Source organism: Saccostrea cucullata, unplaced genomic scaffold, assembly GCF_032062105.1.
Source record: "Saccostrea cucullata isolate Sc308-1 unplaced genomic scaffold, CSIRO_AGI_Scuc_v1 ctg2463, whole genome shotgun sequence".
Lineage (NCBI taxonomy): Eukaryota > Metazoa > Mollusca > Bivalvia > Ostreida > Ostreidae > Saccostrea > Saccostrea cuccullata.
The window spans coordinates 20,724-92,812 of NW_026922601.1; the positions used below are offsets into that span (position 1 = coordinate 20,724).

The following is a 72,089-nucleotide window of genomic DNA, read 5'->3' on the forward strand; positions in this document are numbered from 1 at the left end:
TTAGAAAATGCATATTTTTGCCGTTCTTGATATGTTTTTGGGTAACATATGTCACTGGAAGCATAAAACTTGATTATCCCTCCGTCGACGTCACTTCCGGTCAAACCGGAAGTTGCCAAAAATAGCTTATTTTGAAGGTTTTGATACAAAATTCAAATTCTAAAGTCACTGGAGACGACGTAGCTCATTGCTTTCTTTTGTTGACGTCTCTTCCGGCACTTCCGGTCAAAACCGGACGGAAGACCTACTCGTTGCTTTGCAACGAGCTTTGCTCTAGTTATTATTATTATTGTTTTTTTTCTTACCGATTTTGTGCACGCGAGTTCTCGAAAACGGCTCGCTCGATTTTCATGAAACTTTCAGGACTGATAGAACATGGAAAAAACTAGATATATATTTTTTTTGTTTTGATGACGTCACTTCCGGTTTTGAGATTTCCGCGTTTTAGTGATTTTCAGAGGGTCACTTTGTCCGGCAGTTTTCTGAAAAACCACTCAACACAGAAGCATGAAATTTTCAGTGATGTTAGAGGAAGCTTTGGAGAAGTGAATTTCGTATATCACAACCACCGGAAGTACGAAGTGCCGACGCTCGCTATGGCCCGAAAATAGTCCTACAAAGAATTTCAAAATTTTTAACACCTTTTCTACGATAACTTTTTACCTAGAAACATTTTGTTAAAACATGTAGAACAAAAAAAGTATAGAATTCCAAGATCTTTCAAATGATACCTCGAAAAAAGGGCTGGCCCCTTAAATCAAGGGCCAAGAGGGGCCAAATGTTTTTCTTTTATATCTCAAAAAGTATTTGGAATTTGTAATACGTCAAAGAAGCAAAGTTGTTCAAAATATCAAGCTTAATCTATTGGAGTCGTCAAAATACGTCCGGGGTCGTCACTCCCGGTCAAACCGGAAGTAGTCCGAAAACGCGGTTTTTTGCCGTTCTTGACTAGTTCTTGGGTTACCTATGTCTCTAGGAGCAAAAAAAGTAACTTTTCCGTCCGTCGTCGTCACTTCCGGTCAAACCGGAAGTAGCAAAAAATGGCTTATTTTGAAGGTTTTGATGCAATATTGAAATTATAAAGTCACTGGAGACTACTTAGCTCATTACTCTCTTTTGTTCCGTCACTTCCAGGACTTCCGGTCAAAACCGGACGGAAGACCTACTCGTTGCTTTGCAACGAGCTTTGCTCTAGTTATTATTAAGGTCTTCCGTCTCCAACGGAAGACCTTCTTGTTATTCTTCGGTTTCTTTTTCCCTATTATTATTATTATTCTTCCAACCGATTTTGTGCAAGCGATTTCTCAGAGATGGCCAGTCCGATTTCTACCAAACTTTCAGATCTGAAAGATATTCAATTGATCTTGATAGGTTTTTTTCCTTTTTGATTATCTCACTTCCGGTCGTGAGATATGGACGATTTTCTGATTTTCAGAGGGTCGGCTTGTCCGGGAAACTCCTCCGAAACGACTTAAGATATGGACTTGAGATTTTCAGGGAAAATAGAAGAAGGTTTGGTGAGTTGTAATTGGGTCTCCAAATCTTTCTAGCGCAAAAGGCACCGGAGTTCGGTAGGGCCGAAAAAATGTCTCAGAAATATCTCACAAAATTTGACGCATTTTGTCTCATATCTTCACACCTGTTCATAATTTGTTAAAACATATTGAAGACAAAATGTGCAACATCGCAAGACCTTTCATTTGATGTCAAAAAAATAGGGCTGACCCTTCAAATTAGGGGCTAAGAGGGGCCAAAATTCTTTTATCTATAACTCTCTAATGATCAATATTTTGTTATACATTACTGAGCAAAAGTATTCATCTTAACAATTTGATGCTTACTATATAAGTTGTTTGAAAATTGGCTTATCTGAATTCTAGATATTAATATTTGAAAATCTGAAGCGGGCCCCAGATGGCGGCTGTCTTTGTCAATTCCGCCATTTCGCAATTGGGGTTTATGGAGGCAGCTGAGCGTTTGATTAAACCATTCTGACATACGAATGCATGAAATGTAAAAAAAAAACTACTTGGACTTTCACGTAGTAGTTCGTTGCAATTCAGTGTCAATCTTAACACTTAATTTCCGTTTCACTACTTTAGTGTAACTGGGCTAATTACGATATATGTAATGTGTACAAAGACTTTTTAAACGTCGAAATAAAATAAAGGCGATAAGAACGTTTTATTTATTTTATTTCATTGAAGCTATCACACCTATTTAATAGATAAGTTCAAAGAAAATGCGCGAATATTTACTCGTGGCGTTTGGCGCAAATTATTAATAGTGACCCGCCTTTTATGATTCTTAGACAGGTGTACTGTTGCAAAAGTATACACACAAGTATATTTAGAGCAGTACTCCCAAAAGCTTAATGGTTTGCGCGTTGGGGATAAAACAGAAAAAGGCAACATGGGTTCAATCCTCTTTGCGACCAAAATTTTGAATCACTTTTCAGCTCAATTTTACGAGATTTTTTTCCTGAATCGGACGGAAGACCTCTCGTTGCTCGCAACGAGATCGTTTCTAGTATTCTTACTATTTTCGTATTGACCAACTTCTGGAAATGACCTTTGTCCGGTCCATTTCTCCCGAACAGCTTAAGATATGAAAGTTTACTGTGTCGGATATCATAGATCATGACTTGAAGATGTGTCGAACAACATTTTGTCCGTCGTCAATTCTTCCGGTCGTCGCGAAAAAGGGGATTAAAAGTCGATTTTTTAAATTTCTTTGTCTTTCTTTCTATCTTTTTCTGTGATATTCATGGCATAAGTAAAGGCCCCTATTTGCTGATTTAACGTATAACCAGTTTCCTGATTTGATAAAGAAGAAATTAAATATCTTTGAATGTCTTAGAACTTTCGCAAGCGTAGATTCAACGTTTTCTTAAACACTAAAAAATATTCATTTCATTTTCTCATAAATAGGCTGCGCGGTTAACATACGTGGTGCCATTGTGCAGATAAGGTCTTCCCCGTGATGGGGAATGGACCTGTTGAAAACCTTCTCTGGTTCCGCAGAGTCGAGTTTTTAGCAAATAAAATGTATGAAACATATGTCATGTGTTTGCATCTTATACCCCGCCCCCATTTTTTTTTTAAACTGTAAGAAACCTAGCCCCCACCTTTCTCATTCATTGAAATGGATGCTCATTCCGCTTTAATGTTTTACATTCTACATAAAATGACCATGACATTTATATAACAAGGCACTCTTCTTAAAGTTAAGAAAATGATCAGGCTTAATTCTATCTACAAAATAATTGTAATTTACAAGTCTGAATTCAAGACAGCCCCCCCCCCCCTCGGAAGCGCGCAGCCAGGTAAAATTTAAAATTCGCAGATATAACATATACAACTTACAAGTAACGTTTTAAAAGTTTCATTCATAAAAAAAATTAGTTCCCCTTATGTCATCTGATAATTTGCAATCATTCATTCTTCCTATGTTTTGTCTGTAGAATTTATAATTATTTCATTAAAAAAAAATTATCTTGAGAAAATAAAGATTGTCAGCTGCATTTATTAGCATCTCGCATTTTCTTGTATATCTTTCACTTGCATATGAATAATGTCATTAAATAAAATAAAAGAAATCAAACTCTATTTCCATCTTTTTTAATTCATTCATAAATACTTGGATCCGCTCGCAGCTGCGCGGTGGCCTCATCGCTACTGTAAACAATTCATTCATCACGCCGAAAATGTTCATGATTCCGCTAAACTAAGAAAGTTTACACAGGGTTTATCATCTCATATCAAGCATCAGACCTGTCCAATGCAGGAATGCTCGAGTTAAAGAGAAAATTCAGGAATTATTTTGCGTCCGCCATATTTTGACATGAACCTAGGCGACAATTTGTAATTAAGGTCTTCCGTCTTCACGGAAGACCTTATAGTGATTCTATTGTTTCTTATTATTATTATTATTATTATTCTTATTTTTTTGACTTTCTAATTTTGTGCACGCGATTTCTCGAATACTACTGGATGGAATGACGTGAAATTTCCAGAAATGATGTGTCGTAATATGAATTTAGTATATCCGAGAGAAAATTAGGAATCTCACTTCCGGTGCCAAGTTAGGGACAATTTCCTGAAATAAAAATGACATTTTGTCCGCGATTAAACTCAAAAACGGTAAAAGATATCAACATGAAACTTTCAGGGATTATAGATCGTGATATATACCATCCAGGACGCGACTCTTCGTTCGACGTCGGTACTTCCTGTCGTTAGGAGAAGCGAATTGAAAAAATCGCATTTTCTAACTTTTTTGTTTTTCAATATTTTTTATTAATTTTTGGAATGATAATAGAGACTTTTTGATTGATGCTTACTATGTAAGTTGTTTGGATATTGGTTCGTCTGAACTCTAGATATTAACATTTGAAAATCTGAAGCGGGACCAAGATGGCGGCTCTCTCTGTCAACTCCGCCATTTCGCGAGTAGGGGTTTATGGAGGCAGCTGAGCGTTTGATTAAACGATTCTGACATAAGGATACATGAAATGTAAAAAACTACTTCGACTCTCACGTAGTACTGAAATGGTTGGAGGAGTTACCTCCCGTTACTTGTTTATATTATAATAGATAATCAATGTAAATATTGTAATTAATTGGTCAATTGACAAAAGAATTATACAAGTATTATTGAAAAATGATGTTCTGTTAGAAAATAATAATAGTGTTGCCAAAAGAAAGGCAGTCTGTGGTATTTTATCAATATGATATCTGATAACTTTTGATCATTGATTAAGTTGAGGTACAAGGCGGCAGTACAGCCAATTGGCTTGTGTCTTCTCTTTGGTACAGAAACCAATTAGTGTATCGATCAAATGGAATTGTGCAAAGTTGCCGTAGTCAGTGACTAGTTAAAATATAGCTTTGTGACGTTGGCTATAGGTTTGTCATTAGGACAGAGAAGCTCTTACAAAGTTAAATACTGTGTAAGTATATTGTAGCTACTTGGCTTGAGTTATATAGGCAACTTGGTAAGCAGTAAGACACCAGGCAGGTGTTAAAGGCTAAATCAAGAGGCACCAGGCAGGTGGCTGTTGACTTATATAGTCAGTTGTATGGTGAGGCAATTGTCATATGGCACCAGGCAGGTGCCGGTATTAACTGAAGATATATAACTGTTCAAAGCACTTAGGTCATTTGATTTAAAGACACCAGGCAGGTGTCATATTATTATCTGTAAATATTGCATTCAATCATATCCCCAGTAAAACTCGGTAATCCGAGCACGGACCTACTTACCCGCTCAGGTCCGACACATTACAGTAGTAAGTTGCAATTGAGTGTCAATCTTAAAACTTAATTTCCGTTTCACTGCTTTAGTGTAACTGGGCTAGATACAATATGTAATGTGTATAATGTGTTACATATACTTTCTTAACGTCGAAATAAAATAAAGGCGCTAAGAATGTTTTATTTTTAAAATTTAATTGAAGCTATCATACTTATTTAATTGATCAGTCCAAAGAAAAGGCGCAAATATTTACTCGTGGCGTTTGGCGCGAAATTATGAATGCTTTTTATAATTCTTAGACAGGTGAACTGTTGCAAAAGTATACACAAGTATGTTTAGAGCAGTACTCTCAATAGCTTAATGGTTAGCGCGTTGAGGATAAGAAAGTAAAAAAAAAGCGCATTCACGTTGGCGACATGGGTTCAATCCTCCTTGTGACCAAAATTTTGAATCTCTTTTCAGCTCGATTTTACGTGGGTTTCTTTTCCTAAAACGGACGGAAGACCTCTCGTTGCTCGCAACGAGATCGTATCTAGTTATTTTTCTTCTTCTTCCTAGGTACTTTTTTGTCCGGGAATGATCTCGTAAACTATACATCCGACTAAGGTGAAATGTTTTTAGGGTCAGTAGACATGTTATGTAGATTTGCGGAACGAAGGTCATTTTGCGCGCACGTGCTTGCAAGAGCATGCACGTGCAACATGTGAAATGACCGATTTAATTGATATAGGCGTAACTTTTTAAATTTTTGATGAAATGCTTTGAAACTTATAATATAAGGATATATTAGAAGCATAGACAATATGACATGGTCAAAATAGCAAGATCTCACGCGCATGCACGTGCACTTTGCTCTGATTGGCTGAAACTAAAGTCTCAATATCTTTCTTATTTTTTGACGAAATCCTTTGAAATTTTGAAAATAGCCATGCATTAGGATATCCTACAACAAGATATATAGCAAATATCATGAGAACACGTGCATGCACGTGCGCTGCAATCTGATTGGCTTAAACTTTAAATAGCTATAACTCCCTTGATTTTCAACCAAACAGGATGGGATTTGGAACATAGATAGATATATTGGACTACTACAAGAAAATATGGTCACCATGCACATGCATACACGTGCATGTACGTGCGCTGCAATTTGATTGGCTGAAACTTTAAACAGCTATAACTCCCTTGGATTTCAACCAAACGGGGTCGGATGTAGAACATAGATAGATGTAACGGACATCTACAAGAAGATATGGTCACCATGCTCATGTATGCACGTGCGTGCACGTGAAATGAGCAAAATAAAAAAAAAACACTTGAATGAGCGTATCTTTTTAATACTTTTGGATTAAATGCTTTAATATTTAGTATATAAAAATATATAGATTGTGTAGACAAGATGATATGGTCATTACGCACATGCATACACATGCGCACGCAAAATTTGAATGAACTTGGTACACTTCTGGGTAAACGTTGTTAAAGTCTCAAATGCATAGAGTTTGTCTTATTTAATGAAGCTTACAGGGAATATGGCACCAAAAGGGAGTTGGGGAGCGTTTGGGGAACATCTGTAACGGTCCCCGTTACAATTAGCACTAGTTAAATACGTTTTACAAAATTTAAAACCAACACATTTTCATGTGAAAAAACACATATTTAATCGATATGCAAAGTTTCATTCCATTTCATTAAATGGAGCTCATGTCAGCAAGTATAAAAAGCAACATGTTTTATCGCCACGGAGCACGGTTATTATCATTGTAACGTCAAAAACCACATAGAGAAAGTTTTTCAAACTTACGCTATTTTTATACCATTTATACACGGCTTGAAGCGTCTTCCCCATTAATTAAAACGTATCCATTACACTCGACACCAAATTTGCTGTTAATTATTTGACTACGTTTAGTTAGATTGTCATTGTTTTCACATTCTTTACCCGTGTTACTCTGCTTTTAAAAGTAAGCACATTTATTTTAATGCAATAAGTATTTTGATACCCCGGTTACCCATCAACTGGTTAATTTCTTTCCATAATCCTTTCAAAGCTAGAACACCTTGTCTTATCCTCCTTCAATGAGTAAAAAGTCTGTAAAACAGTTTGTCGTGTGTTGCCACCTTTGTGACGTTTAAAAATTTGTTTGAAATTCTCAAAAGTATTATTAATAATGACATATAATTTTTAGCAGACACAAGATATCAAGATGAGAAATAAAACCAATTTTGTAAAGGGAGATAATCCAAATTTACAGTTATTACCACTTAGATTTAACAGAAAAATCATGAAAATGGGTCTGAAAACGCTAAAACATAAATTTAAACAACAAAGAAATGGCGGAGGCGGGGCGGCAGGAGGTAAATAACAAACTTTGAAACAACGTCCGTCCTCCAAGGATGTAGATGGGAGAAAAAGGCAGAGTAACGCACCGCATGGTCAGAATTTCATTTGTTAGATTTTAACTGGTCAGATTTTGATTGGTCAATCTCTGCCTCTCCTACCACGGTAAGACATGGAACAAAATTAACATTACAAAGCACAGCTATACAGTATTTCAGACTTTCACATTCAAGGAGGACACTTATTGATTACAATAAAAATTTTTAAGTAAACTTAAATTTATTTATTTTAATGCAATAAGTATTTTGATACCCCGGTTACCCATCAACTGGTTAATTTCTTTCCATAATCCTTTCAAAGCTAGAACACCTTGTCTTATCCTCCTTCAATGAGTAAAAAGTCTGTAAAACAGTTTGTCGTGTGTTGCCACCTTTGTGACGTTTAATAATTTGTTTGAAATTCTCAAAAGTATTATTAATAATGACATATATTTTTTAGCAGACACAAGATATCAAGATGAGAAATAAAACCAATTTTGTAAAGGGAGATAATCCAAATTTACAGTAATTACCACTTAGATTTAACAGAAAAATCATGAAAATGGGTCTGAAAACGCCACTGACTTGACCTAATTAGGGAAAGTTCAGACCCATAAAGGAAAAATAAATGGCAACACACCTCAAACATAAATCATACCAAAAGTGAGTAAAATTTACAAACATGGGAATAAACATATGTCCCGTAATGCATTAAAACAACAATTTGAATTCACAATTGTCTTATGAGGGATAGACATATGCCCCCATCACAACCAAATGAGTTTACTCTTCCTAGTGTATTATGTCTGTGGGTCCCAAGTATTAACGAATCACTATGTAGAATGTCTGATAAGGGATAAACATATGCCCTTATAGTCGCAAATCATCATCTTATTCGCTGTTTTTTACTAAGTTCACATATATGTGGTATTCATTTAAGGACTGTCTCGAGCAATGTTTTAGATGAGGGATAGACGTATGCCCCCATATTGGAAAATATTTCACACTGTAACCACCGCACCATTTTAAATGTTTATATGCACGCGATCTTGTCACCTACCAGCCTAAGTATTAACAAATGACTTAGGCACTATTGTTCTGGATAAGGGATAAACATATGCCCCCATACGTTAATACTCTTGAAAATCACTTCAAAGTCGAGATCCTACACAAATAACAAAACAAATCTGCTCCGAGGATCCACTTCCACTCAAGCATATATCAACATGGTGTCACATGTCTTATGTAATATTTAAATGCATCCGATTTCCATCTACCCAGGAATCTAATCTGACTATCGCTCATCCCTCGTGATGCACAGTAAGAGGCCATTCCGATTCGAAAGGAATGTCCTTTGAATCTATTGACATCCAAATTACAAAACATGAGGCTTTGCTTTAATATGTTTGAAAATTCTTGCCTTGTGACTGCAGTGTTTTGGGGGTAGCAAAAAAGGGGCCCATCGGTCCTCCCTCTCATCTTAATGTAGTGTTCTAATGCCCCCACTGGACAATATTTTAAAGAGTTGCAAGAATTAATTGTAAGAGTAAAAACTTTACCATCAGAATGTTTATAATTTTGAAAGTGAATCAAAACTTTACTTTTTTGAAAAGTAATCTGTGAAACTTGTAAAACCTTATTAGCAGTGCCAACTGATGTTATCTCTCCTATTCTGAGGAAGCCGTGAAAAGCCAATAAAAACATTGTTTGAAATAATGCCCTTTTATATATGTTCGATATTGTATGTTCTAAAGCATCACAAATTTTATGCAGAACTACTATGGTTATTGGTAAACGAATATCCATTGAAGGTCTTGATTTGCGACAGGAACTTAATAGTTTCTGAATGAGAAAGCATGATGTATTGTCAGGCAAATTATTAATTTTATGTATATATGCTATTGATGAAATAAATGACACGATAGAGGAAGCTGCATAACCTTCAGCAAATAAATAAGAGATAAACAAAGCCAAAGTTTCCTGAGACAACGGAAGATCATTACTCATATCAAATTTGTTTGCAAAATTTCTATAAATAGACCATGCCCGTTTATATGCCTGAGTGGAAGCTGGTGCCAATGTTGAAGTCAACAGGTTCCTCAAGACTGGTTCTAAGGAGGTAATGTTGGCAGATTGGGAATCACCGTTGGTTCTTTGTCCATCCAAGGAGCAAGTTGATGGAACTGCTGCACCTTCAAACGAGACAAGCAACCACATAGAATATTTTCCTTGGTACCCAGATGCCTAGCTTTAAACAAAATGTTAGACTGCAAACAAATTAGCACTAACTCTCTAACCAAATACATTATACTTTTATCCTTAGACGATTGCTTGTTAATGATATGCACAAGGGCATAATTGTCTGTGTAAAAGTAAATGCATTTGTTTTTAAAAATATGACTCCAAACTTTAAGAGCTAACACTATTGGGTAAAATTCCAAGAGAGTAATATTACATTTTTTCCAATTATCATTCCAAGTCCCATAGAACCAGTGCCCACCTAACACTGCCCCGTATCCTATAGATCCTGAAGCGTCTGTATACAGTTTTAATTCATTGGAATCAACCCACCTATCTGGTAAGAAAACCGACCTACCATTAAATTTTTCCAAGAAGGCTAACCAAGTACATAAATCTGCTTTTACTTCTTTGTTTAGTCTAATGCGATAATATGCTTTTGTAATGCCAATAGTAGTGTTGATAAGTCGCCTTAAGAACGCTCTACCTGGCAAGACTACATTACACGCAAAATTAAGAAGACCAATCACTGACTGCATGTCCTTCAAAGTAATCTTTCTGCTTGGTAAAAGCTGTTCAATTGTATCTCTACATTTTTTAACTTTATCAATAGGTAACCTTGCCTCCATCATCTCGGTGTCTAATTCATATCCCAGAATAGTCATTACCTTGTTAGGACCAAATGTCTTATCCTTAGCCATAGGTACACCTATGTCGGCGCAAAATGTTAAAAATGCCACAAGTTTTTTGTGGCACTCTGTCGCAGATTTGTCAACAATTAGAAAATCATCTAATACATGAGTCATAAATTTAATTCCTAATTTTTCTTGTGCAATCCACTGAAGTGCTGTACTGAACCTTTCAAATATACAACAGGAAGAACTGCAACCCATCTGAAGACATGTGTCAAAATACCAATGACCTTGCCAAGTGAAACCAAAGTATTCAAACTGTGATGCATGTAAGTTGATAATTCGAAATGCATTAGAAATATCTGTTTTGCAACAATATGATGCTTTCCCACACTGCTTAATGTTTTGAATAGCATCCTCTACAGAAGAGTATTGAACAAATGACTCTTCCTCGGGTATGCCATCATTGACAGACTCACCTTCCGGATATGACAAATGATGGATCATACGGTACTCACCCTCTGTTTTCTTACTAACTAGACCTAAAGGGGAACAATTTAAAATTGGCAGTGGTTTCTCTTTGAAAGGACCCATAATTCTACCCAAATTTATCTCCTTTTCTAACTTTTTGCTAATAACTTCTGGTAAGTCCAGTGCCCATTTTAAATTTTTTGAAAGAGTATTTCTACTTTCCCCTGTGTAACCAATGTGGAACCCATATCGAAAACCATTAACTAAAAATTCTGTTTCTTCCTTGTCATACCCCACCAACCAGTACTCTAATCTACTGGGATTTACTGGAGTTGGGCCCTTTTGTGGGATAGGTTGGCTTTGAGAATTTAGCATTACCTGTGTTGGTTGATGTGCCATTTCCTTGAAATGGTTTCTGGGTTCTGGATTTGTCCAAGAAACGAAATGGCCGTTGAATTGGTTTTTTACATATGTAGATTGGATGGAAGCCACCACAGTTATAACATCTGTGCTGGAATTTGCATGATGAACCAAGCCTACAAAACCTTCCAGCTTTGTGATAGGCAAAGCATGACCCCTGAGGGACTTCCTCATACGTACCAAATGACGAACGGTCTGGTGTTATTTTGCTTGACTTCTTTTCTGATTGTTTGAGGCGAGCATTAACATATATCTCCATATGGACATCACCCCATTCTACCTCACCTTGTTCTATGAGTTCCCTGAACTCCTTATCATATTTTCTCCAGTCCCCCTTTTCCTCTGCAATTTGCCTTACTGATTCCATGTGTTTTGCAAGCTTTGGCTGTGCAAGTGTATCTTTAATGCAATATATTGTCACATACCTATTCCACGCAGTTACCCAGTCATGCAGGGATAACGAACCGTCCCTAACTTCGTCGTCATCTGTGGATCGCATATTGTGGATTACCACCTTACCTGTCTGATCCTGTTCCTCTACCTTGATAGAATACTTACTTTTCCCCTTTTCCTTTTTTAACAACAGAGCCATATCAACATATTGTTTTGACCAAATTTTAGATTTTATTTTGTCAGAAACAGTTGCCTCTATCGGTACTGATGAGCTTACAAAACCTGATTTCTTACCCACATTTGCTGCAGGTGGAAGTTCAGTACCTACAATCTGTGAACTGTGTTCGATTACAGCGCCTGATACCAATCCTGAGATACTTGCATCCACTGACTTATTTGTTATTTGACAAACTGACCCAGAAGGACCTGCTGTTAAGCTATTGCTTGATGTAGTGGAAGCATTATTTCCCCTTTCTCCCCCCATATTATGAACAGAGACACTCCCCTGATGTTGCAGTAATGGTTTTATCTCTGCTAACACCTGCTCCGTGACTGCCTTTGTAATGTTTTGGGTTAATGCAGCCAAGGTTTCAGGAGGAACATCAAGGGGTTGAGTGCTTGTATCGACAGCCACAGCATCATTGGTAGTGGACTCTCCAGTTCCGTTCTGTGCACGACGTGGTCTTTTCACCTGACTTGTTCTGGACTGTTGGGCTTTATTCCTTTTGCCTGGCATAATGCTGGTAAATATATACCTATATAAATTTAAAATTAAGGAAGAAGTATGTATCCAATATATTATGTTATGTATAAATATAAACTGTAAAAGGCTTCGGCCTTAATTGACAATGAACAAGAATTGTAAGACCTCACTGTAGCCAGTGTAGACCCCAACTGTAAGAGTCAGTTAGCCTACATGACAACGTATTTGAGCATATTGATATTCAACATTACATTATATAACCACTTTCATCGCTCAGTACAATGTGTAAATCTAATACAACAAACTAGAAAGTGATGAACCTTTTCTTACAATTAATTTTTCACTTCATTGATTCTGCCGCTTCTCGATAAAACACCCTGTATCACCTACAGTTGTTGACAAAAATTTTCCGGAAATAGAGTAAATAGTAGAACCAAAAGTGTTTTGGAACAGATCTGTATTTCCCGAATTGCTGTAAGCCAATAAAAGCACCCATTGTGCGACTGCAAAAGCCATTAGTCAACATCACTAAGCCGATGCTGATCAGTAAGAACTATCCGCCACATGAAACGAAAAGTTGACATAAGTTATAAATCACCACCTTTGAAGCCGACAACCCTCGCACCGTGTCAAATTCCCAAGAAGGCTGTAGTGCCTTTCCCACAGATAACAACCTGTTCGGCTGTTGTTAATTGTTTTCATCACTACTACAAACGAGGTACTTGAAGGGCTTGTAATGTATCTAAGCGCAGTTGCAGAACAATAAAACCTTAATAAATGAATAATGAAAAACAACTATTTGTACAAGACTCAATATCATATAAAGGGGATAGCAAATACAAACAGTAAACTTGTACCTTCAAAAATGATTTTTTTTTTTTTTTAATTTTAATTCCTCCATAATCTGGACCATTGAATCGAACATGATTAGGTAAATCAACTTGATGTGAAATCGATATAAAAATCATCAATTAAGGTAAAAGTGGGCCTAACATGAATTAAAAACCAAAACGGCTAAATGTCAAGTACAAAAGACTGCCTGAAACTTGTACCTAGGACTTGCCTAAAGTACTGTAAAAATTCACAATATTTTAGTAATCAACTAATACCGAAACAAACAAATTGGCAGATATTTTTCCAACAAATTGTTTTCTTTTTATACAGAAAAAGGATAAATCTGGAAGGCATCAACATGCACTTCTAGACTTATCAAATAAACAAGCGATGGAAAATAAATCGCCGGGGTAAAAGTTGAAACTAAAATGAAAAGACCCGCATGGGTACAAACATGGCAAGTACAAAAGACTGCCTGAAACTTGTACTTAGGACTTGCCTAAAGTACTGTAGAATTTCACAATATTTTAGTAATCAACTTATACCGAAACAAACGAATTGGCAGACAATTTCCAACGATTTTCCTTCACAGAAAAAGGATAAGTCGATCTGGAATGCATTGAAATACATTCATAGACATCAAATAGAAACCGATGGAAAAAATCGCCATATGCATGGTAAAAGCTGAAACTAAAATGAAAAAACCCGAACGGGTTTAAACTTGGCAAGTACAAAAGACTGCCTGAAACTTGTACTAAGGACTTGCCTAAAGTACTGTAAAAATTCACAATATTTTAGTAATCAACTAATACCGAAACAAACTAATTGGCAGACATTCTTCCAACGAATTTACTTCACAGAAAAAGGATAAATCTGGAATGCTTTAAAATACATTCCTAGATATCAAATAGAAAAACGATGGAAAAAATCGCCATCTGCATGGTAAAAGCCGAAACCAAAATGAAAAAACCCAAATGGGTTGAAACTTGGCAAGTACCAAAAAACTGCCTGAAACTTGTACTTAGTATCTGCCTAAAGTACTGTAAAAATTAAACCAACAACGAAACAATCAATTTGCTGATACTTTTTCCAACCGAATTTTCTTCACAGAAAAAGGATAAATCCGTTTTACATTATTAGACATCCTAAATGCCTATCGTACTGTTAAAATAACAAAATGTTGTATAATTTCAAAGAATATCTATCTGAAAAATTGACGAACAATAAAAGTAACAAAATGGTGACAAACTTTTATGACTTAGATGTATATCTATTTTCTCGCTGAAATCAAAGCTCCCCTTATACTCCTATATAAATGAACATTCCCCTGACTGTTCAGATGAACTCCGTCGTGAACAAATTTACGACTGCAGTCTCCTTCACGGGGAGAAACGAAATAATTCCCATGTTCCCAAAATACGCAGTAAACCAGTGCTGGCAAATGCATCTCTCAATATTGCGTTTACTTTGTCTGCAATATTATTGTACCCAAAACGAATACCAAATCGTGGCAATAATTTACAAACAATTATTTTTGCAACTTTATAGCGGCGATGCATTACCGATACCACAGATTCAATTTCTGCAGCTAACAAGGTAGCGTCGGTACTAGGACTAATATCGTTCTCCCCAATCATTAGAACAACTACATCTGGACCTAAAGCAAATACGCTCTCCATATCCTTAGATATTACATCACGAACCTTTCTTCCACCCACACCCCTGTACAGAACGGAATGCGTTTCTCCCAGACCAAGGCTCGCAGAATATCTAATGTCACCATCTTTCAAGAATTCATGAAAACGACGCACAATTGAGTGTCCAAGAATGACAACTGAAGTTTTACTCATAGAAGACATAATGAAATAAATTTACTCACCAAAATCTTGATTAAATAAATAACAAACTTTGAAACAACGTCCGTCCTCCAAGGATGTAGATGGGAGAAAAGGCAGAGTAACGCACCCCATGGTCAGAATTTCATTTGTTAGATTTTAATTGGTCAGATTTTGATTGGTCAATCTCTGCCTCTCCTACCACGGTAAGACATGGAACAAAATTAACATTACAAAGCACAGCTATAAAGTATTTCAGACTTTCACATTCAAGGAGGACACTTATTGATTACAATAAAAAATTTTAAGTAAACTTAAATTTATTTAACAGTTAAACACAGATCACGTTTCATGACGTTACTAACTTTTTTAGCAAAATTTTGAACTATAAACCGTTTCTGTACAGACCGTCCATCGCCCAAATCAAAGTTTCCTTTACTCAACAATTGTATTTTCCATTAAAACAAATGCAGAGCTCATATTATGTATATTACATGGTTCCTTCCGCATTTTTCAGAGTTTGTTTCAAAGGTTTCCCGAACGCAAAACACATTTTTAATGCTTTTTTAATGCTTCTTGCTGCTCCTTGACGTCCTTCGACGTCAAGGTTTTTTGTTGATTTTAATCAAGTCTATCTGTCTTTAGAAATTGATATCTTTTAAATTAAGCAATGTATTCCATTACCTTTTAGCTTATGAAGTAATAAAACAAAACTAAGTTTAAGTATTCAAATTTTATTTCCTTAAAGTGCCATTTATAAGATTAATGGTTATAAACATTTAAAGAGTATAATTAGTAAATAACTCAATTTTGACCCTGCTCCGTGACCCTATTTTTGCTGTCATAAATCTTCATAAATCTTCAACAATTGTGATAAATATCAAAATATACTATATTTTTTTTACTCAAAATATTTGAATCTGTTGTTAAAATATGTACACCAAGTTTTGTTGTAATATGACGTTGATTAAAAAAGTTATTAAAAAGTCTACGAACTTTTTTAATGACCCTCGTACATGTATTTCATTTTTGTCATCCAAGCTATTCGCAAATTTACACCCCTACAACTTAGCTCATAAAATGTATAAGGCTTTGCCCGTTATGCAAATTATCCCATGTTTCCCACTATTGTTGATGTTCCTTATATATCCATTTTTACTTGAAATAACAATCTTGAAATAAATGAAAATACCGTCTAATTTAGTAGATTTGAAATGCACGAGACATTCCATGTTATTTGCCATTGCCCCACCCCATGACTCAAATTTTACTATTAATAATAGTCCCATAAAACACGATGTCTGTATCAGGTAATGGAGGTGTGTCTTTGACGGTTCTGTGTGTCTGTCACTTGCTCTTGCTAGGCTGTTTACGGAATTGGCGTTCTTGGAAATATTATTTTTTACTTCCTACTGCGAAAGGAAGTTGTTTAAGTATTTGTATAAATTTACTCATAACAAAGTGTTTCTGTCTGCTTCCCATTTGCATTTCAATTGACAACTTTTAATCATGGCTTGAATTTCCTAGTTATTCAATGGCTAAATTGTCGTAAAAAACATGAGAATTTAATAACCTTTTTTGTTCACTATCCTTAATGTTCCTGATTTCCACTTTAAATATAAAATTTCCTGAAAAACCAATATAAAAATCAAATTTGAGATGCTATATTGAGATAATTTCTTAAAACAATATCACATAAACATTAAAGTTAATAAAAATAAGTTTGCAAATTTAATTCAGATTTCAAAGAAAACAAATTCGAGTACAAGTCAAGCAATGGAAACAAATGTTGGTAAGATCACCTGACTATGTAGAGTAAGTATCTTTTTTCTTGACCGATCACAGACCCACTTTTTGTATTCAGAATGTTGGAAAAATCCATAGTCGAAAGAAGTTTTAAACGCAATAGACAGGTCATGGGTATGAAATCTCTCAGAAAATGGGACTTGTCACAGGGAGAAAAATGTGAAAATGAAAGCAATAGCCCCACCACCTCCAAAGGTTAAAGTTTTTTCAGACAGACAAAATGAGAGATAGACGGACAGACAGGGCGGAAAATATATACCCTCGAATCTTCGATTAAGCGACAGCAGAAAAATCTTAACGATCGGCTGAATATAAAAGAAAACGTATCGAAAAATACAATTAAAGTTAAAGTTATGAAAACTGGGTTGTGTGTTTGTCGGTAGCTTGCCTTGTTCTAAAATTGATCGAAAATAAACTTTTTTTGTTGCTACAAATCGGGTTTTTGAAGATTTGATCAATTAATGTAAATACACTTAAAAATTAACAACCTGCAATTCTGTTATGGGAAATTCTAACTGATTTTCCTCATTTTGAAAAACAGGAACTAAAATCTGCCGCCGATGGTTATGTTACAAATTTCAAAAATGGAACTTTGAAGAGCATTTATTATTCTGTTTGTTTAAAATTTATAATTGTGAAATTAAATTATTTCCACATATAGTTCAATCTAAGCTAACCAAGATGATTTTATTTACGCTTTTTGTAAAATCTATTTTTCTTCAAAGCAGTGTGGAATCATGTAAAATAGATAAGTATGATTATATTTATACAAGATATTTTAAACATTCTTTGAAATCATTTTTCTGATGTGTAATAATGTTATTTGTTTGCACAATTTCTAAATCATTTTTCAAACGATCCAGTGAATCTGGAGCATGCTGCTTCAACTATTACAAGAACAAAAATGGTCATTGCATACGTAAGTTTGTGTTTTGCAATACAATTTATTGGACAGTCCTAATACTAGTATATATAAGATACATGTATCTATGAATAAAAGTGAGAATAAAACTTTACATTGATACATCTAGAGTGTCCCTTTGGTACTTTTGGTTCGAACTGTAGTGGACTTTGTCCGTCTGGATACTATGGAATGTTATGTCAAGAGATATGTTCTTGTGAGGAAGACATTTGTGACAGAGAAGTCGGTTGTCCACCACAGACAGGTGTGTATAGATGTCATTTAATTAACGAAATGTAATATTGAACAAGTTTGTAATCTTAAAATGAAAACAAAAGTAAATAAAGAGCAATGATAGGCTTAAAGAATAATACGAATCTGAGAATAATGTCTAAACGATATTCAAAAATTAAAGAGCTGGGATCACGTGGAGGTGTTATCTCCTTCTGTTGACCGGTCACATCTGCCGTGAGTCCTTATAAAACGAAATCCTCTTCCGGTATACTTTTATTACACATTTATTTTTAAAAAGTAATTCTCTTGAAATCTCAGATTAAAATAGGGCGTTGCTAAAATTAAAATTTCAAAGTACAAACAGCCAGTACTTAATGTTAATAAAAAGAGAATAATACATATTACCCTTTTCTGTATCATTATCAGCCAGAGACACCAATATCAGCCAGAGGGCCGAAGGCCCGAGGGCTGATAATGGTATAGGGCTGATACAGAATGTGATGTGGAAAAGGATATGTTTTATTATATCTATTACATACTTAGTAATAAAATACAGCATACATTAAGTGGAGAAGAAAATAAGAAAATAACCATGCATGGACCTCTTACATACATATACATTGACTATTTTCACATACAATTTGGGTTTTTTTCTATTTCAATGCACTCGATCCGTAATTTGAATATAATCTATTACAATTACATGTATTTGTAAATTAAGATTAACCTTATTTTCAAAAAGTTAAAATTAAGAGAATATGAACCCACCAAAAATTGTGTATGATCACAAGTACTGTTTTTGTGGTTTAATTTACTAAGGGTGTGATGTTGACGTCACAATAGCCGTGTCAGCCCTGCAGGGCTGATATGGGTTTGCAGAGCTGATATAGGTTATCAGCCCAGCAAATCCATATCAGCCCTGCAGGGCTGATACGGCTATTCTGACGTCAGCCATATCGCATTTGCAAAAAACCTGTATTTATTACTAAGTGTGTAATTATATTTTTTATATCCACAGATAGGTGCAGTTTAGACGTCACAATGGTTTTTGCGTTAACGTGATGAAGTAAAATAAAGTGTTGATATATAAGAATTGTAAAACGTTGCTTGTAAAGTATTGAACATGCGAAAAAAAAATTCGCATTATTTGAAGTTGGATATGACTTTTATTCAACTCGTTGCATGTTTTTATCCTCTCGACAAGACTTGGTAATAAGAAACACACAAATAAAATCATATCCAACTACAAATCTTTCGTGATCCTATATATTATCTTATATTGGTTTTTTTAATTCAGATTGGTCTATTCCATCTTCCCCTACTTCAAAATCAGTCAAGAAAATTTTGCCGACTGGTATGATGTCGTCCTCATATTGGAAAAACACACTCTTCACAGTAATGGGGTCTATTGGAACAATTTTTGCTATCATGATGATGTACGCTGTTAAAAAATGGTAAGATAGACATATAGTTTACATAACTACTTACCATAAAAAGAATAATGACAATTTGTATCGTTTTATTCATAATATTGTCGTTATTTTTTTTGTCTATTTGTATATTAAAAGGTTCATTAAAATGAAAGCCCGAGGTGTTGGCAGCCGCATAAGTATATCAGGTATTGTGTTTAATAGTTTATAATAATTGATAATTAAACCGTAACATTAAAAGGACAGAAAATTTGTATTTTTTTTTTAAAGCAATGATAATGATATTTTTTTAAATGTACTTTCATTGTAGAAAATACGCTTGGAAATAACATTACCTTGCGATACACAAATAATGAAAGCATTCAAAATGTTAACCCCACCAACAGTTATACGGGGTTATTGGTAGCAAACAGGGCAATACACGAAGAAAAATTAAGAAATATAACACCTGGTAATGGTATAGTAAATTTGAAGTAAAATCAAATTATTTTTTCCTTTACTTTGTATCCCATTACAGTTGTATTTTAAACTTTTATTTTTCAATAATAGTATCAAAAACGAATTGTTAAGAAAGATTTTTTCTTAAGAATGTTTCCTAAGCTATTCTATATCTTATAGGTACCAGACTAAATATTAACGATGAACCTTACAAGGAAAACAAGGTTGAAATCACTGAAAATAAAACTGAAAATCTAGATAACGAGTACCAAGATGCTTGGTCCGATGAAAACTTCATAAAGATTAAAACATTAGGCGAAACTTCAGGGGGCTCAAACTTGACATCCTCACGAATGAACAATGGTGTGAATATAAAGATTAGGCCCTACAGTTCCGTTAAATACAATAGAAAAAACAACGTGAGAGAGGCTGCAGGTGAGATGAATTCGGTCTGCAACAATATTGGTGATACCTCTAGGGTAGGAGATGAGAACCAAGGAAAAGAAGAGGATACAAAAACCGATTTTGTGGTAGATTTCGGTGGTGAGTATTTCATAAACTTGTACATCACTCTATGTCACTTTATCTGCAAGAAACATGGATTATATTAATTAAGCAATAAAACATATTATTTTGATCTTTTGTTTTGGAAGTTACATATATTCATTATATTATTGAAGGTATGCGTTCAGGAAAAGAAGATGCTTCCCCGGAGTTTCTTGAATACGAAGACCTGAACGTTCTAATGGCGGTCCAGCCAGAACATTATACAGATTTAACTTTCCCGAACGAAAATTCTTATTCAGAAATCAATAAAAACAGAGAGATAAAAGAAAGAAAATTTTGTTCAAATGGACATTTATATGAAGCCGAAAATATTGTTGAATCGACAGAAATGTATACAGTTCCGAATTTTTCTGGGAGAGAAAGCATTCTGAATGAAGATTCCTCTGCGACAAATTCAAAAGAAGACAACATGTTCAATGAAGGAGAGACGATAACTGAGGAAAATTGGAGCCTTTACGAAGACGTAGCAATCTTTTGACTCTACAATTAAGCTCGTCTTTTAACCTTGTACAGTTAAAAACCAATGTTTGTATAGTTACTACATAAAACGAAAATTATTATGACATTTGTTTTAACATGCTATTTATGAACTTGGTTTGTTCTTTGATGTCTTAGTAGTTAAACATTGAGAATTTTTTACAATTTATTTTATTTTAGAAAAGCTGTTAATAGAAGCAATTTGTTTTTTATTTAAATCTGTAAATAGAAACAAGAATCAGATAAATTTATACATCGAAAAAAACTGATCTTTGTTGTCTTTTTCATTACTATTTGCATCAATTTTCCTAAAGAAATCTGTCTTCGATATTTTAATTGTCTTTCCATGATACTTTTTTTTATCATCTAAGTTTAATATGCAGTGTACAAACTTCTGTGCCAACTCAAGAGTAAAAGGATTGGAACTTTTTTGTATTTGTTTAGGCGAAAAGTCTAGAAATTCTAACTGTTCAATGAAAAAGTTTGCAGAAAAAACAAGTCTACTAGCTCATACCCTAAAGTATGTAAATGTTTTACTTGTTGAACTATATTTGATTTACAATAGAATTACTTATGAATTGGTATGAATTGATTATTCTTCATTAAGATTTAAAAAAAAAAACCTTTCATGCATAAAAAGAAAAAGAATGAAAAAATATCAGAAAATTTTATTAATGTATTTGCTATACTTTATAAAAAGTAAACACAATGTAGTGTCTCGTCTATTCAGTATACAAGAATACTGTATCTGAAAACTAGCTGAGTACATATGGTTGCAAAGGCCACATAAATAGTTTTTGTAATCTTTCAAGCCTACAGTGTTTCACCATTGATGCGATGGATCTCTGAGCAAAAGACGTAGAAATAAGCGTAGTTATGGATATTGATTACACAATCAACCAATTTCACACTGTCTTTATGATGTTAAAGAAACACAAAATACATACTGTGTTACAGCATATTCTGGAAAGACTATAAATCATATGTGGATCATCCAGGAAGTAAAAATCCTTAAGAAATAATTTGAAATCTATGATTTTCCAATGAAAATTATGTCATTTTAATATTATCAATACATAGGGCTGGTTGTGATCTCGACCAATCAACAAAGAATGCTTCCTGCTCCGAGGCAACTGTCCGTCTTTATACTTTTTTAACAGAAGTTTTTAATGTACGTGATCGACCTCTGTTCAGTATTTGAATTTAATGATACATATTGATGTTAAATGACACATATATTTTCTTATCCTTTTTAACAATTTTTTCCTGCAAATCTTTTTTGAAAATAATTCTTTAGCGGAAACTAAAGTGTTATATAAGAAAATATTATTCTACTTTTGGAAGCTACCAGTCATTGCGTTTTTCTTACACCAATCTCTCATCTTTTACATTCCTTTATCTCATAAATCCTAAAAATGTCAAAGTTAAATAAATTGAAATAACTAACAGTGCTCAAGCTCAAAAGTCCATTCAAACGATGCAAAACAAGAGCAGAGAAAACACAGATCTATAAAAGATCAAAAGTGGGATCAGATGCCATTGATGAGTGAGCACCACCACCCGCTATAAGCTCTTGTAATAAAGAAAAATCCAATTCAATGTGTAAATAACAGCTTAACAAATATAATGAACGATGTCAGTCAGCAATTGACTTGTGGTAGATTGTATTTGATCTAAATGCTATTGTATCTATTTAAATTATTAATATATTTATAATATATATCTAAAGAACTTATGAAATGAAGGCATGAACGTTAAACGAGAAAATTAATAATTCGACAACTTCTTTGTCATTAACTAATCTCGTTTAAAATATTTTTAATATGCAATTGATAAGGTAAATTGTGCATGTTTGAGGCAAGTTATAGATTGAAAAAATCATGTCATCACCTTCATCTTAAGCCTCTATTGTAAGGTCGTTGTACATTTGTTTGTAAAATTTATGTTTATTTATATCTTTTTATTGGCGATAAATTTCCTTGGTTAGGAAATAAAAAAAAAGTTTTTAGTTTTATGTGTAATGCTCATTGGTCAAATGTTTCCTTGAACTGAATTATCTGAGGAAATCATCATAAATTCAGAAAAAAAAATGATAAAATTGGTGCCCGAGAAGAGACAAATTGACAAACTAGGTGATAATGTTTTTTCTACAAAGTGTTTTATGGATACTAATGGGGATAATCCAAATCAGCAATGCTTGTGAAAAAAGGTCTGTGGAGAAAAGTTAATGTTATTTAGATTCTGTAGCATTTTCTGATAGCATTAAGATAATTATTATTTTAGAAGTCATACGGATACAGTATAATTTGAACGGTATTTCTGTATCAGCATTTTCAATCATTTTATATCATCCGAACACAAAAAAAATAATATTATTGTTTGTTGCTGTTAAAATAACTAACAGTCTTTTATCGTTACCTTGTAATGGTTTTAAGGTGATGATAGAGATAGAATTTTTATAATGTTCCATCATTTATTTACATTATTTTATATACTTTCATATAATGAAATCAATAATGTTGTTTTTATAGGCTTATTCATATAATTTTTTTTTCTTTATTTGCATCATTCCAGTCCTGACAGGTGCTGTTATAATTTCTACAGGGAGGGAAATATATGCAGAGGTATTAGTTATTCTTTATCCAGTTTTTCATGCATTAAAGTGAAATAAATGGTTTTTGTGTTGAAATGAATATCTCAATATATATACCTTACGATAGATGTGAAAAAAAATGTAAATTTTAGTGGATGAATATTAACCTTTCTACAGAGTGCCCTGTTGGAACCCATGGTTTAAACTGTAGTGAAAAATGTATAAAGGGTTACTATGGAAGGTTTTGTATAGAACAATGTGACTGTCCCGCTAGTTTGTGTGACGTAAAAGATGGTTGCTATGGTAACAGTTCCCATATCTCTACTGCTGAAGGTATTAAATTAAAAATTTGATATTTTGTTTGATTATAACTAAATAAATTTGTTCCTATGTGAAAAAAGTAAAAAAAAAATTATGTTTTGCTGAGTGTGCATATAGAATCAATGTTTGACCGCTGAGTGAGATGTTGGACCGTTCGATGAGATGTTCGACAGCTTACATCACGGAATTGGTGGAATTTAATCTTTTTAACAATATGACTTTTGAACAATTTGAAATCAAAAGATTTTTAGAAAAATCAACAGCTTAAAAACTAATGAATTTTCAACTTTATATACAACTATTCCCCACGATAAATACTGTTCTGTAAAATACAAAAGAAAAGAGAGGCTACGGGTGAAATGAATTCTGCCTACAACAACAGTGGTGATATTTCTAAGGTAGGCGATGAGGACCAAAGAAATGAAGACAATACAAAAACCGATTTCGTGGTAGATTTTGGGGGCAAGTATTTTATAAACATTGTATGTCATTTTATTTGCAAGAAACTTGGATTATATTACATGTAATTAAGCAAGAAAACGTATTATTTTATCTCTTGTTTCAGGAAAGAAAGAAGCTTCACCAGAGTTAATTGAATACGAAGACCTGAACGCTCTAATGGCTGTCCAGTCAGAATATTATACAGATTTGACTTTGTCGACCGAAAATTCTTATTCAGTTATCAATAAAAACAGAGAGATAAAAGAGAGAGAATTATATTCAAGAAAACATTTATATCAAGTCGAAAATATCGCTGAATCGCTGAATCGATAGAAATGTATACAGTTCCGAGTTTTCTAGGAAGAGGAAGCATTCTGAATAAAGATTCTTCTGTGGCAAATTCAAAAGAAGACAAAATGATTAAAGACAGAGAGACGATAACTGAGGACAACTGGAGCATTTACGAAGACGTAACAATACTTTGACTCTAAAATTAAGCTCGTCTCTAACTGTATTTTTGATTTCTTCATCATTTGCATTTTCTGAATTGATTTTTTTGCTTGAACATTGTTCTTCATGTCTAACACTGGGTATCCTGTGTTAGTTATCATAAACGGGCAAAGTTTTTAAACTTCTCTCCACCAAATCCTGATGGAATTTTTTAATAGTTTATACCAAAGAATTTGCAAAATATTGGCCTTAAATGAAAATGTGGATATTAACCTGTTTGTGATTTCACTCGTTTTAGTGGAGCATGCTTTTGTTTGTTCATCGAATCGTCTAAATTAAATAAATTTTCATATGCAGTTCACTGAAGTAAATTGTTACGTTAATAATTGAAACTGAAGTAAGAAAAGTTGTGATCACCAGGTTTATCGGAAATGATTGTTCCAGTAAATGTTTGACCAGTCCTCTTTCGTTACCCCTCACTAAGATATTGACAGTAGTGAAGGATAAACTTCCTGAGTACTTTGCAACAATATATTCAAGAAGTGGTGAGCATCAGTTGTGAATACCAAAAACATCCAGAGAGCTTTTGACAATTTGGAATCACAAGATTTTACCAAAATTAACAGCTTAAAAATCACATTTCAACTTTATACACAACCATTCCCCACGATAAATTAAAGTCTGGGGTTTTTCATATTATTGACAGCTGCTTTTCAATAAAACTGGAATACGTATATTTACTTACCTGATCATTGGTCATTTGCAAACTTATTTTGTTAAAACACAATCTGATTACACACAAAAGTTATTTGAAGTTGACATCAAAGAGATGCTTGAGTTTCTGATTGACAATATCAATGTGTTTTTTGTAAACCAGGTATTCCAACAATCTATTTGAATTCCAGTTGGAACCAACTGCTCTCCATTGTTAGCAACGTATGTTCAATTAAAAATGGTAATTTTCACTCCTACGTCCATGCGATATATCCTGGTGATCTTAAGATAAAAAATGCCACAAAAGCTGACACATCTGTTTCATACTTGGATATTTTACTTGAAAAGACGTTAATTGTAATATAACAACCAAGCTATATGATAAACGTGATGACTTTATTTTTTCTATCGTCAACTTTTCTTACTCATGCAGCAATATACCCTCATCAGCTTACAAATTGTATATATATTTAAAGTCAACATTTTGTAAGTTCTATGGTCGATACAATGATCTTTCCAGCAAATACAATTTATCATTGAGTCAAACGCTGACTGGCATTTTTATACTAATTGTTTGTCAATTGTTTAAACACTGAATTGACGATTGATTTTTTTCGCTATTTTCTGATCATGACAAGAAGCAAACAGCGTATGTGACCAGTCGGCAGGGATGCTCACTCCTCCATGACACCTGATCCCACCTCTGGTGTTTCGAGTATTTGTACTGCTCTCCTTTTTGTACTGTTTTATAATTTATTATGTACGGGAGATAACTCTAATCAGCCATGCTTTCCTAACATTATCTTTTTAAAGAAGACCTGTCTTTTTTGTTATTATTTTATTCGACAATCTTATTGATATATATTGAATCTACAGAGCTCTTACTTTTAAGAACATGTAATACTTTATGAATGATCCGCTAGGATATATTTCAATGGGTTACTTACTTGAGATATCTTGTTTTTATAGTATTTTTTTCTGTGTATTTTTTGTCGTAAATCGTTATTCGTCAATTGTCATTCAACTTTATTTGTTGCCATACTTCATCATCACCCTACGTCAAACGTCATTCTTCAATGTATTTTAACGCTATACATTATTCGTCATCACTTGTTATTTTAGCATCACATACTTGTTACCATCACCCTCGTCAATAAAATCTTTAACACAATTACAGTGAGTTTCCTTACTTTTCATTCCCTGTTTGCTAAATTCACCTGCTTTGTGCTCCTTATAATTATCGAGCAGGCGCAAAAAATCTGTGTCTTTTCAGTTCGTCAGAACTCGACTTAAAATAGTTTGTACTTGATTTCAATGTCAATGTATCCACCATAGAAGTTATGAGATGTTAATTATAAACGATATTGATAGTATCCCTTTTTCATCAACTTGTTTTCAAAAAGCTTGTTTCGGAATTGATCAAGAAAAGAGTATGTTCTTCAATACCGAATCATCTTGGAGCTTTTAAGAATGGATCAGTGAGCATCCTCTGCTGACCGGTCACATCTGCCGTGTACTCATTATAATGATCGGAAAGAATGGAAAAAAATCGAAGAGGATTAAATTTGCAAATAATGGCAATGGCTTAACAATTTACATGAAAACCACCAGTCAGCATTTGATTACATGCCAGTTTGCGTTTGCTGAAAATGTGGCTGCACCGACTTTACAAAATGATGTATTGAAACCACACTGTTGATATTCTTGTTTTATTTACTTGTTTGTCAGAAACTTGCATCATTGTAGACATTGTTCGAACTTAAAACATGCTCTTGTGAACATGTATCTAATTAACTGAGAGATATAAACCAAATATACAGGTGTTAAAAGGAAATCAGTTCTAGTTTCTGACATTTTCTATTTCAATCTTTGTCTTCCTGTATCATTTATCACTGGTACTTTTTTTTTCATTTAGTGCTAAATTATTTTTATGTTTACATTTTTTTTAGTAAAACCTGACATTACAAAAATTGTATGAGTTTGTTTCTATGAAAAATACATTATTTCCCTTTCGAGTAAACTGCGATTAAAAAACAAATTTACATTTAGATTTTAACAGTACTTTGTTCTGATACTTATATTTTTTTATTAGTCTTATTCCTAGTATGTACATTATAATTACATAAAGAAAAAGAAATTGGTTATTAAATTATTGATCATAAACTTTTATTATGCAGAGTCCAACTGTCACAGGGTTTTCTAGCGGCTTCCCAAAATCACACAATACAGTTTTGTTATATATAGTTTTATTTACAATATGTACAAACACACGCGTTTCTACACGGCCCAGTGGCTTCCTGTTGGATGGCATAAAAGGATAGCTGGCCTAAATGGGACCTATGATATAAGTTAGATACAGACATTATAATTATACATTGCTCATACTCGTACATTTTGCTGTACATTTACTTAGGTGCATTTTACTGCATTACACATTCCATAGTTGCATTTTACCGCACTGTACTTATACTTCACTTCACTTCACTTCACTTCATACTACTTTACTTTATAGAACTTTTACGTTCACACATAAACTAATTAAGTGTATTACTTGTAGACAACCACTTTAAGACGAATACTATACGCCATACTTTATACATACAACACTACGTCTACATTTTACATATACTCATACACTTATACTTTTACTTCTAATACATATACTTTACACGAGCAAATACTACTTTAATCTAACTTACGAATGAAATTATAGAACAAAGTTCTGTGGCCATTTCAGGAATAAAAACCGTCAATAAATAATACAGCTTACAATGATAAATAAAATACACTTACCCAGGATAGGTGGACCTCTGGTCATGAAATAAGAAATTACATGAACAAAATAAAACTTGAGAACTGTCTTTAACACAACTGCTCCGGTCAATTGCTATGCCCAATCTGATTTCACAGGATTTAAATCACAAGGTAAAACCTGCTAAACAAGCTTAAAAGTATGGAAAACACATTGGGCAAATAATATTGGTAATATAGAATTCAGATAAAAACATATGGAAATCAAATATGGACATCAATTGTGACATTACCTTCCCCCTTTAAAGAAAAATTACATTCATGTAATTTTTCCCAAACACAATTTATGTACAAGATTTTTTTTTTTACTTTTCAAACATAAGATAAAACAAGATAAAATCCTTCATTCATCAACTTTATTTACATACAGTTACTGACGGATTCTTACTGTCTGCTTAAATAATCCGCTCCTACATTGTCTTTCCCTCTAATCGCCCTTATGCGGAATCGGTACGGCTGAAGTGACAATGCCCATCTCATTAGTCTGGAGTTCACCAACTTCGTCTTATTCAAATATACAGTGGATGGTGATCTATCTCTAAAATAAACTCTTTGCCATAGAGATACCTGTGAAATTTTTGCACTGACCAAATGATACACAAGCATTCCTTTTCTATCGTCGAGTAGTGTTCTTCACTTGGTTTTAGTTTGCGGCTGGCATAGGCAACAGGGAGTTTGAATTCACCTTCTTCCTGTAAAAGTACTGCTCTGATACCCCTGTCGGATGCGTCAGTCAGACCTAGAAAAGATCGAAGTTGTTTTTTCGTCGTAGGATGGTACGCCTGTTGTATAGCCGACACTTTATCTGGATGAGGATGTACTTTGTCATCGCCTATGATATGGCCCAAACACTCCAGTTTCCGATAAGCCAAAGAACATTTCATTGGTCTGGCGGTGAGATTCGCTGATCGGAGACGCTGTAAAACCTGAGAAAGCACAGAGATATGTTGATCAAAAGTATGAGTAAATATCAAGATATCATCTATGAAATTATCAACATTAGAAACGTTTTTGAGCACCTCGCGCATGAGACGACAAAAAGAAGCCGGAGCTGTGACCAGCCCGAACGGCATTTTGGTGAACTGGAAAAGACCTTGGGGAGTCTGAAAAGCTGTCATTGGACGGGCAGAATCAGACAATGGCACTTGCCAGTACCCTTTTGACAAATGTAACCGTGAGAAGTATTTATGACCTGATAATTTCGCAAACATTGCGTCAACATCAGGCATAGGCTCCACATCAAACACAGTAATGCGATTCAGAGCTCTAAAATCGACGCAAAACCGATATGTGTTGTCCTTCTTTTCAACAAGGACTATTGGGGATGAATATGCGATTTCCGAATATTCAATTACCCCAATTTCTAACATTTTACGTACCTCATTTTTCACTGTTTCCATCATAGCAAAAGGGATGTCTCGGACTTACTCTCACAGGTTTATCCGTTGTTGTTCTGATTTCATGTTCAAGCACATGCGTGTGGCCTGGTACATCTGTTAAAACATCACTATACCTGTGTAGAAGATCCATAAGAGTTTGTCTCTCCTCTCTGTTGAGATCTGGATTCACATCTACATCTTTGTAGGATTCTCGAGACTGTACGTGTACGAACTCTGCTTCTTCATCATACTCACCAACTGATTCATCAAACTGAATCTGTTCTGAATCTACAACTGACATAACACATTGAATAACTGGTTCACAACGTTCTACATATCTTTTTAACATGTTTGCGTGATAGGTCTTTACTTTTCCCTTCACATCTAACTGATAGTCTACTTTACCTATCTTTTTCACAATTTGATAAGGGCCTTGCCATTGCATAAGGAGCTTATTACTGTCAGAAGGCAACAAAACCAAAACTTTCTCACCTGGTTTCATATTTCGTACTCTAGCCTTTTTGTCAAAGCACACTTTGTGTCTTTGTGACGCCCTCTTAAGATTCTCCTGTGCCAACTCCCAAGTTGACTCCAATCGCTCGCGGAGATCTAAATTGTACTGGTAGGTAGACTTTACCTGTTGATCTGGAATTTCTTTAGTCCATAGGTCTTTCAGGATCGTCATGGGTCCTCTCGCTGTACGACCATATAACAACTCAAAGGGAGCAAAACCCAAACTTTCCTGGGGCACCTCTCGATAGGCAAAAAGCACAGTGGGTAGATATTTGTCCCAGTCTCTTGGTCTATCAATACACATACGTTTAAGCATTTGCTTAAGTGTACCGTTAAAACGTTCAACGAACCCGTTGCACATAGGGTGATACGGAGTAGTTGTTAACTGTTTCAACGAAATGAGTCTACTCACCTCTTTCATGAGTCCGGAAGTAAATTGACTTCCCATGTCTGTCAATATTTCCTCCGGAATACCTGTATAGGAGAACATCTCAGGTAAGGCCTCAGCAACCCGCTCTGTGTCTATTCCTGGAAGCGCCTTCGCTTGTGGAAATCTTGTGGCGTAATCGACTCAAGTCAAAATAAAACGATTACCTTTTTCAGTTGGAGGGTGCAGTGGACCTACAATGTCTACAGAAACTCTTTTAAAAGGCACGTCTATTAAAGGCATTCTACCTAAAGGAACTTTAGTTACCGTACCCTTAGACACCGTTCTCTGACATGTATCACATGACCTACAAAATCGTTTAATCTCCGACTGCATTCCTGGCCAAAAGAACTCTGACAAAATCCTAGAAATGGTTCTACTAATCGCTAAATGGCCAGACATGATCGATTCATGGGCTAATTTCATTACAATATGACGAAACTTTGATGGGACTATAAGTTGAGAATAGGTCTTACCACCGTCTTTTTCTGCTGACACATATTCCCTGTACAGAAGACCATTCTTTTCAAACCACTTGACCTTACCATCACGTGACCTTCGACCTTCCTGTGCATATCTGCCGGCTGTTTCAAGTGACGGATCTGACTGCTGTTCTCGCATTATGTCGTCTGGGTTGATTTCATCTTTGACGATTTCTGGCACTTTAAGTGGTTTATACTTTTTCTGTTTTACTTTTACCTGTTGTCTTGTTTCTACCGCTGTAATAGTGTTTGGTTTCCATTCTGGATCCGGGTCATGAGGTTTCCTCGCATTTTCTACTTCACCTATAATCAGATCAAAGACAGGATTTTCCATACACCAACATTCATACTCACCTGAGACATAATGAGAATCAATGACAACCTTTGCCACGGGGACCACTATTCTCATGTTGTCTGCCAAAACACACGTTTATTGTCTACCTGTAAAGTTTTCCTTTTTTTACCAGACTCTTGCGCACTACAATGTTTCGACATCCTGAATCTCTCAATAAGGTAACTGGATGACCCTCAACGTAACCAGCTCAAAGAGGCATTGGTTTCGCTGTAGAATGACATGCCGATGTTAAAACGGTTGTATGGTCACTTACCTGACTATAAATAGACGGGTTTTGACTGTAAATCAGCACTGCGCAGTTACTTGGATTTGCATTACTACCACTTGCTTGATCTTTCCCACGTACGTCCTTGCACACTGCTGCACTTGAGTTTTCACTTTTAAATCTGCACTGGGGTGCAATGTGACCATATTTGTTACACACAAAACATTTTCTTTCATTGTTTGGAACAAACCTTGGCTTCTGTTGCTGATGCTGACGTGCATCTTTGGGTTTTTCTGGTACCTTACTTACCTCAGGTTTGTTCACTGCCTTTGAACACAAATTGATAGCACTAGTATTTCTGGCTTCCCTAAACTGATCAGCTAACATACTCATCTGATCCACTGTCTTTGGAACATTCTGCTTCAGAAATACAGCCAATTCAAAATTACACACAGGTAACATTTGATCTCTAATCATAAGATCGAAAAGAGCCTCAAATGAACAAGTAATTTTGGACATTTCTACCCACCGAGTCAAGTAAGAAGCAAGTCTAACAGTGAACTGAGAAAATGTTTCCCCAATTTCAGGTCTACAAGAACGAAATTTCTTTTTTAAAACCATCCTCTGTCATTTCGTACCTACGTAGTAAAGCTGCTTTAAGTTCATCGTAGTCACTTACTTTTGACGTGGATATAAGAGCATATACATCTAGAGCTCGCCCTTTCAATAAAGCACTGAGGTGTGTCGACCATAAAGTCTTTTCCCAATTCATGGCTGTCGCAAACCTCTCAAACCTTCTCAAATAGCTATCAATCTCATCTTTGTTCTCGTCAAAAGGAGAAATTTTCGGTACACTAGGTTTTACCATAACATCACTAACCTTACATCACTTACATCATAACATCACTTACCTTGTGCACTTTTGTTTGCCAGTTCTAATTCGTGTTCCTCTTGTAGCTGCTTAATCTTCATCTCATGATACATGCGTTCCATCTCTAGCTGATATTCTCGTTCTTTTTCTCTCTGTCGAGCCGCTGCTCTCTCTTCACGCTGTAAATTCTGTTGTTCTATAACATAATTTCTTAACTCTTCTTTTTCATAACCTAACTTCTCGCCTGCAGCTAGCGGCTTCCCAAAATCGCACAATACAGTTTTTTTATATATAGTTTTATTTACAATATGTACAAACGCACGCGTTTCTACACGGCCCAATGGCTTCCTGCTGGATGGCATAAAAGGATAGCTGGCCTAAATAGGACCTATAATATAAGTTAGATACAGACATTATAATTATACATTGCCCATACTCGTACATTTTCTGTACATTTACTTAGGTGCATTTTACTGCATTACACATTACATAGTTGCATTTTACCGCACTGTACTTATACTTCACTTCACTTCATACTACTTTACTTTATAGAAGTGTATTACTTGTAGACAACCACTTTAAGACGAATACTATGCGCCATACTTTATACATACAACACTACGTCTACATTTTACATATACTCATACACTTATACTTTTACTTCTAATACATATACTTTACATTAGCAAATACTACTTTAATCTAACTTACGAATGAAATTATAAAACAAAGTTCTGTGGCCATTTCAGGAATAAAAACCGTCAATAAATAATACAGCTTACAATGATAAATAAAATACACTTACCCAGAATAGGTGGACCTCTGGTCATGAAATAAGAAATTACATGAACAAAATAAAACTTGAGAGCTGTCTTAAACACAACTGCTCCGGTCAATTGCTACGCCCAATCTGATTTCACGGGATTTAAATCACAAGGTAAAACCTGCTAAACAAGCTTAAAAGTATGGTGAACACATTGGGCAAATAATATTGGTAATATAGAATTCAGTTAAAACATATGGAAATCAAATACGGACATCAATTGTGACACCAACTACTTTTATTTTGAAAAGTTTTGAATACTTTATATACACTGGAGAAAGGTATGTAAGAACAAAATCAACATTAATTAGATTCATCTTTTTTGTTTTTTGTTTGTTTAAGATGATTCATCACTTCTGGGTTTTCAAGCTAAAAGTCTATAAAAAATACAAATTTTGGAACAGAGCAAACGTGGACCTGTAAAAAATAAGACGTTGGGTCAGGTGCCATGGAGGAGTGATCATACACCTGCCTTGTTCTCCTTGTCCTTGACGTGCATACTTGCATCTCTTAATAGGTCGTTCTATTAAACAGTAATAAAAATAGGACTGGTCGAGTTCTCTTTTAAAGAGCCTTTGCAATATTTTTTGACGCAACACACAACAAATTCGTTTATAGTTAAAATAATGCACACGTATTGTGTGTCATTGGGACAGTAAAAAATCATAACTCGACATTTAGATATATTGACGACGTATTGTCAATTAATATTGATAATTTCCAAGGATACTTAGATATTTTACTTAAAAAAGACACTAATGGTAATCTAACACCCAACCTATACGATAAACGTGATGACTTCAACTTTTCTATGGTCATCTTCCCTTACTTATGCAGCAATATACCTTCAGCACCTGCATACGGAGTATATACATGTATATTTCAGTTGATTCGATACGCAAGAGCATGCTCTACGTATGAACAATTTTTAAAACAAGGTAAATTATTGACAAGCAAGTTCATGAAACAAGAATATCAGCAGACTCGTTTAAAGCATCATTTCGTAAGTTCTATAACGATACAATGACCTTGTCAGCTAATACAATTTATCATTAAATCAAACGCTGACTGACCTTTTTCATACCAATTGTTTGTCCATTATTTATACACTGAATTGACGACGGATTTTTCCCGTTATTTCCTGATCATGACAAGGAGCACACGGCGGATATGACCGGTTGGCAGGGGATGCTCACTCCTCCATGACACCTGATCCCACCTCTGATGTTTCGGAGGTCCGTGTTTGCTCTGCTCCTACTTTGTATTGTTTTATGGACTTTGAAATTGAATACTGTTCGTTATCTCCATATCCTTCTTCTTATAATTCCTTCATTGTAGTAAAAAGAGGGCTGATGTAAAACAAACATAGGGCGTTTACATTTATATTTAATGCTTTTTGAGTCGCAGTGTTTCAACATAAATTCAAGGAACCACTTTTGCTTTTTTGCATCTTTCTCAAATTAAGTGCCTCCTACAATGTAAAAATAAATTCTTCTCCATTCTTTGTTTTAGTTTATACGCGATTTTTTTTTTGTCGAAAGGGAGGAATTATTGGCAAGAAAACAAAGTAAATCAATATGACGGGTACTTAACAGGTGTTTACTTTTGGTTATGTACAAACATTCTTCGATAGAAAATCTGATCTCTTTTTACAATTTGCTAGTATCGTAAAACTGATTATGGAGCAATAATTGCTTATCAACTAAAAGACTTATTAAGCAAAACAAAAAGGTTGTAGGAAATGCGGAATTAATGAGAAATATTTATGATTAATCCTAGTAAGTTAAAGATATATATTGTAAATTAATTTCAATATTTTTTCCTCCAATATTTTTTTCTGGCAGAAGATATGTATATGAAGTAATTTATTGAAGATTAAAATTTTAGAAAATATATTTTGTCCAAAAATGGGCAAACATTTCTTTCTGTAAGGTGTTTTTTTTAAGTTTGGAAATGTAAAAAAGTCAAAAGGTCAAAGATCTGGCAAATATTGTTAATGTGAAAAAACATTAACTTTCTGTTTATCCCGACCGAAAACCCCTTTACTCTTCAGGCATGCGGGTTTGGATGCTGTCATGAAGAAATTCAGCTAGTGGATTCCTGATTCTGGGTCCTTCCTCTAATAAACCTTTCGATTTTTTTGCAAACAAATTGTTTTTTAGTCTCCTCCAGATATTAAACTGTCTCCCCAAATACAAATTTGAACAACGATATCACTAATATTTAAGAAAATTGCATATAAATATGTCTTTGTGCTCTTGAATACCTTTGCTTTTGTCAGACCTTCGCAATTTTAATCAAGTACAACTTATGGTAAATTTTGTTTTGATGATTTTAAGCAATAGAATAGATTCATTGCAAACAAACATGGATAACTACAATTACTGATATTTTAAAATGACTGTAAAGACTCTCGTACAAGCTGTCGTTTTCACCAATTTTTCAAAATATAGGGTGACCTTTGAGTACCAAGCTTTTTTACTGTCGAACATTTTTTTATAAACAGTGTAAACTACTCCCGATATGATATCTATCAAATTTGCTATGTGTCTTAAGGTCAATCATACATCATCAAATATTATTTGTTGAAATTAGGAAAACAGTACATAAGTTTTATAATTTTATTTGCAAGGAGGGTACCCAGTTTTGATGCCCATTATATAATTTTTTATCATTGAAATCCACCTGCTCATTTGTCTGTAAATCAGGCATTGGTCGCTGTAAATGACATATATTTCAGTGAATATTTCTTTGAGATTTTTATCAAGTTTACAGCAGCTTTAATGTAGCCCTTATTTTCACTCTAGTTTACTGATTCTTTACCATTCATTTATAATGCAGTGTTTCGATTAGCCCTTGTTTCCCAGCTTCTCACGATGAAACTATGTGATGAAAAATGGTCACTAAAACTGTTATAAATTCAGTAAAGATTTAATAACGAGACAAAGTCAAGTTTAATGTCATATGATATCTGTATTGTATATTATACAGTTTAGGACATATTTATTGAACAGCCCTCGTAACATTAATTTTAGCAGCACATTTAAGAAGAAATTGGCTGTTTTAATCTCTGTCATGATGGTTTAGTAACTACAAGTATCTCTATTGTATGAGAAGCTTTATTTTTTTACTAAGAAAAGCTATATTCATATGTCGACTCGACAGGTTCCAGTGCACTTGAAATAATAGATATCACATCAGTTTCATATTTGGATATAGTACAAAACAGGTAAATGAAGTCTAAAATCAAAACATTAGGACTTCTTTACTGTCATGATTTTCCCTTTATTTTGTATATATTCCTTTATCACCTGCATATTGGCTCTATGAAGAAGGATATGGATCTATGTTATACCTTTGAACAAATTCTAAAATGAAAAAAGCTACATGAATTACTAGACAGGATAACAAAACAAGAATATCAGCAGTCTTTTTCACCACATTTTTCAGGTTTTCTGTTCGACCTTGTAAGAAAATACAATATATTACTTAGTCAAATGCTAACTAAAAATATTCACACTAATTGTTTGGCCATTATTCAAACACTAAATTATACACTGCAATGAAAATCATCTATCACAGCACTAAAACAGAGCACAGGCAGAAATGACAATGAAGAGATGAATTAATTAAACTAGGATCCATATATAATTAGCACAAACGTCTATTCTATGAAAACCTTCTCAGTAGATAAACATAGTGAACCAAAAAGGTGAAATTGAATTTCAGGAAAAGGAAAACTAATTTTAACTCTACAATGACTAACAACTGTGGTCAGCTACTTTGTTTTCAAATTATTTTGTGTATTTTCATAACAACATTCAGTATAAAATGTCGTAACGGGTAAAATAGTAGTAAAGTTAATAAGAAAATTTATATATTCAAGATATCTTTTAGGCAATATAGATTTAATTTGTGCATCTTAATTTTTCTCTACCTTGCACATGAAACAAAAGCACAATGTGGATTAAACCTATAAGAATTCGCGATAAATGTGATTCGATTTTGCATTTTCTGCAGAGTGCCCTATTGGAACATATGGCGTAAACTGTACTGATCGATGTAAAAGTGGTTTTTATGGAAGACTATGTAAAGAACCCTGTAACTGTCTACATTATCTCTGTAACGCCATATATGGCTGCCATGATAAAAGTATGTATGTTTCTGATATATTTCATACTTGAAATATAAAAAAATAACTTAATCAATCGAAAACATTTAGCTATTATTTCACTAATGAACATTTTTAAAAACATTTTTACAATAAAAAGCATACCACAAAAAATACAAAGAATTCCTCAAAAAAATTTTAGAGGAATAGATTTTCATGAAGAAAGTAAAAAAAAAATGACGCTGGAATGATATGATTTAATTTTGTTTTCTTTTTATTTTCTTTTTAATTTTTATTTAATTTTTCCTTTTTTTGTCAAATTGGTATATCCAAACTTCATTCAATGACAGTTCAGTTACCACAGTTTTGTCATTCATTCCCACAAAAATTGGAATGACATCTTCATCTTTGAAAAATACACTCTTCATTGCAATAGGATCTATTGGAATGCTCTTAATTATAGGAGTGGTACTTAATGAAGTCATGGTACGATTAGACATGTCATTATAGCTTTGACCTAAACAATAATTTCAAACACTTTACCTTTTAAATACGGTAATATTATAATGCTTTCATTTTCATCTGCGTGCAGATTTGCAATGGCCACGATAATGAAAGGTTTTATGCTTATAGGTTCATTAAAATGAAATCTCGTGCAGCAGGTAACCAACGAGGGTCATCAGGTATTCAAAAACAGAACGATCCAGAAGATTTGATATAATCTATAACATTTGTATTTTATACAAATGGTAATGTTACTCTATTCTTAACTTTCTTCTAATGTAGAAAATACTGCACTGGGGAACAATGATACTCAGTGGAATATAGACAATGACAGAAATGAAGAAAGCTTGCTGGATACAAACAGTGCACCTCAGAAAGGGAAACTGGAATACCACATAGAAGAGGTATAATGTGTGAAAGGTTATCAAGTAATAAAAAGGCATTCAAGTGACGCCCTGCACTAAATGATGAGAAAGAACTTTATTCGGTAATAACCAATATTTGCCCCCCAAAATCAAACTTTGATGGAGATATATTTAATTAAGTTCTGCACAGGGGAAAACGTTGCTGAGAAAAGAGAAAATGAATGATCATAAGTATTGACGCCATATGTACGTAATAACGTCACAAACATGACGTAAATTTCAGTTTTTTATGAATATACAGAAAAATGTACATATTTCGTCGATATTTTGACAAAAGAACAAAAGCGCATGTGTGTTAAGTAAATAATATTTGAGCAATGGCTTGTAGATGAAATATCAATGAATATGGGATTGTTCCTGAACAAACTTCGAAAATTTTAAAGAACATTGTTGAAAGTCCTTACAGTTTAATCTGAAAACGGATATGAAATCGGACTAGTTTGTGACTTCAGAAAGCAAAAATTTGAATACACTGCTTTGATATATAATATTTTCTGTTAATATATAGGAAAAAACAATTTATTGAATTCAGCACATTTCAGGAAGTTTTCAAAATTTGACTTTTTGGGGGGCAAATATATGCAATATACCGCATATAGTCCTTTTGAAATGAGCTTTATTGCTAGGTTTTACAGAAGTCAAGGCAAACTTCTCTTAGAAATGTTTCATAAAATATTCTTACAGGTGCTGGGGCGTATTTTAATATGGACAACTGCAGGAATAAACTTTCTGAGAAAAGAGAGTATGAAGCTGATCATACAGATTTAACCAATACCGAATTCAAAAAGATCGCTTTTGAGCGATTTTGAAAATTTTTCATATATAACCTTAAATGAGATTTGAATTTCCACAAACTAAAATGGAACAAATGTCTAATATTTTAATTAAAAATAAAAAACTTTGATTTACTTTACCTACGACAACTTTGACTCTCTATAAGAGAAAAGAGGAGTGAAAGATTTGATTAAAAAAGAACAAGAACAATGCTAAACAATTTAGAAAAGTTTTGTAAAGCACATCTTAAAAATTACTATTGTTTACATATTATAGATAAAAAAATTAACCAACATTTTACACTCAAATTACCTTAAGTGAAATTTAAAATCTTTAGGTGAAAAGTGAAAAAAAAACATGATGCACACACTTTGAAGATGTCGAAGATTCACATTTCAGCTTCCGTCTATTAAACAATAAAATTGGCTTTTTCAGACCACATCAATTTAGTTACTGATAAGAAAGGTAAAAGAGAATGGGATCAGCAGTGCCATATAGGAGTAAAGCATCATTTAGTAAAACAGAGAAAGACATCCGCCAACTGCTCAGATAAAAAAGAAAAATTTCAGATAATACGTAAATAAAAAAATACGAGTAAACAATATACCAATTAGTTTGAAAAACGTTTAGCTCACATGGTTCATAATTCATATCTAATGTCTTTATTACTTATTTTTTAGGGCCATTTATTAATTCTATTAAATTTATTTATTTTTAATTTCATAATAAACGTTCCTATTTTCATAAATATCCCTATAGGAATAAACAATCAGCTACAAGGTTTTCATTATTTTTTTTTAAAGAGAAAACGATCATTGGCTTTTATGCCTGCTGTTCAATCAAATACATTTTAGAAAATATATATTATAAAATACCCGATCATATTTTTCACAATGAAACATATGGAAATAATTAGAAGTAATCAAAATCAAAGGTGAATAAACAATATAAAATAAGAGCAGTGTAAACACGGCATGACAAGGAGCACACGGCGGGTGTAACCGGTAGGCAGGGGATGCTCACTCCTCCATGGCACCTGATCCCACCTCTGATGTTTTGGAGGTCCGTTTCTCTGCTCTTATTTTGCATTGTTTTATGGACTTGATCCATCTTAAATAACGTTCGTTAATTTCTTATGCTTAATTGAAAGGATTCTTATGAAGGTTTGGAATCCAATATAGATACTGTTTTTCAAATTCTTCTTTTTTAATTTTTTTTGTATATTAAAAATATTCGAAATTGACATATGACTTTGAAGAATTTTCCTAAGAAAGGGCACTATAAGTGTAAGTTGGATTACCAATTGTAAAATTAAATCCAGGTTCTTCTAAAATACAATTTCTTTAATGTGCTTTACATAGGAAGATTCTCACTATGTTGTTACCAGCTTTGTCGGCAGGGATAAGCACAGTTAATGTTCAAACAATAAAATTGCTTTCAGAGCCACCCGCAGTTGTCCAAAAAAAAACAGACTATGACAGGTACACAATATACGTCATACAACATTTCTTTAAAATACACAAAATGAGTTTATCTTGTAATTTAACCAGGAAAAATCATAAACTTAGCAATAAAAACTTACTACAGCGTGATAATTCATTGTAATGTCTTTATTGTCTATGAAATTCTTTACTTTTAATTTCATAATAAACGTTCCTATTTTCATAAATACCCCTACAGGAATAAACCATCAGCTACAAGGTTTTTAATATTTTTTAAAAGAGAAAACAATAGGCTTTTTTCTCAACAAAAATATGATATATTTTCTATATTTTTGAAATAAAATATGGAAATGATTACAGATAATCAAGACCAAAAGCCCATAGAACAATATAAAATAATTCAGAGTCGGCATGACACTATCTTATTAATATATTTTCTGTTACCTTTGATTATTGGAGGTTCAATTGACACTGTCGTATATTTGTTTTATGAAATCTCAAATAATATTCGTTAATTTCTTATGTTTCATTGAAGGGATCTTTATGAAGTTTTGGAATCCAATATAGATATTGTTTTTCAAATTCTTCTACCGTTCACGGTAGGTATCTGAAAAGTGCTGCGAACCTGATAAAATCTTAAAAACAATTTAATTATACCGCGATGTCTAGTCGTTAAAGTGGGTAGCAACTGTTCCTTCGCCATAGCTATAACTTTGAAGTGAAATTGCAGAATTTCAGGATGAGACTTTTAAAAACCGAGGCCCCGTGTCAGCGGCAGGCGTTGAAAATAAAGATACAAAACTTGGAAATTCACAGCTCAATGGCCCTGAGTGCCGAGTAAAGGTCAAAAGTTCAAGCCCTTCACCGGCATACGGTGACGTCTCCATATGAGTGAAAAATTCTCGAGAGGGACGTTAAACAATATACAATCAATCAATCAATCAAGTTCTTCTTTTTTGTAAGTTTTTTTTTATATATTAAAAATATTGGAAACTGACATATGTCTTTGAAGAATTTTCCTTAGAAAGGGTACGATAAGTATAAGTTGGATTACCAATTGTAAAATTAAATCCAGGTTCTTCTAAAGTACAATTTATTTAATGAGCTTTACAGAGGAATACTCACAATGTTGTTACCTGCTTTGTCGGCAGGGACCAGGAGGTACTGATCATGTAATCTATCTAATTCTTTTTTCACTCATGGATTATTGAACAGAAGGATAGATGACTTTCATATTGCCTGTCAATCATTTTTTACGCAAGTGTCACATGGATGTGGAAAATTCTTTTCATTTTTACAAAGTTGCAACGTCTTTTTTCATTTCTGGTTTATCGCTTGTCAAAATCGTCTACAGAAGAATGCAAATCTATGAAAGTCTGACGCCAGTTGAAGAAGCAAAGTTTCTTATATTTTGAACCTTTAAAAATAAGTGATCTACGGTCCTCATTAACTATATTTACGTCACTTTTAAAACGTGTCCCGCGGGACTATAGTTATAGGGTAAAGGAGAACAGGAACACGAGGAAGGATTATGTTTCAGAGAGATTATCTATATTATGGTGAATTTAACACTTTTTCAAACCGTTTCCAATATGCTTTTATGTAACACGTGCCCACTTTCTACGCTATTAATTTGACTCATCATCGAAGGCTCTAACATTTACAATAATTGGTTCTTCTAATCATATATTTTTCCGAATCAAAGTAGTTGTAAATGTTTAGCTGACCCACTTAAAGCAATGAAAAGTTACATAAATAAAATGAGACAGCTGTCAATGTGACGGAATAGACTAGTACGAGATCGACAATGTGTGTTGTAGGCACCATTTTAGGATTTCTGATCTTGGCTTTCCAAAACAGCAACGCATGTGAGAAAAGGTTTGACTAAGACAACTGATGATGATTTTTCATGTTTTTATTGTCCATGAATATTTCTTGTCTTTACTTGTTTTCTAAATGATGCAAAATTTCTTTGATTAAAAAAAATAATATATGCTTTCCAAGGCCATATCAATTACTTTTATTTACATTGTGATTTAATTTGAAGTATATGATCAATTTGAAAAAGGAAAAAATGGAGAAGGAATATAAATAATTGTATCAAATTGTGTTAACCTTTTTTTTCAAGAGATGGTATTTGTTGTCTTAATTACTTCAGAAAAGGAAATATATGCCAAGGTAAAGATGCTAATATAATTATAACCTATTGATTAACTTCCTTTAACTTTTTCTGATAAATATATGTAGCAAAGAGCTTGAAATAACAAAATGTCCAGGATAAGGTATCTTTTAGCAAACGTTGAAGCAAAGTTTCTGACATTTATCTGTTTGTACGGTATCTTTATTTCAATTATGGGAACATTGGAAATAATGAGTAATAAATGACCCTCTTTGTAGAATGTCCGGCTGGAACATATGGTGTAAACTGTAGTGGAAAGTGTGTTTCTGGTTACTATGGGAGATTTTGTCTTGAACCCTGTAACTGCCCAAGTCACCTCTGTGATAGAATTAATGGTTGCCCTAAGAACTACACGCTTCTTTATACCAGTACAGGTATATATTGCAAGAATCAAATATAAAAACTTATCATTAACATTAATGTCATAAGAAATTCAGTTTGGATCAAGATAATATTCAGGACCTCTGAAATAGACAAATAATCCTGCTCTACATTTTTTTATATCCTATACATGCATCAGTTCCTAAAACTCCGAAACGATGTCGGAATGGAATAACTTGTGGAGAGAGATGTAATTGCTCAGATGGTTCTTGTGACCTTGACTGTTTTCAAGGACTACATGATTCTACTCAATCTACAAGTACAAGTATGGTATTTTCTAAGCACTCATTTTAAGTCTGAAGAGTTTCAAGTTGATATTTTTAGAAATGGAGAATAAGATTATATTTTCATAGTACGCTTGAATACTTTGACTGCTTAGGATTTTTTAAAAGTTAACCTTTTTTTAAACCTCAGTTAAACATGGAATATCTGTGGAAAATTACTTTTTTTCAATAAAATACATAGCTATAGAAGGAAATTAAATTTTATCCTGCAAGCAGATAAGAATATTCATCGTTTTCAATGGATAAAATCAAGAAATCAATTTAAAATATACTGAAGAACTTTGGAATTTTTGAAAACGCATAAACAATAGCAAATGCAATTTAGTTCATTATTTATACACTAAATTGACAACGGATTTTTTCCGTTATTTCTTGATCATGACAAGGAGCACACGGCGGTTTTGACCGGTCGGCAGGGGATGCACTCTCCTCCATGGCACCTGATTCCACTTCTGGTGTTTCGGGGGTCCGTGTTTGCTCTGCTCTAATTTTGTATTGTTTTATGGACTTTGAGATTGAATACTGTTCGTTATCTCCATATCCTTCATCATTGAGACAAATGCTGACTGACGTTTTTCATACTTATTGTTATTCCATTATTTATACACTGAACTAAGGATGGATTTTACTCCTTTATGGCACCTGATCCCACCTCTGATGTTTTGGAGGTCCGTGCATCCTCTGCTCATAATTTGCATTATTTTATGGACTATGAGATTGAATGCTTAATTTTTTGAAATCACTTTCAATATTAGCTTTGAATAATTAAAAAGACAGATAAATGTTTTTCTGGAAAATTAAATTACTACTTTGTGTACTTTGACTTTGTGCTGATTTGTCTTGAAAATCTTAGGGATTGTGCTGATTTTTATCAAGAAAATGGTAATAAAATAAACTATATCATATAAATTCTCAAAATTCCCTTCCAATTGTTTCTTGTACAAAAAGTCTACGAAAAATTAATTCGAAAGCAGGTCTCTAAAAAAATTTATATTTTCTGATAAATTCGGTTTGAATGATACTGTTCTTGCAATGTGATCAATGAATCCAGTGTTGAAAAGTGTAAAAACTCGCCAAAACACAGACTAAGGTAACAGATGGATAAGGTACGGTTACGTAATAATATGAGGAGGTAGGTAAAATACTTGTTTGATTAAATACAATGTACATTATTCTCATGACCTGTGTCAATCCTCTTATAATTTGAATGCATTTATTCTTACGGAGAGGCTTTGACAAAAATTACATGGGTAAAACTTGTTCTATGATTCATATCATATATTTTATCAGATTGATAAAGGATGGGATATTACGGATATTGAAGATAAAACATGATCAGTTAAGGACTTTTTTAAATACACATTAAGGGCTTTTTAATCACTTTAAGCCACGCATGTGAAAATGTTACCTACAGATGATATTAAATGGCAGAAGATTTTCTTCACTCTGATGGGATTCATATTAGTGGTCCTAGTAGCAGCAGGGTTTTTATACTACAAGTCAAGGTGAATATCACATTTAATATTCCATGGAATAATCGTATTGTTTTCATTCTAAGCAGTAAATTGCATAATGACTTTTCATGATTTTATGTTATCATTAGAGAAAAGAAAAGAAGCCAAGCAGGACATTTTCAGGAAACAGGTTATTTATATTTCCAAATACTGTACTTGTAAGATGTAAATGATTTCAATCTTAACATTATCGTCAAGTATTTCATTGCTAGTATAAACTAAAAATCAACTAAATAAGAAATTCAGTACCTAATCCCACCTATGACGTTTAGGCCCTATTTTGTATTTTTTTTTTTAGACTTTTGCTTTTGAAAACTGCTCTTTATCTCCGTGTGTTTCATTATAAAAATTTGTCAAACATACCAACACAATATTTTAAATAAGAAACATAGATTTCTTTAGTTTAATTCCAGTATTAAGGAATTTTAAAAGGATAAACATACATACAGTCTACGTTGTGTATTCCATCGATTTTGATGCAAAAAAAGAAATTAATTGCTTATTTCATTTTGTTTAGATTCCCAAGCCGACTCAGTAGAACATAATGATCAAACGGTATCAATGGTAACTGTACATACAACTCCGAGAACGAATACAGATCTAGATACAAATATCTATGCAGATATAAGATCCTCTCAAATGATGGAATCTCAAAGCTATTTTTTCACCCAAAAGAAACAATCTGTCTATCAAAAAGGAGGGAGAGGGAACGGATTTAGCCTTTGGGAATGATGAAGACTGTAGACATGTTTTGCTTGAAAATTCCTGTGAGAGATCTAGAGGTAGAGAGGAAGAGATTTTAAAGGACGATAAACAGGGAAACGATTATGGTATTTTTGAAGAAAGCTGTCAGTACAGCGTGTTGTCTTTAAGAAGAAACTTCGATCCTTCTGAAATGGAATGTTATGCCATGAACCGATCACTCCATCGTCAGTTTTCACACAACAATGACGATCCATATTGTTTGACAAATGTTTGGATTTCTGAAGATCACCGTAGTCTAGACGACTTTGATTCAGACTCTGATGTCAGTTTATCCTCCAAGCACTCCGAGGATGCTTCTCAGAAAAGTAAAGGATCCCAAATACAGGATGAAACTCAGCCGTTCAATTAACTAAAATCTTTCTAAAATGTGACTGAATGACATTCAGTGACCTGTCCACAACAGGAATATGATTGAAGTACTTAGTATTTTTAAAGATACATGTAGTTGTTAGTATTTGGTGTTGTCCTTAAGAGGATACTTTGATCCTTCCGAAATTGAATATTATGCCGTGAAGTAATCACTTTGGCGTCTCTAAACACACAGCAATGACAATCCATATAGGTTGATAAATATTAAGTTTTCTGAAGATCACAGTCTGGATGATTCAGATGTTGGCTTCGATTCGAAACACAACGACTACAAAAAAGAAAGTAACGGGTTTCAAATGTTACATTTAAAAAATGATTCAGAAATTTGAATAAAGCATAAATAAACAAGGATTTATGCTTGAAAGATTAGTCCATTTTAGTAACTTCATTTATAAATTATTGTTTTTGTTAATGCAAAGCCAAAAAGGTTTTAACTAATAATCCATTTATATAGATATAGATATTGATTAATTGTATCACACATTATCGAAACCAACTAGAAATTAGCTCTCATTTGCTGTCAATATGACTGAAAATATATTTATATTAGATAAAAAATCAATTTTATAAAAGAAAGAAAACATTACATTGATTTTGTTTCTACTATTAAACATTGTTGGAGGAAGGAAATTATTTGTGACAAGTATGGAAAAAAATTGACGAGAATTTTTTTGTTGCTGAATGTTCTAGCAAATAAAAAATATGCTATTATGATAAATCTGTGTGTCATTTCAACCATTATGCTTAATTACACTGATGTTAAGTATATTTTTTTTCGGTTTTCAGAAGAAAGATTTCTACAAAGGGATGTGAAGTTTTATATAAGAAATCAATATTGTACGGGATTATTTTGCTCCAATTAAAGCAGACACGTAGTTTTTCTCCTGAAATATAGAAAAAACACATGTTTATAATTTTTTTTTCTGTCATTTAAATAACTAATTACAATTTTGCAGCAAAAATTTTCGAAAAAAGAAAAGGAGGAGTGAGCATTCCCTGCCGACCAATATCAATTGCTGTATATCTTTTCTTATGACAGAGAGAAAGCGGAAAAATCTGTACACATTTCAGTGTGCAAATAATTGTTATGGCCTTATAGTGTGCCAAATGCCAGTCAGTATTTGATTGAATGCTAAGTTGCTTCTGTAACTAGATGACTGCACTGACCATAAAATTTACAAACTAATGACATAAAACGACATCGTTGATCATCTTGTTTCATCTATTTGTTTGTCAAAAACTTTATTACGAGGGCCGTTCAAAAATTACGCGGACTTGGTGCACAGAAAAAAGATATTTGACTACATAATCGGGCAAAATGTCACACATAATATAAAAGAATCTTTACTTATATGGTCTTCAAAATTTCAAATCAAAATGTTGTAAATTGGTATCAATTAAATAGCCAATTACAACTATTGCGGAGCAGCAAAATCTTCGACGTCACAAGCATTATAAAAAATATGTGATCGAGCTTTCATTTTCTGAACATTTTTCCAAGAGTGCCCCTACAGTTTGAGTTACCTTATCTACTCAACATCCAAATCCCATCTCTTGTCAATCTTAAAATCTACTTAACAAGTAAACATTATTCTTTTTTTTGTTTTAAAACCAAAAACTGCAGGTATTTATTAGATATAGCGTGACATTGGTCACTCTCAATCACTTTCTTTAACGTCCGGATCTGCTGTCCTTATAGCCTTTTTACAGAGGTCTTTAAAATTTCAATAGGTTATTTGTGAACAAGTGTCAGATACCCTAGTTTACTACATGTTTTATTATGCATATTTTGGAAAATATCTCGAGCATAACACATAATTAAACAAAAGTGTGCAAATTTTCACAGTGTTTTTACGGGGATCGCATAAGAGAAAAATCACCATATTTCTGTTACTAGTATCATGTCAGAAATCTAAATACATAATAATAAAACAGTTTAAAGATATATTTTTAAAAATTTCGAAAAAATCGCGAATTTGCTTTAATGAGTTAAAACTGCATGCTTTTGACTGCATCTGATATCAACATAATAATTTTAGTAGAATAATTCTAAAATACAGAAATTTTGCCTACAATTTATCGAAATCTTTAGGATACACATTTCTGTGAAATTTCATAAATATATGACGTCTATAAGAGTAAATAATAGTACAGTACGCGTAATTTTTGAACGGCCCTCGTACATCCTTCTTTTGTTCGAACGTAGAACATATCTAATCAACTGAAAGGTATACATCCCATGTGTTAAGCTAATATTGGTACATAAGTCAATGAAGCTGACGATTTAAAAAAAAATTGAAATCATATGTTGGATGTTAAGTCACCATTAAATTCGTTTCATTGTAAATATCTGAAAAAGAAAAGTAAAGGAATAGAAAATCCGTTCTAGTTTCTGACTTTTCTAATCGATTTTTTCTTTATCCTTGATCACTAGTTGTCTTTTCAGTTTAGTGCAGAATGTGTAAATCACCCTTTTTTACATTTACTTTAGAACCTAACATTACGACAATATCTAAAGTTTGTATTTCAACGAAAGATTAAACAATTTTCCTGTTCAACAAGCTGCGTTCAAGTTCATCGTTTATATCTACATTTTAACATTACTTAGATAGACGATCAGATGATTTTATAAATGTTGATTTTATGTAACAAATCTTTCAGATTTAACTTTAAGAAATTAGAGTTTTTGAAAGAAAAAAAATAATAGTTGGTTAGGAATATTAATAGGTGATATATAATTTTATAACTAATGCGTGTTTCCTGCTTTTAAGGACACTAAAAAATAGAACTAGTTTAATTTTGTTAGACATGATCAGATAATTCATTACACCACGACTTTGTAGGAAAAAGGACATGTACACAAACTATTTGCAGAACATGTTATATAAATATTACAGAATAAAATGCATAGAAATAATTGTAAGTGATTTTTTTTTGGTGTGAAAATACTGATTTTTAAAAAAAATATTTTCATCCCTAGTATTACTTTTCATTTCAACATCGAAATAAAAGCTTTTTTAACAATTACCCTTTTAACAAATTTAAAAAAAGGATTGATTGACTGTATGTCGTTTAACATCATTTAAAATCTGATTCGAAAAAGAATCACTCAAATAGGGACGTCACTATCTTTTACTAGGCACACAAAGCCATTGAGCAGTGATGGATCTTTATTGGTTGAGGAAGACACATTTTCTGACCTTAAAAATTTAATATACAATAATTTCCTTCTTACTTGTAATTATATATGTTCTGACCTTATAAATTTCATTTACAACAATTTTCTGCGTATTTGTAATTATATCTCTTTTTAAGTTGTCCCATTCAATACTTTCAAAATAAAAGTACAGGATGACTACTTTTTCAAAGAGCCTCTACAATTGTTTTCTGTAGCTTACCACAACTTGGGCCCTCAGATTAAATTAAAAGAAAAACACATTTATGTTAATTCGTTAAATGTATTTGTCATCTTGCATTGTACACACTAAGAACAGATGATCATATGTTTAAAAATGACATTGATAGTAATTTATCTACCAGGCTCTCTGATAAACGTGATGGCTTTAATTTTTCTATCGGTAACTTCCCTTATTTATGAAGTAATATACCTTCATCACCTGCATATGGAATTGATACATATCAGTTAATTCGATACGCAAGAGCATGCTCTACATATATACAATTTTTAAAATGACGTAATTTTTTGAAAAATTAGATGGTGAAACAAGAATATCAGTTGCCCCGTTTGAAGTCATCATTTTTTAAGTTCTATGGTCGATATACTGACATTGTCAGCAAATAAAATTTATAATTGAGTCAAATGCTGACTGACATTTTTCTTAAAACTTGTAAGAGTCCATTATCTGATTATTTATACACTTAATTGACGAAGGATTTTTCTGTAATTTCCCAATCATGACAAGGAGCACACAGCGGCTGAGAAGGCTAATTCCTTCATGGCATCTGAACCCATCTTTGTTGGTTTTGAGGTCTGTGTTTGGTCTGCTCCTTTTTGCATTTTGATATTTTTAATCTTCAACATGAAAGATAAAATTTATTAAATTACTACGCCTTTTGAATGATTGGTGTTCCTTATATTAAGGATCTTTTTTAGATCAGTGATCTACGGTCCTCATTATTAACTAAATTTACGTGACATGTAATAATGGGTCCATCAGGACTATACTTATAGGGTAGCATGAACACGATGGAGGTTTATGTTTTAGATATTCGATATCCAGGCCCTTTGAAGTTTCCTGGTAACTTACAAAATGGGAAGTAATGGTCGATGTATATTTGTAGGCGATATAAGGTGCAGTCTTAAACTTGTAATGTTATGAATGCAAGACTGAATCCTTCTGTGATTAAGAATATTACTTATAATAAATGCGTCATTGCTTTTGATGAAATATTGAAAATAAAGGCAAAGACAGATTGTTTTAGCTTCATTAACCTAAGTAATACGTGAAGGGTGTTTTGGTTATGATTTGCAATATCTATAGTCACAGATTCTGGTGTCGATTTGTTACTGATATATATGAATAATAGATTGTTGTCCGCTCCAAAACCGCTTAAATATTAACTCCCCTTTTTAAAGTACACATACAGTAGTTAGTTTCATAAGGATATTGAACTGTTTATAGCATCTTTAGATGTAAATTGAATTAATTTATTTCATGTATTACAGTTGCGCAGCACTCTTTAAAATATTTTTAAAAATCATGTCTCGCTAGTAAAACAATTTCAAATCCAGCTACAAAATATTCATTTTTCTGTTTTTACATTTTATTGTCTTTGTCAATTCTCAAAACAGTGTTATTGTCTTTAGGATTATTAATAAAAATCGAATTTAGCAATATATTTGGGAAGAAATTAGCAGTTTCCGTCAAGATGATATAGCTGACATCTCTATCGTACAAATTGTATAACAGCCATACCTGTATATTTCAGTAATTTAATTCTGTGACAAAATATAAAATATCAAGTTTATTTAGGAAAGAATTTCACTGTTGACAACGTATTGATGTTATACTGTAAGTCAAATAAGACAAAAGAGACAGAAAGAAAGAAAGAGAGAGAGGGAGGGAAAATCATTAGCTCCGAAGTGCAATATTCATATCGACTCGACATTTGCCAATTAGTCGCCCCCGCTTTCACTGAAAGTGGGGGTTATTAATTTTGGTTTGTCCGTCCGTCCGCCTTTTCGTCTGTCTGTAACGCTTTCGTTTCCGCACGATATCTCAAGAATCCTTTATCTTTTGCAATGAAAAATTGCATAGCAACTTCGTATGGCCCCCCCAAAAAAACCTTTTGATTTTGAGGGGAAAAAGTCAAAGGTCAATGTAATAAATTCTGTCTTTTCTAAAAATTTCGTTTCCGCCATATATCTCACAAACCCTTTTGCTTTCGCAATGAAATTTTACATAACAACTCCCAGTGGCTTATGGAAGACCTCTCTTGATTTCGAGGTCAAACGTCGAAGTTCAAGGTCGTAAATTTATACATTCTGTCTGTGTGTAACACTATCGTTTACGGACGATATTTCAAGATTTTGAGCTTTTTCAATGAGAATTTAGACCAATATTCCCTGGGGCCCCTTTTATAAGTGTCCCTCCCTGGTTGTTTTATTAGTATTTATTGTATGAAATGTCGCTTGGCACTATTTTTAACACAGGGGCATGTGGAGAGTTTTGAGTGGCTTTTCTATTCTTACTATATCTATTAGAACTGTTTAGTAAAGTCTAAATTAGACATCATGCATTATGTAAAATTTTTACAATATCGAACGTGAATATATACATGTATGTGACCCAATATTTGCATAGAATTTACTTCAGAATTAAGTGACTCTGTGGTGTAGTGGAATGTCTCTCGCTTAACATGTAAGAAGTGCCGGGTTCGGTCACGGACAATCCATATTATTTTTGTTGAAATACTTTTTTTTTACTAAATGATGATATCCAGCATGCGAAATGAAAAAGATATGACGTCTCAAAAACTCATGAAATCATCATTACAGTGTGATAAACATTCCATATTTAAAAAAAAATTCTATATAAATAATAAAGGATACCATCAATCAGTCTCGTACTAATTGTAATTATTCACACACTAATCGTACACTGTAATGAAAATCCTGCATCAAAGCTTTACATTTAGAAGTTTTATTAGTTTATCTCAACAATTTTGGGTGTGTGAAATGGAATAACAAATTTGCGAAAACTTCAAATATTTCTGTCCACATAAATGTTCTAGTGATACAGTACTTATGACTCTCAAATCAAATAGCACACACAGTGATGAGAAGGAAGAGGAACATGTTTATAAGTAGAATCTAGCTATATTTAGCATAAATATCTCTTCTCTGAAATCCTTGATATAGATGGACGTAGTACACTTAACAGATGAAATGGAATTCAAATGAAAATTCAAATTAATGTTAACTCTACAATGGCTGATATCTATCATCATATACTTTGTCTTCATATTTGTGTATGTATTTTCACAACAGCAACATGTGGTTTTATTTGTGGAAACAGGTGAGATTGTAGGTTAAGTCTATTATATTTTTTAATAAATGATAAGAAAAACTTCCTCAAAGGAATAAAACGCTGTAAAAATAATTCCTTAACTTTAACATTCATGCTGTGTTGGTCTTTTCAGATGCTGCTTGAACTATTACCAACATAGCAATGGATCGTGCTTAGGTATTTACACAATGCAAATTAGATAAAAAGTAAAATCAAGCTTAGATATTTCTAACCTACATTTAGACTATATAATCCTTTTTAGACTGCCCACTTGGGACGTTTGGTGTAAATTGCAGTGGCTTATGTGAAGAGAGATTCTATGGGAGACTGTGTAAATCGAAATGCAACTGTTCTCCAGAAGATTGTGACAAAGAATATGGTTGTAAGAAGAAGGAATTTGGTAGTTACTTTTTCTTGTTTTTAATGTTTCTAGCATCATTGAATTAAAATGTCTCTTCTTACCTTACCATATAAAAAACATCAACATGACCCGGTCAATATAATTTCACTTGTGTGCTGTGTAAATATTTCCTCTGAAAATTCTATTAATATAAAAATTTATAATTTAAACTACACTGAAACATATGGGGATAACGAACAGTATTCAGGATCAAAAGTCCATAAAACAATACAAAATAAGAGCAAAGCAAACACGGACCTCCAAAACATCAGAGGTGGGATCAGGTGCCATGGAGGAGTGAGCATCCCATGCCGACCGGTCACACCCGCCGTGTGCTCCTTGTCATGATCAGGAAATAACGGGAAAATCCGTCGTCAATTCATTGTAAAAATAATGGAATAACAGTTATGAGAAAAAGGTCAGTCAGCATTTGACTCAATGATAAATTGTATTTGTTGATAAGAAAGGATATATATTGATATATAATTGCTTTTTTTTTTTTACATATTTGAAATGATAAACTGTTGACTTAAGACTTAAAACAACTGGTATAGAATATCATCACATTGATGGAATATATGTGGGAAATACAGACACAGGAAAATATAAACAAATATGAAAATGATTCAACCCCCTGCAGTTCATATTTTTAAAAACCCGTGTTTGCAGTAAAGAAGAAGGTATGGTTTTAGCTTTATTGCGCCCTAAAAATGTAATGACATCAAAACGTTTTGAAACTGGCGTAAATATTAGTTAAATAAATGACTCTGATAAATCAGGAGATAATATGGCATGAAGGTTTACCATTCTGCAAATATGACGTCATTAATTTGAAGGATTTCTCTATATTTAACAGAAAAAGCCTCAAAATGACCCATTTTAAGGGTGATTTTCCTTTCGAAAACAGTGTCCACAGCCGTCGCCCACGTTAATTTTTTGATATTTTGGGCGAAATTCAATAACAAATCACATATCTCAAGATCTTTGTGGGCGATGCCTGTGGACAATGTTATCTGAAAGAAAATTCCATTGAAAATTGGTGTCTTCTGCAATTTTTTCAGAAAATACGGGAAAATGAACATGTTTATGACGTCATAATTAACATTTAAAAACACATGTGAGAGAAATGACTTGTATGATTTTTCTGCATTGAATTTCAATTATTTAAAAAGCATGAGTTTTCAACTTTTACACCAGTTTCATTTTTTAGAAAACCACAGGGCAAAGTTTGTATAGAAACCATACCTTCTTCTTTTAACATTTCAGCTGAGAGTAGGCTAAAATAGGCTTTATCTGCTTCTCAATCGCATTCACATTTATTTGTTAATAAAATTCTGTATTAAAAACATATCAGTTAAAGGATTTTGTCGGTTAAAATCAGAAAATTCTTAATCACAAGAGAATTAGTCTTGTATTTCATCTTATTTCTATTTGAAGACTACACCTTTTTATTTCTAACAAATATACATCTATTTCTGTTTTTAAACTTTTGATTACAAGAAAACTTTACAGAGCCTATAGAGATATCACTAACCTGAAATATAATTCTGTTGGACATGTTATTACTGTTTATGTAAATATACTTAATAAGTACCTTAAACCATTTCCTTATAAAGGGACCAAAAGTAAGAGAACCCCATCTATCAACTGGCGTTATAATGTCAATTAAAAAAAAATATGTAGAAGATTACGTCAAATAATCTTATTACATGAGTTAGAATAGATTTTTGTCTTGATGTATTATCCTTTGATTTTGATCAGAAAAAAATAATTTTGTGAGATTCTGATATTGTAAGCTCGATGGAATTAGATGTAGCAGGTGTAGAAAGTTTTGATTTGTTGTGTATGCAGCCTTGTAGAGCTCTGCTCCTAATTTGTAGTACTTAAATAGGCTTAAGATTATTGTTTATTCCTATTTAACTGACCTTTCATACGTGTACTCTTTTTAGCAGATAAACAAGCTACTCTGTCACTGTCTGATAAGACGCAAGAAAGATTACCCTGTGCTGCTTGCGATCAGCCAAAAGATCAAGATGCTCATAACACAGCTAAAGGTATTCCAGGTGTACAAGAAATCAATCCCCATAATATAGTATATTAATTGTTCTCAAATAAGGCATAAATATTCAACAATGATATATTATATTTTTTATGCATCAACAATTTTCTCTTATTGCATTTTACTGAAATTAAAATATGATGTCATAAAGTAATACATATAAATTATCAAAATAAAAATACATTACCCTGAAATATTAGGAGATAACGAAATTATTCAAGCTTAAATGTCCATTAAACAATAGACTGGTTCAATTGCCATGGAGCAGTGAGCATCCTTTGCCGACCGGTCACACCCGCCGTGTGCTCCTTATCATCAACAGGAAATAACGGGAAAATCACTCGTCAATTCATTGTACAAATAAAAAAACTACATGTAACAATAAATATGAAAAACATCAGTCAGCATTTGACTTATGGATAAATTGTATTTGCTGACAAGGTCATGGCATTGACCATAGAACTAAAGAAATTATATGGCTTCAAACAAGACTGCTGATATTCTTGTTACATAAACTTGTTTATCAATAAATTACCTCGTTTAAGAAATTGTACATATGTAGAGCATTCTTTTGCATATCAAATCAACTAAGAGATATAAAATAGTAATTATTGCAAATAATTTCATTTATGTGACATGTTCTTGTTTTATTATGTTATTATATAACAGTGTCTGTATTGGACATAGCTTTATACGAAGCAGCTATTCGGTTCTTTTTTGAACTTATTTTACCCTTTTCCACGTGATCATTATTGATCCGTTTACCAAACGAGAAACCATGGTTTATTGAACTGCTGAATTTTTCGAACCCACCATCCACCCCTTCTGCCACCAATGCTTGTTATTTCTTTCAGGTTGATATTTTTGTTGTTATGTTTTACCCATCCTTTTTGATAGTGTTTGAATGGGTTTAAAAGAGATTTATGGTACTTATTTCTACCGCACGTTCTTACTGAACAAGTAATCTTTTTGTACATTGTAATAAATGGCAAATCCATGTATTAGGTTACTGAGAATGAGTCCGACATTTATTTTGTGTACCTCGCAATTTTGCTTATGTCTGCAGGTTTCCATATGATTTTTTAGCAGTGTGGCTTTTTATATATGGTTTTTCCTCGGCGGTGAGAGAAACATAGTTATGTTCAATTTAATGCCTGCGCGATTGTATTATTATTGGCTGTTTGTTATTTTGGTTTCCCACCTTTTTTGATGACAGGCAGCAGTTTAGAGCATTTTGTATATGTCTTCCAAACTTATGATGTTTATAAGGGGGTCAACTTAAAATGCATGTATATTGTATCCTGTGAAAGATTACAGGGTTTGAATTATTATTCTAGTCTGGTTGACCCCCCTTTTGCCTATGTACATCATGTTACAATGTCATTATGGTGCTGGGGGTCAGATTGTGTAATATTTTGACTAAGATGTGTAATACTCTATATTTGAGTCCTTCTTTTTCTGACCCCCAATTTGTTAACTGTGTTTTACTTTTCTGTCATTTACTTTAATAAATGACATATTTCACTTCAGCATGATGTTATTTGTTTTTGCCTGTTTATCAAAAAACAAACTCAGTCGTTTGGCAGGAGAACTAAGGAACATAAACAGTATTTTTACAAAATAATTTTGCCAATGACAAGGCAATTTACTTCACTAGTTCCATTTTTATTGAAAAAGCAGCTATCAATATTACCAAAAATATTTTGACTTTCATCCATCGTGGGGAATGGTTGTATAAATTTGAAAAGTAGTAAGTTTTTAAACTGTTGATTATGGTACATATTCTGATTTCACAATAATTTTCATAAGTTCCATGGAATTCTTAAGTATTTATACCTTATTTACACTACTTCTCAAATATAGAATTCTTGAAATTTAGTTTTCTTTATTGTTAATATCTTAGTTCCTTCCATCGCTATGTATCTTTATTTGAAAGAATTTTTATGGAGTTTCGGAATCCAAGATATATATATGGTAGTTCAATTTCATTTGGTTGTTTACGATATTAGTAATATTCACAACTGACACTGATGACACTGATACTGATTTTGAAGATTTTTTTTTTCTTAGAAAGGGAACTAGGGGTACAAGTTACCAACAAGAAAAAATATAAAATATTAGTATATATTTTGAGCATATAAATACTTATACTTGCTACATGTATCTTTACACATTTTTTTTATTGCTACCAAAAGAGTACATGCGGGGTTTTGTTTCTCACTATACATTTTAATTATTCTATCAAAAACATGGGAAAATATAATACATCTACCATCCGTAGGAAAATTTAATCAGAAATAATAATATTAAATAGTTATAAAATAGTAGTCTTCTTGTCTTAAAAACCTATAAACAAAACAAGGTAATCGAGTTTTCCTTTACCAAAAAATATAAATATTATAATAAATAATGATTATAGAATTAGACTTATGAAATACTATGCATATGTGAATTTGAAGGTATAATAAAAAGTAAGGGCTTACTGTAAAACAAAAATTAAGTTAATGCTTGAAATAAAGGGTTCATTTTTATTCATGCATTGGAACATTATCTCAAACCATAAAACAAGGGTTATAAACAAAGAATTTTATATTACAACAATCTACTTCATACTAATTTATTCAACATTTTTTTTATTACAATCATACGAAGAAGATACAATGGTAGACAACCCTGTGTGGGAAAATGTATCGTTCGCCTTAATCGGGTCTGTTGTAACTATTCTAGCAGCAGTTGGACTTGTTCTTCTCTTCTCTAGGTAATCTTCTATCTTGAAGTAAAATATTTTAAAATATAGATGTTTGTCGTTGTAAAAGTTTATTTTAATGTACTTTGAAATTTATGTTCTTCTGAAAAGTGCATGATATGATTTTTCTACCGAAGATTAAGAAAACCACACGATGAAGACCAGCATAAGAATGCAACCGTTGATGAGTCTACAAGTGAAGGTATATTGAAAATAGATTAAACCTTAATTTCAAAGTAATTCTAAAAAGACATTTATCAACATATAAAGTAGAATCCAGTCCCAACTTTATCATTATTAGGTAATCGTTAATAGAATATTATGAATATTTTTTTAGATATTAATCTATATAGAATTAAAATAATTTAAAAAATTATATTTTGAATTTTGAATAATGCATTTTTTTAAAGACGTCCAACAATCAGAACAACCTGTGGTTAATGCATCTCATCAGGGGATACAGAATGAAGTAAATGAAAATGTTTATGCTGATGTAAGATCCTCCAAAATGGTTAACGTTCATGGTGAAGGCTTCTCATCAAATCCTTTGCACATATACTCTAAGGATGATGTAACTGATGCTGTCCTTGAGAAAACAAATGGTAAAATGAATAACCCACAGGACAACAAGGATGCAACATATAAAGAAAAACAAACGTCAAAAATGAATTTACGGGAAAATGTATACGGAAACTTGGACGAAACCAGCCAATACAGTTTTCTGTCCTTACGACGAAATGTCGATGCCTCTGAAATGGAAAATTATTTTATAAAGCAATCAATAAGTCATGATACCTCTCAAAAGGATGAAGCTTCGTATTGCATAATGAACGCTTTCGAGACAGATAATCAACAGAATGAGGATGCATGCAAATCAGATTCAGATATTAGTTTGACCTCTGAGCCATATAGCATTGCAAAGCGAAAGTACGATGAGCCATAACTTCTGGAGGAGATAGGGATATAAAAACAATTCAGATAAAATAGAAGTCAATGATGATATAATCGGTTATGAGTGGTCGAAGCATCTGATCCCTCGGATTACGCTCATACGATACCTTTTGATTTGAAAACAGAACATTAACAAGTAAAGTAAATTTTACCTACCGGCGTGCCTTTTGTAATAAGCCTTACTATAGTTAGTTTTAATGAGCTCCTTACGAAAGGAATGGCACGCTTTTAAAATTATGTAAAGATTCATAAAGAGCTTTGTTCCTCGCCTTTCAAGCGGATTTTTGTCTTGACTTTTTTTTTAAATCTTGAATTCTTACAATAAATTTAGATTGTTTGATTTTAATTAAACTATATTTTATTCAACGATTTCCTTTTTATGCGTAAACATATAGTGATGAACTACATGTTTATTCTGTGGCGGAAGAATTTTTAGAAGTATATGATCATTATTTTACCTTTCAAAGTATTGACAGTATAATTAATTTTGGATTACTAATTTACATGCAGTCTGCACAAAGAGTAATTGTGTGCATTGAAATTTTAGGTTCTATGCTGGTTTTTAGTTATATGATATACTAACTGTCAAGAATTCTATTATAATATTTTACGACAAAAAAAAAAAATAAGAAAAAAAAGATATATCGAACCAGTCCATGGGGAAAATAATTTTAACCAATCTGAAGAAAATCAGAAAAAAAAATGTCATTACTTTGAAGTGATTTAATTGCTTTTTGAATGTTCAACACCAGAAAAATTAATAAATTTTGGGGAGCGGCAAGGTCAAATGATTGACTATGCGAAGTTATTTGAAACTATTTTTGTTGTCCCAAATTTTAACAGGGATGGCGTATTAGAAAAAAGTAATTGTAATTAATTACATTTTAAAAAGTAATTGAAAGTAATTTAGAATTGAGTCTGCTTTCAATTACAAGTAATTTAATTTAAATTTAATTTCATTCCAAATTAAATTGCATTTATTTTCAATTACTTTCCAACAAGGTTTCAATTACGTTTTTTTTTTTTTTTAGTTTAAAGTTTAAAGGTTCTTTTTATAATGCATAGTTTGCATTCCTCTTAAGATCTAAATATTCAATTAGTATGCATTTCCTCCGTTCATGTAATTTACCATTGTTAACCTCCTGAGCCCTCCATCTTATAAATATTCATACATGACACAGAAACAATAAGTTATGTTGCACTCTGCCACCACTTTGACTTTATCAACTAACCAAATTTTAATTACATAAAATGATAAAATGATGTAAATCACATTAAATGGTTATGTAATCATAACCTAATTAAAATTTGATATACAATTATGAATATTTGATTATTTACCCCAATAATATTTTAATCAATATTAATTAATAATTCCCATTTATATTCCCATTAATGATGTAAATGATTACATAATTGTAAACCAACCTATACCTTGTGGTCTGAAACCACAATACAGAAATAAATAAAATATGGGTTTATTCATTAAAAAAGGAAGGTGGAGGGGTGGAGGTGGATAATAATCGTAGGAAAATTTCCAACGAGTTAATTGTCCGGCGTCCTGAAAGAAAGTGGCGAACCCACGCTATCTCTAAAGAGACGCACCTTCAGTTTCCCGCGACACGATTCTATTGGTTCTATCCATCCGCACTCACATAGCTTACCATATAAGAAGATGCTATTGAAATTAAGCTCGAGTGTATCGCAAGAGCGATAACTCCAGCATTTGAGAAAGAAATACATTATCAATATACATAAAGTATTTTAAGGAACCTTAAAATTCTTTTATCCATAATTGACAATGTTCGAATCCCAACATTCCAATATAGCATCCTTCCATGTATATTCAATTAGTATGCATTTCCTCCGTTCATGTAATTTACCATTGTTAACCTCCTGAGCCCTCCATCTTATACATATTCATACATGACACAGAAACAATAAGTTATGTTGCACTCTGCCACCACTGTGACTTTATTAATAACCCAAATTTTAATTACATAAAATGATAAACTGATGTAAATCTCATTAAATGGTTATGTAATCATAACCTAATTAAAATTTGATATACAATTATGAATATTTGATTTTTTACCCCAATAATATTTTAATTAATATTAATTAATAAGTCCAATTAATTTTCCCATTAATGATGTAAATGATTACATAATTTTAAAGCAACCTATACCTTGTGGTCTGAAACCGCCATGTACTTGATTTAATCCCATAAATCAAGTTCAGACCCCAAGGAGAAAGGAAAAACCCACACCAGTAAAAAAATTTAAGTAAGTGGCAAAGTGCAGATACATCTAATAAGGCCAACCTTTTCAGAGAAATACATATGCTCTGAAAACCTTAGCCTTATTTAAAAAATTACAAGTATAACACATGATAGGTGAGGATACACATATGCCTCATCTATTACCTACATGCATGCAGAAAAATAATGTATATTTACATGTAACAGATGTTAAAATAAAAGCAGCTAAACACTTTAAACGGTAGGAATAAACATATGTCCCACCTAAATATTATCAGGAAATATACATATGTTCCTGAACAATTGGATTTTGCATTAATTACATCAATGAGTTTAAAATAGTAACCGTCACGATCGATTGAACTTAGCGGGAATAAACATATGTCCCGCTTAGTTGCAATGTTATCAGGAAATATACATATGTTCCTGAAACACACTTGTTTAAATGTCCATCTATCAATCACTAATGTCACTCTAAAGTTCTTAAATTTGTTGCTCGCTCGGTAGACCATATCTAATAGGCATTAACAAATAGCCTATTGATATTCTAATAAAAGTTAATTGGCCTGATGTAACTCTTGAATGCATCCGACTTCCATCGACCTAAGAGTCTAATTTTACTGTCACTCATGCCAACATCTGCACAATGTGATGCCATGCCTATCCGGAACGAATGACTAGTTATTTTATTCATGTCCATATTTGCAAACGATAAACAGTTTTTTAAGATTGTGGAGAATTTACACCTATTTACTGGAATAGCTGGAATATAGGAAAACAATGGCCCTTTTTGTGTCCCTCTTAAACTAATATAACTATGGAGGCATTGAACTGGGCAATAGTTTTTGTTGCTTGCTGAGTTAATTGTCAGAAAGAAAGGTTTACCCATGTGATGTTTGTAAGTAATAAATTTGATGATAATCTTGTCTTGTTCCATCTCAATCTGGTTAATATGGAGTAAATTCTTATTGATCACTTTCTGGGAAGATGTTATTTCTCCGATCCTCAAAAATCCATAAAATGCCAACAAAAACATTGCTTTAAACATGGCAGATTCAAATGCATTGGAAACTGTTACTGGTAACACATCGCATATTTGATGTAGAATCTTTTTGGTAATAGGTATCCTAACATCCTGTGTAGGTTTAAGTTTGCGGGTTGATAAAAGTAATTTTTGTATTAAAAAAGATGAACATGGATCCCCGAAGTTGTTAAGCTTATGAATGTAACTAATTGCCGAAAGATAAGATGTAATGGTCGATGCAGCATAGTCCCTCGAAAAAAGGTATGCGACGTAATATACTAAAATATGTTGTCTCCACCGGAAAGTCATATTTCTGTGCAAAAGTTTGAAATATCACCCATGCATGGGAGTACGAGGCGGTTGAGGAATTGGTGAGGCTGGAATCCAGGAGCATCTGTATTTGCCATGTTAATTCGGAAAATTTGGAAGTGGAGGCACGTTGACTGGATTTCTGTCCGCCCAGTTGTAAGAACTGATTTACCTTGGAACGAGAAAGACAATCACATAGTAAATTTTCTTTTGAAGTCAAATGCTTTGCTTTGAAATAAATGTTATATTTTAAGCATGTCAATACAAGTTTTCTCAAAAGAAACATGATATGCTTATCTTTAGATGTTTGTTTATTAATGACATGTACCAGTGCTTGGTTGTCGGTGTTGAACATAATGCATTTGTTACTCATAAATTTCGACCAGATTTGTACTGCCAGGACTATAGGGTACAATTCTAAGACTGCTATGTTTTGGTACTGCCAACTACTATTCCATTCTCCTTTAAACCACTGACTACCAAACACTGCAGCATATCCAACAACACCTGATGCATCAGTATATAACTTTAATTCACTTGAACTTATCCATCTATCAGGGAGAAACATTGAAGAACCATTGAAATTGGAAAGAAAATCTAACCAAACATTCAGATCCTCCTTAACTTCCCTTGTCATCCGAATTCTGTAATATTGCTTTTTGATTCCAATGGTCAAATCTATAAGTCTTCTTAAGAAGGCTCTACCTGGCAACACTACATTACAAGTAAAATTCAATAAGCCTATAATTGACTGCAGTTCTTTTAATGCTAACTTAGTCTGTTTCAAAGCAAACTGAATCTTATCAACACACTTGAAAATTCTGTCTTCTGGAATTCTACATTCCATTTTAGTTGAATCTAATTCATAACCCAGATATGTTATCACCTGTTTTGGACCACATGTTTTTTCAAGTGAAATAGGCACCCCAATATCTGTACACATAGCTAGAAAAGTTTTGAGCTTGTCGACACATTGTGTAGGTGATTTGTCTACAATAATAAAGTCGTCCAAAACATGTGAAATGCAAGATATCCCAAGTTTATTTTGCGCAATCCATTGCAAAGCTGTTGAGAATCGTTCAAATATTTTTCAAGATGAACTTAAACCAAACTGCAGACAGGTATCAAAATAGTATTTGTTTTCCCATTTAAACCCAACAAATTTGAACTGTGTATGGTGTAGGTTAATTATTCGAAATGCTGACTTACATGTAATATATGTTTTACAGCAGAATGCGCCTTCCCCACATTGTTTAATAAACTGAATAGCGTCTAAAATAGATGAGTATTGAACAAATGACTCATCAGGTGGTATGCCATCATTAATTGAATGGTTATCGGGATATGATAAGTGATGAATCATTCTATATTCCCCTGGATCTTTCTTTTCCACTAAACCTAATGGTGAACATTGTATATTAGGGATAGGCTTACTTTCAAAGGGGCCTCGGACCCTACCTGCCACAATTTCTTTTTGTATTTTTTGATTAATAATTTCAGGTTTTGCGAGTGCAGAATTCAAATTCTTAGATTCTATTCCCGGACATTCTCCTTCGAATCCTAAATAAAACCCATTTGCAAAACCATCAATTAAATATTTAGTTTCATATTCATCATAACCAGATAACCAGTGAGCAAGTCTATTTGCCTTGATTGGCGTAGGGCCCTTGTTTGGAAGATGAGTTTGTTTTTGTTTGGGTAGCTTGTTTATTTGTATTGCTTGTTTGGTTTTGGTATTATTGCATGACACGAAAGGGATGCTTAGTTGGTTTTGTCCAGTGAACAAATGGGTGAGCCCCAGAACAGTTATAGCATCTATGCTGAAAACGACAGGACATTCCAGCCTGACAGTGTTTACCTGAATGATATTGGAAGCAGGCACCTTTGGGAATTGATTTATACTGTACGTCTTTACTACCTTTACTTTGTTTTGTTGTCTGGCTTGTTGTCAGTCTGGCGTTGACATACAGCTCCATGTGGACATCCCCCCAGGCAACTTGTCCCTGGGCGACTAGTGTTCTAAAGTCCCGATCATAATCTTTCCAATTACCTTTTGCATCTGCTATTTCCCTGACAGCTTCTAAATGCTTTGCCAATTTGGCTTGTTGATCGGGATATTTCATGCAATAAATTGCTGAAAATCTGTTCCATGCTGTAAGCCAGTCATGCATGGAAGAGACAGATGTGTCATTTAATGAATCGTTGTCCACCTGGTGGATTGTCAACTTACCGGGACTGTCACCATCTTCCACTTGTAGAGAAAACTTACCTTTCTTTTGTTTGTCCTTAGACAGGAGTTTTAAGAAGTCAATATACTGGTTTGACCAAATTTTGGATTTGAGTTGATCAGACACCCTAGCATCTATTGGAACTGCCGTACTGACAAAACCACTGGGACTCTTACCTGCTATTTTTTCAGTATGGTTAATGACCAAGGCTTCAACCGACTGTTGAATAGCTTGGTCATTGGGTGCACATGCAGCAGCCGAATCTTGCCCACAAGTAACAGAATTAGTTAAGTTTGGATTAGTAATGACGGGAGCCCCCACAGTATTATTACTAATACTCCCCTGACTATTGGCTGTGGTGCTGGTCACGTTGCTAATGAGTGTTGACAACTCCTCTCTTATTGTCGCTGTGACCCGCTGCGTAACTTGTCTTGTGATAGTTTCCAGGTCGTCAGGGGAAAGAGGTGTTACAGTAGCTGTCGCCACCGGTTCCGTATTTGATCCATGTACCCGTCGTCTTTTGTTGTGTTTGGAGACAGGGATTGGTACTGCTCTAGCTTTAGTTGATTTTCTCTTAGGTGGCATGATTATAAATGGTGGATAGGCTACTGAAATACAAATAAACTGCCTTTGGTTAGTGTATATAGTTCCTTTCTCTTGAAGTTGACCACTATAAGTAGAAGGGTTAATCTGTAAACATCCGGTGACTATAAACCGGCAATGATATGAGCAAGCCTTAAAATTCCGGAATGTTGATCTGTAACTAATATATTATCCTAAACCACAAGTAATGGACTGATTACTCTGAAGGCATCACAGATTAATTCACAGAAACAAGCAAGTAATTTATATTATTATAATGTAGTCAAATAATCCTGAAAGCACAGTATACTTGGGTTTTTAATTGCAATTAAATAAGCCTCGAGGGAGGCGTAAATTAATCAAGTGAATAGTGCTACAGTGTAATTAAATCCGAGTAATGAGATGAGCCTCTGGGAGGCATAAAATTAAATATGTATACATCTCGGGAAAACACAAGTTAACGTAAATTGTGTTAATTCCCTTGCAATGAGATGAGCCTCAGGGAGGCGTAAGATAAAAATACATCTCGGGAAAACACAAGCAAATTGTGTTGATTCCCGTGCAATGAGATGAGCCTCAGGGAGGCGTAAAATAAAAATACATCTCAGAAATACACAAGTAAATTGTGTTAATTCCCGTGCAATGAGATGAGCCTCAGGGAGGCGTAAAATAAAAATACATCTCGGAAATACACAAGTAAATTGTGTTAATTCCCGTGCAATGAGATGAGCCTCGGGGAGGCGTAAAATAAAAATACATCTCGGAAAAACACAAGTAAATATTGTGTTAATTCCCGTGCAATGAGATGAGCCTCAGGGAGGCGTAAAATACAATTACATCTCGGAAAAACACATGCCACATGGTTTTAGTAGATAAAAAGCAATAAAATGAGCCCCGAAAAGGGGGTCAAGAATAATCCACCATTCAATTTGATTCTAATGCAGTGGGATGTGCCTCCAAGAGGCATATGTTAATTATAATATGTTTATTTATATATATTTTTAAAGTCTTCTCAGAGAAATAAAAGTAAATCCTTGTGATTTAGTCTCAACAAACTAAATAGACTTGAACTTCTCAAACAAATAATTTTTTTTTTTTTTTAAATCTAATTTTAATTTTAATTTATTATTATTATTTTTTTTTTTGAAAACATTTATTTGAAGGAAAACCTCGAGAATCCTAATATCATTGTAATTTTTTTTTTTTTTTTTTAATTAATTTATTTATTTATTATTTTATACATATTTTGTGACTTTGAACAAACTTTTTTATGAAACGAATGGAATTTTCTTTATCAACACATTCATCGCATTCTTGATAATATAAGACCACGCAAGCTCCGATATAGATGTACATTACCCTGCTTATTAAGGTGGACGCCGTCTGGAAGAAATTTATGGCTGCACGCCTTGCGATTGGGCGATGGGAAAAGGTCATTGTGATCTCAAAAAGAAGCGAATTTGAACTCTTGAAGAGAGGACTTCAGCAGAGCATTCACTTCGTCTACAATACCGTTGTAATTAAATGCTTGATTAAAACGTGGCAATAATTTGCACACGTGAATTTGGGAAACTCCAAATCTACTATGGAGAACCGAGACAGTGGATTCTAAATTCCCCGCAATTTCCTCGGGGGAACTGACACCTCGGACATCATTACCTCCAACCAGAAGGATTATTTTATCCGGTTTCACCCGTTCTATGAAAGTCGCATCTTGGCGGAGAATGCCCGATATTGTGCGGCCTCCAACACCTCTAAAAAATATTTGGTGTGTCGCTTGGAGGCCGAGGTCATCATTATATCTATCGTCAGCTTCACTTCTAAGGAATTGATGGAAGCGACGAACAATAGAGTGACCCAAAATAAGTATTTTGTTAGAATCCATGAATAAATACCAAGTAAAATTGATCTTACCGCTTAAAATCGAATAAAATTCGTAGAAAAATTTCCAACGAGTTAATTGTCCGGCGTCCTGAAAGAAAGTGGCGAACCCACGCTATCTCTAAAGAGACGCACCTTCAGTTTCCCGCGACACGATTCTATTGGTTCTATCCATCCGCACTCACATAGCTTACCATATAAGAAGATGCTATTGAAATTAAGCTCGAGTGTATCGCAAGAGCGATAACTCCAGCATTTGAGAAAGAAATACATTATCAATATACATGAAGTATTTTAAGGAACCTTAAAATTCTTTTATGTCGTATATTTAATTACAGTGCAGATAGGTCGTATTGCTAAAATAGATTTACAGATTCTCACTTTTTGCTTTGATTTTTTATTCAGCTACATTTGTGTAAATTCTAAAAATATACTTAGCAAAAAATTCTCAATACTATTGATGAAATATATAGAGGTAATGAACAGTATTCAAGCTAAAAAGTCCATAAGACAATACAAAATAGGAGCAGTTCAGACATGTACACTGGCCTCCAAAACATAAGATGTTGGATCAGGTGCCATTAAGAACACTAAATTGTCCAGAGGCCAATATCTTTGCAACTTATTTGAATTTCATTCTTCATCTTCTTATAACCTTCGATCTGAAAGTAAATATGATCTAAGATTGCCGAAATTTCGTACAAACTTATTCAAGACCTCTTTTCAGTATTCAGGTGTACATCAATGGAATAAACTTCCCCAACACATTAGACTCTCTCAATCTCTACGAACATTTAAGCGGAATATAGAAAATTACATCATCAGCTGTCGCACAATTATTTGAGCACAATAAGGTTTCGATATTGTATATTGTATTATGATTGTTAATTAACTATACATGGACACTATATTCATAATCTTGTGATTGTAATTCCTTAAACATATTACTATTATATATGATGAATTGTATTCTATATATTTTTGTATTTGATATATATAGAAGGCCCTGGGGGAGAATAGTGCATGCACTAACCAGGTTACGTTCTTTAAATAAAGTATTTATCATTATTATTATTATTAAAGAAACATAATTGATTGGTATATCTACAGTGTTTATAGAAATATTAAAACAAGTCTATAATATGTTTTGAGATTTACTATTAATAAACTTAATAATTATACTAAACTGAAAAGAAACTTGAATCAGAAAACGTTTGTTCTTAACATACAATTAAGGAAACATGTTATGCAACAGAATACACGTTGATTGGGAACCCTGGAGTGTTAATATACGATGTATTTTAAATAGCAGATTATCAGAATTATTCCTGTTTTTAAGCTGATTTTATTTCCAAATTTGCGACATGAAAGATGTTGAGATAATAAAAAGGACTCAAGGTAAAAAAATAAACACTTAAAATTACAAAAAAAAAAAAAGACAAAAAAACTAGTGGAGCAATCACGGACCTCAAAAACATATTTTTGGTTCAATTCCATTTCAATTTTTTAATTGTGTCTCTTGAATACAATGTACCTAACAAATTCTACTTAAATACCAAATCGAAAGAACCACTATGAAAATTACGAGAGGTAATTGAAATTTTCAGTAAAAGATATATGATTCGTAGAGCTTCATAACTATTGTATGCATCTGCTTCCAATTTAGTTTTCATGACAAAAGTTTGTTATACCAATCAGTACCAATGCTTTTGATATTATAGTTTTTGAAGACCATTGAGAGGAACTACATACTGTAGATTGGCAAATAATCACGATGGTTTTAATTTCGCTGTGTTCGCGATTCATCATTTTTCCGCGAAAATAAACCCATCGTGAATGCTATCATTACCTTTAAAAACCTTTAAATGATTGGAAGAAATTTTCTTACAGCGTGAAATTTAAACCATCGCGATTGGAACTTTCTGAGAAATCGTGAAATTTTAACACCGTGGAATTAAAACGGTTTACAGTAATTTTGATGACTATATCTCTCAAACTTCCTTCGGTGTGAGGGCAAAATGGAACTATTGTCGTTTCATATCAATTACAACAGTTTTGTATGGGGAAGCTAGAACAAAACTGATGTAACAATACCTAACTTTTTTATGATATCATGAGATTCTGTCAGAAATATGCAGAATTTAGCAATTTTCACTATCCTTGTACTTCTTACAGCAAATCACTTCTATGAATGTTGTAGAAACAGGTATGAAAATTATCTGTAATTACTTAATGCCGAACAGTTTGAAAGTTTCATTTTGCTCTCTGTTGGGTCGACAAAATATTAATATTGTTTTAATCACAGTGGAAAATGTTGTTTCAATTACTACGAAAATATGAATGGTCATTGTTTGGGTAAGTATATTTATGTTTGACTGTGAATATTATTAAGTAATTTATAAACATTATAGAGATGTCATGGGCGTACTAGAATATGACTATTTTTTGAATAGAATGCCCATTAGGCACGATCGGAACAAATTGCAATGGAACCTGTCCTTCTGGGTAGTTTGGAAATTTGTAATCAAAGGCACGACTGACCACTCTGATGATTACACGTGAATTAACAAGACCCGTGACGAAAACTACACGTGCATGAACAAAACCAGTGACCTAAAAACTCTTCATTAAACATTCTCAGTACGTTTTTTTCTGAATGTTTCTATTAATAGAGTTAATTCTCAATAATTTGGAAAACGTTTATATATGAAATCAGAAATAAATTAGATAAGTTCCATCCATAAAGGTCATCTGTTTATTGCGTTTGTTTGCTTAAAAACCAGGAAAAGGGTGATTTATTTTCATTAATTAAATAGAAGGAAATAGACAACGTTATGAAAACGAGATGACTTACATTTTATTAATTTTTCTTACTTTTGTAATAATAATTTTGTAATAATAACCCTGCACATGGAGTTTATGTTTTATGTTTCTTTTTACAATGCTATTAGCTATTACCAAAAGATGGACATCTACATTATGTGTCAATGTCAACATTTTGATATACGTTGTTGGATACAATGTCCTTGTCCGAAAATACAATCATTTAATGAATTTGAACGTTGTTGTTTCTCAAACTAATTGTCATTATTCATACAATAAATCAATCACAATAATGATGTCTTTTTATGTCGTTCTTTTTTCATCTTGAAAAAACTGTGATATTCTTTATTTTTCATCTTCTCTTTAAAATTTTCAATTGGTGGTTTTAGAATGAGTTGGAGCTAAACAAGAATTAGTGACAAAGTACAATTGATTACAGATTTGTTTATTATAAATGTAATTCTTTTTAATAGATAGAGAAGTAAATACAAAATTGTAAGAGAAGACGCAAGAAAGATCATCCTGTACTGCTTGTAATTGTTCAACTGCTTTTTGTGATCTGCCAAATGAGAATTTTAGAATTATAGTTGCTGATACAACTACTACAGGTATTTTCTGCATGTATGTTTCATGATTTTTAAAAATCTATTTAGGGAAAAAATATTGTAAGTGAAACTCATCAAATATTCCTCATCAAGCACTGATTATTGAATATTTTCTCCTCTGAGTCTCTCTCTCTCTCTTTTCTAATTTTCATTGCTTCCCCCTTCCTTGAAATCAAAACAATAACCTAATACATATAAGGTATCAAAATACATTTTACAAAAGTATGTATTATTTATAAATATATATATAAATTCCGCATTCATTTTTATTAACAAAAATATATTGCAGGGTATCGGCTACTCCTTAATTTTATTTAGGTGAATGATATCTGTGTGACAAAACAGAAAATTAATCTTACTGTATCTTCTATTACTTACAATAAAAGTTTAAAATAAAAATAAACAAGTAAATATCATTAAACTTGACATAGGACCTATTCAGCGTATCTCAGTTTAAAATTTTTGTTTAATTATTGCATTAAAATTTATCTTGTCTTTTCAATATTATTTAATCCAAAAAATTTTAATTACAATCCTATGAAGACGATAAAATGAAAGACAAGTCAGTGTGGGAGAATGTATTGTTCGCCTTAATTGGATCTATTGTAACAGTTATAGCAGCAGCTGGGCTTGTTCTTCACTTCTCTCGGTAAAGTGAATTGCGCTTCAAATTTGACTGTTTATATCTGAACTTTGAAAATTGTTATCAAAAGTACATAAAAATACATGATTTTTTTCTCTTCCAAAGTTTAAGGAAAACACATGATGACAAAAATCAAAGGAACGCAACTGTTGATGAGTCAAACAGGCAAGGTATCAAAAAAAATAAATCTCAATAATAACGTTTTAAAAAGAAAGTTATCACAAAAAGGAGTACCCAATAACATGCCCAAGCTTAAGATATTAAATCTAACAGTTGAAATAAAACTTTCATAAGTATTTCATTAAAAATTAATATGTATAGAATTATGATCAGCTGAAAAATTATTTCCGAAAGTAAATATTATATGTTTAACTTTGTTAAAAAAAGACGACCAACAAATAGACCCACCTGTGGTTAATACATCTCATCAGGGGATACAGAATGGAGTAAATGAAAATGTTTATGCTGATGTAAGATCCTCCAAAATGATTGAGTTTCATTGTGAAGGTTTCTCATCCAATCGTTCGCACATATACTCTCAGGATGGTAGAACTGACGCTTTTCTCGAGAATAAAAATGCTAGAAGGAACTACTCACAAGACAGCAAGGATGCAAATTATAAAGAAAAACAGACATCAAAAATATAGTTACGGGAAAATGTGTACGGAAATTTGGACGAAACCAGCCAATACAGTGTTCTGTCCTTACGAAGAAATGTCGACCCCTCTGAAATGGAAAATTATTTTATAAAGCAGTCAATCCTTCCCGATATCCCTCAAAAGGATGAAGCTTCTTATAGTATAGTGAATGTTTTCGAGACAGATAATCGACAGAATGAGGAGGCATGTAAATCAGATTCAGATGTTGGCTTGACCTCGGAACTATAAAGCATTGCCATGCA

The 72,089-nt window shown here is 33.1% G+C and overlaps 5 protein-coding genes across 8 annotated transcripts in view; 3 read left to right on the forward strand and 2 right to left on the reverse strand.

The window, feature by feature from the left end:
- Nucleotides 1-11,274: 11,274 nt before the first annotated feature.
- Nucleotides 11,275-13,351, reverse strand: LOC134262058 (uncharacterized). Of its 2 annotated transcripts, none has more exons than XM_062744436.1 (2): nucleotides 12,823-13,351; nucleotides 11,275-12,529 (listed from the first exon to the last, which is right to left on the reverse strand). In XM_062744436.1, exon 2 carries the CDS (start codon nucleotides 12,523-12,525, stop codon nucleotides 11,290-11,292), a length of 1,236 nt encoding a protein of 411 aa, XP_062600420.1. In that variant the 5' UTR covers nucleotides 12,526-12,529; nucleotides 12,823-13,351; the 3' UTR covers nucleotides 11,275-11,289. The 2 variants fall into 2 exon arrangements, with proteins under 2 accessions (XP_062600420.1, XP_062600419.1); XM_062744435.1 differs by having other exon boundaries at nucleotides 11,275-12,544.
- Nucleotides 13,352-17,715: 4,364 nt separating this feature from the next.
- Nucleotides 17,716-21,076, forward strand: LOC134262052 (uncharacterized). 3 transcript variants are annotated; one of them, XM_062744427.1, is made up of 7 exons: nucleotides 17,716-17,886; nucleotides 17,999-18,133; nucleotides 19,400-19,556; nucleotides 19,671-19,720; nucleotides 19,843-19,989; nucleotides 20,151-20,513; nucleotides 20,651-21,076. In XM_062744427.1, exons 1-7 carry the CDS (start codon nucleotides 17,784-17,786, stop codon nucleotides 21,013-21,015), a joined length of 1,320 nt encoding a protein of 439 aa, XP_062600411.1. In that variant the 5' UTR covers nucleotides 17,716-17,783; the 3' UTR covers nucleotides 21,016-21,076. The 3 variants fall into 3 exon arrangements, with proteins under 3 accessions (XP_062600411.1, XP_062600412.1, XP_062600413.1); XM_062744428.1 differs by having other exon boundaries at nucleotides 19,843-19,983; XM_062744429.1 differs by lacking the exon at nucleotides 19,843-19,989.
- Nucleotides 21,077-42,433: 21,357 nt separating this feature from the next.
- LOC134262051 (uncharacterized) lies at nucleotides 42,434-59,041 on the forward strand. The gene is made up of 15 exons (XM_062744426.1): nucleotides 42,434-42,533; nucleotides 42,784-42,833; nucleotides 43,053-43,208; nucleotides 43,355-43,480; nucleotides 44,887-45,004; nucleotides 45,103-45,143; nucleotides 45,531-45,735; nucleotides 45,887-46,083; nucleotides 52,557-52,686; nucleotides 52,811-52,854; nucleotides 52,940-53,077; nucleotides 55,027-55,140; nucleotides 57,789-57,894; nucleotides 58,020-58,084; nucleotides 58,293-59,041. The coding sequence occupies exons 1-15, from the start codon at nucleotides 42,463-42,465 to the stop codon at nucleotides 58,823-58,825; spliced, it is 2,094 nt and encodes a 697-aa protein (XP_062600410.1). The 5' UTR covers nucleotides 42,434-42,462; the 3' UTR covers nucleotides 58,826-59,041.
- Nucleotides 59,042-62,582: 3,541 nt separating this feature from the next.
- Nucleotides 62,583-67,406, reverse strand: LOC134262059 (uncharacterized). The gene is made up of 2 exons (XM_062744437.1): nucleotides 67,151-67,406; nucleotides 62,583-65,262 (listed from the first exon to the last, which is right to left on the reverse strand). The coding sequence occupies exon 2, from the start codon at nucleotides 65,237-65,239 to the stop codon at nucleotides 64,163-64,165; it is 1,077 nt and encodes a 358-aa protein (XP_062600421.1). The 5' UTR covers nucleotides 65,240-65,262; nucleotides 67,151-67,406; the 3' UTR covers nucleotides 62,583-64,162.
- Nucleotides 67,407-71,083: 3,677 nt separating this feature from the next.
- Nucleotides 71,084-72,089, forward strand: part of LOC134262060 (uncharacterized) — a 1,041-nt gene continuing 35 nt past the window's right edge. The window contains exons 1-3 of the mRNA XM_062744438.1: nucleotides 71,084-71,194; nucleotides 71,294-71,358; nucleotides 71,576-72,089. The exon at nucleotides 71,576-72,089 is cut by the window's right edge and continues 35 nt beyond it. Of these exons, the coding sequence (XP_062600422.1) occupies nucleotides 71,097-71,194; nucleotides 71,294-71,358; nucleotides 71,576-71,835 (423 nt within the window). The 5' untranslated portion in view covers nucleotides 71,084-71,096 and the 3' untranslated portion in view covers nucleotides 71,836-72,089. The remainder of the gene's footprint in view (nucleotides 71,195-71,293; nucleotides 71,359-71,575) is intronic.

What these genes read in the sequence shown, in the direction of transcription:
- LOC134262058 (XM_062744436.1), bottom strand. Translation starts at nt 12,525, where the DNA reads ATGCCAGGCAAAAGGAATAAAGCCCAACAGTCCAGAACAAGTCAGGTG.
- LOC134262052 (XM_062744427.1), top strand. Translation starts at nt 17,784, where the DNA reads ATGTTATTTGTTTGCACAATTTCTAAATCATTTTTCAAACGATCCAGT. An exon ending in AAATATAACACCTGGTAATG is followed by an intron (nt 19,990 to 20,150) that starts GTATAGTAAATT and finishes TATATCTTATAG; the next exon opens with GTACCAGACTAAATATTAAC. An exon ending in TTTTGTGGTAGATTTCGGTG is followed by an intron (nt 20,514 to 20,650) that starts GTGAGTATTTCA and finishes ATATTATTGAAG; the next exon opens with GTATGCGTTCAGGAAAAGAA.
- LOC134262051 (XM_062744426.1), top strand. Translation starts at nt 42,463, where the DNA reads ATGTGTGTTGTAGGCACCATTTTAGGATTTCTGATCTTGGCTTTCCAA. An exon ending in AGCAACGCATGTGAGAAAAG is followed by an intron (nt 42,534 to 42,783) that starts GTTTGACTAAGA and finishes TTTTTTTTCAAG; the next exon opens with AGATGGTATTTGTTGTCTTA. An exon ending in AGGACATTTTCAGGAAACAG is followed by an intron (nt 45,144 to 45,530) that starts GTTATTTATATT and finishes CATTTTGTTTAG; the next exon opens with ATTCCCAAGCCGACTCAGTA.
- LOC134262059 (XM_062744437.1), bottom strand. Translation starts at nt 65,239, where the DNA reads ATGCCACCTAAGAGAAAATCAACTAAAGCTAGAGCAGTACCAATCCCT.